Source organism: Tauraco erythrolophus, chromosome 16, assembly GCF_009769465.1.
Source record: "Tauraco erythrolophus isolate bTauEry1 chromosome 16, bTauEry1.pri, whole genome shotgun sequence".
NCBI classification, from domain to species: Eukaryota; Metazoa; Chordata; class Aves; order Musophagiformes; family Musophagidae; genus Tauraco; species Tauraco erythrolophus.
In genome coordinates, this window is record NC_141480.1 from 1,736,940 (window position 1) to 1,793,093 (window position 56,154).

A 56,154-nucleotide genomic window follows, 5' to 3' on the forward strand; every position below is an offset into this window, starting at 1 on the left:
ATTATTTGAAATGAAAAGACACAAAGCGTAACTGTCAAACTCGGTGACTTGCTGCGGGAACAGCTTGCTCGGCTCTCACTGCGCTGCCGTGGTGGGAACTGGTGTTTTGAGCTCTGCAAGGTGGTGGCACAGGAGGAGAGAAGTGGGGCTGAGAGCCCAAGGAAGCCCCCCGAGCTCTGCTGATGCAGTGGCTTCATGTCACCCTTTCAGTGTCCTCCTTAAGAGGGAAAAACCTAAACACCTCGGAGCGCTTTCCCAGCACGTATGCATCCAAGTTTCCCTTCCCAGGGCTGTGCCGGATCCGTGGTTCAGCGCTGGGCTGCAACTGGACCAGCACAGGCTCGATTCTCTCCCTGTGTGCTGGGGAATCGTCCTGCAGTTGGGGTCTGACCCTGCAGAGGTGTCAGTCTGAGCTTTAGCATCTTCCTGTGGTGACAGATGGATGGCAGAAAGTTTAACTTGGAGGTTTCTGTGTCTTAGGGGCCCTTTTTAATTCACCTAAACTCTTGGCCACCTTAAAACCTTAATTGATGCCGTCGTTCCCACGGGGAAAACTTTAAAAGATTGCTGTTTCCGCTTAGTTAATGAGCGTGATCAATCCTGGTGGGATGAAATGGAATTGATCACAGGAGCCCAGCTGCAATTCGGTTGGGTTTCTTTCTGGGTTGTCCCTTGGGAGAGCACTGGGCTAAAATCATCTGAAGGTTGGTAACGAACGCCAGCCAGGCCAGCCAGAAGGTTTGTGCTTGAGGCATAGGAGCTGCTTCAGCTGCTCACAGGTTGTTCTTGTGATTTAAACGGTTTGTTTTACAAAGCTGAGAATATTTGTTCTACCAAAGGGAGCTTTGAGTGGCGACGTGTTGCACAAAGGTTGGTGTTTTGTTTCGCAGTCTCGCTGCGGGCAGGGAGCGATACGCAGGGCTTATCGCGTCGTTTCTTTTGTTTTCCTGGCGAGTTAATTGAAAGTTTGACAGCCAGCTAAGGCTCTTCTCCGTGCACGCTATTGTCTCGCAGTCTCAGTGCTGGGATGTTAAGTACAAATTGTCAGGGACAGACAGAAGGACCAGGCAAAGGGTAGGCACTTTTCCTATCCCTGCCTTCCACTGTGTGCTGGCGATTAAGAAAAATGCTCATTTACCAAAGAAACTGTGAGGGTGAGTGAGTCATGGTCTGAAATAACATATGTTTTGCTTCTCCATGGAAGGATAAGAGTGCTTGAGAGGACGTGGGGGCAGTGGTCTGGTCCCTGGGCCCAGGCAGCGTTGCTGAGTTGTGTAGGGAGGTGGCAACATCTGTTGAAATATTCGTGCAATTCCAAACTCTTCTCTTCTTAACCACTAGAAACAGAAATGAACCATCAGCCGAATCCTCTCTGCTGGAATTACAGCTGATCTGGGCTGCCTTTCTGTATAACACCGAGCATAGACCTGTTGTCTTCTCGAATGTTCGTTGTCTTAGTTTCTAAGCAAAGCTGCCTACAGGTGATCGGCTTCACCTTCCTCGGCGGGAGCGAGGGAGGAGACAGAAGGAAGAACAAAGTGCATATGGGGGAGGCAGGAACAGGAACAGCAGAGAAACGGTGGAAAACTGTGTGGTCACAGATGGTAAAGCAAGAGGGTTCCTCGCCCTGCCGGTGCGACCAGCACCCCTGGACCTATAAGCAAACAAAACCACGCTGCTTATGGCAAGAGCAAAAGGGAAAAATCAAGTACTCAGGGAGGAAGACGCGGAGTCTGTCTGGCTGAAATCAGTGCTGGAGGGTTTAAGAAAATAAAATTTAAAAAGGATGAGGAGAAATGAGGACTAAAACACACAGTGGTGGCTTTTAATTTGCTAATCTGTCCCAGCTGCACATAGTTGGAGCTCATGCTAGTGTTTTCTTTTCTTTGTAGCCTGGTAGCTTAGTTCTCCCAGTTCCCCATTAAGATCAGTATTTTTCCCTCTCTTCTCTGTTTTTGGTGGCTGTCGGAAGGTTTGAGCTGTGGTGTGTCAAAACACAAGCTCTTGTGAGCAGCATTAGGGTTTGTGGCAGTGGCTCTGCTGTGCTGGGAGGGTGGTTCTTTCCTGGGTTTGGTGGTTCCTCTCGTGTCTCTGACTTGCTGTCTCAGTGCAGTTCTGCTAATCCAATTTTTTTTTTTTTTTTTTTCCTTTCTCCCTGCTAGAATGAAGAGAAGAGGAACCTTTCCCTGGGGGGCCATGTGGGCTTTGACAGTCTCCCCGATCAGCTGGTCAGCAAGTCTGTCACACAAGGCTTCAGCTTCAACATCCTCTGCGTGGGTGAGCACAGTCCTCTGCAGGCAGACGTGGGCTGAGCTGGTGGCGCCAGGAGGTTGGGACCAGGATTTCTCCTGTGTCCCGCGGCACCACGAGCCTCGGCAGTGACTTTAAGGAAGTCAGAAATGCCTCACTCTTTTAAAAAAAAAAAAGTTTTCATTTCAGTGAACTTGAACTCTGGAGCTTGATGCTTCTGAGTTGTCACTTTCACAAGCGCCTGTTGGAGACTCATTGCCCAGAATTAGAGATGGTTTTTGGAAAAGCTTTATTATATCAACTTTCTGCCTTTGGTGAGCAGTGAGGGGGGAGGAAGCAGCTGTGGGACTGTCCAGCTTTGCACCGAGCTGAGCTACCAGTGCAGGTGCAGAAGCCGCAGAGAGCAGCAGGAGGTCTGAGTGTCTCAAGTCTGTGAGTCAAACCAGAAGAATTTCCATCATCAGTGAGGTGTTGCTCATCTCCTCTGCTGCAATAACTTTGCAATAGGAAGGATTAAGGGAAGGCTGTATGGAGCAAGTTAAATATTTCCATTTGCAATCTGAGGTGGCTGGCATGAGCAGCTTCTCCATGGATACGGCGTCCGAGGAGATGCTGTCAGATGCACCATGTGTTAGCCGAGAGCTGCTGGTGATAGCTCGGTCATTTCTGAGTCTAAGCCTGCACCCCAAAGCCAGTCCCTTAGGGATAATGGATTTGTATCTGAGCTGTGCCTGCTTCATGCTTTCCCAGGGTGAGGTCAAAGGGCCTGATGCATGACCAGCTCTGTGCTTGGGAAGGGAACGTTCCTGGTTTTATTGATTGTAAAGTGTTTATATTGAAGATTGTGAGCAGGTGCGAGAGGCTAACTTTAATATGACTTCATTATATTCTTGGTTCTTAATTTTGGTATTGACATGATCTAGCAGGCAATGCTGGCTAGAGTACTAGAAACCAATTCCTTCCAGTGATGAGGTGAGCATATTTTTACTTTGGCTGGTTCTGGTATTGTGTGCGAGGTCTGAAGTATTGTAACCTGCTAGACCAGCAGAAATACATGCAGAGACAGCAGCTCCCAGCCTGGCCCTCAGCCTGCCAGAAGAGACTATGGCTTTGTATAGACTGTGCTCTGAAACCCTGACAGCTTTCACAAGGTGCTTGTGCCATAGCTCAGCCACTTCTGCACATCCAAACCACAACTAAAAAGCATGGCTGAAATCACAGTTGAACTTCGTAGACTTCTTCCTTAGCAGAAGGGTAATTGCAGCAGAGGGCAATATGTTTTTAATTAATGTTGTTCCTGGGGACGCCAGAATGAATACCTCCTGCATTCTCATCTGGCCGTACCGTTTGTGACATAGTGGAAAAAATTACTGGTTTTCTTTTTTTTTTTTTTTTTGACAAGGTGAAAAAAAACAGCCAGTGCCCCTGTGCCCAAACTGCACAGGGGCATGGCTTGCACCAGTAGTGCGTTCTCCATATGACTTTCCTCTCAGACTAATCTAGGCTGGTTTTATTTCCTTGCACAACCCCTAACGCCAGCTGGTAGGAAGTGTTATGTGCTTCTGCCTTATTCTGAGCACCGTGAGGTATTTATTCTCCAACAAAGAGCAGAACCTGTGGTACTCGAAGGAGGAAAAAGCCCCAAACCCGTGGCAGCAGGCATGGCATCTCTCTCGAACAGAAACTTGCTCACCCTCCTGCCCTCCCATCGGCCCGTCCGCCGTAGGGCTGGAGACGAGCAGGGAGTAGAAGGCTGTTTCCTTGGATGTGGCCTCTCCTCTCTTCTCCCCCTCCATGAGTAGGGCTGTGTGTAGTTAATGAGGAGTTCAAACAGAGCCCCTTCTAGGCCAATCTGGAAAATATCAGAGTCGTTTAGTTACCAGAAACAGCAGTTGAAAGGCTCACAGACAGCCTGTGAGCCAAATATTCTGGGGTGGAGCTTGTTTTGTGATGCATCCCAGGTGTCCTTCAATGGCTATTGGAACAGGAGGGCTACAAATGGGAAACTTCTCCTAATCTTGCCCTTCTGGTTCTCCTAGAACTGTTCTCTCCCTGTTGAGTTTCTCTGCCATCCCCTCTTGACTCCATGTTCTCTCCCTATCTCAGACATTCAAGTTGGCAGGTTTTTTTTTTCTACTGCTGGAAGGATAAAGATGCCTTGGAAAGGCCTGGCTTCAGTGCTTCAGCACAGGGCTCTGCTGAGGTCTACAGTAAAAATGCACAGTGGAACATGGCCTCTGAAAACGTTGCTTTGGGCTCTGTGTCACATGTGCTATATGGCATTTTTGGTAGTGGTTTCACTTTGGTTTCCTCGAAACACCGTTTTGTCTCCCCTTGGCTGATCTGGCATGACGAATCATGGGGCAACAGGGCAGCCTGGAAAGAAGCAGAATTACTGAAGGGAAACTCCAGAAATGAGGAGCAATGAGAGGAGAAACCAGCTGGGCTGCAAGATCTCCCTGTGCAGGTTTTGCTCTTCAGAGCAGAGCAGCACCTCTTGGTCTCTGTCAGACAGCTGCTGTCTTGCAGAGGTTATCTGGATGCCTGTGGAAGCTCATGCTTGATGTGACAGAAGAGTTTATTGCTTGTTTCCTCCAGTTTGGCCAATTCTGTTTGCTGCACAAGTGGCCCTATCATCTCAAAGCGTAGACATGCTGTCTGTGATGTGTCTGTGCAGAACGGGACCGTCTTGGACAGTCTGCACGTACCGAGCCAAATCTCAGCAGCTCATGGAGTGCCCGTGTGGAGCTCGCTGTGCTTTTCAAAACGGAGAGCAAACGAGCCGCAGAGCCGACTCTGCTGTAGCTGCTGCGTGGATGGAGCGGGAAAGGGTTCCAGCAGAACGAGCTGTGGTCCTTTGGCAGTTATTGATGGGACGTGTGGGACTACAGGGTTGAGGCTGTGCAAGAGGCACAAGCTGCTTTAAGGCTTCCAGGCAGACCAAAGTTCAGCTGCACACTGAAACTACAAAACCTTCATCCAGCGTCTTTTCTGCTGTGAAAAGAGATTTTTTTTTTTTTAAGTCTGGTGACAAGTTGTCCCAGCAGGTCCAGAGCTGTCTGCCTGCTTCTCTGCACTGGAACAGGCACCCACGTTCCCTCCGCACAGGGGGCTCCACTCTCAAAAAACACGGGTCCCCAGAGACTTTAATGGCAAGATGAACTCAAGAAAGTGAGTGGTAGAGAAGCCTGTTAAAGTCAGGAACCTCCCAGAAAGGAGCTAGAGGAAACCTCACAGTCAGACTTGCCTGTCCCCTCCATGGCACACCAAACACCCGTCGCCTCGTGCTGGTCTGCAGGGTTACCTGGAGCTGTCGCTGTGTTTGGGGATAGTCCTTGCCAGAAGGAGCAGCTGAGTTTTACTCCTTCTCCTCTGAAGGCTCAAAAGACTCTGCTAGAATTGTTCTCTCCCCAGCTGCTCTGGGAGAGGATCCCAAGCAAAGTCAGGGTCCATGGAAAGGGGAACAGTGTGCTTTGCTGTGCTGTGTGACCCTCCCTGGGGAGATGAGACCGAAGTGTGCCCTGTTGGCTTTGCACTAAGCATGGGAGGCCTTCAAGAACGCAGTTACCTTTGTGACAATTAAATATCTGTCCACAAGCAATTTGTATTGTACCTTTCACAGTACAATTTGGTTCTGCTCTGTAATTAATGTCCTTTGAAGTACCTGTGACAAATTCGTGCTGCAGTGGGCTGATGATTTCTCCCTCCTAGGTGAGACTGGCATTGGGAAATCCACGCTAATGAACACCCTCTTCATAGATTCATAGATTTCTAGGTTGGAAAAGACCTTAGAGATCATCGAGTCCAACCGTCCCTATTCCCCATTAAACCATATCCCCAAGTAGATCATCCACCCTATTCTTAAACACATCCAGGGATGGGGACTCAACCACCTCCCTGGGCAGCCTATTCCCGTGGCTGACAACCCTTTCAGAGAAGAAATACTTCCTAACATCCAACCTGAATCTCCCCTGACTAAGCTTATACCCATTTCCTCTTGGGAAATTCATGACAAATTCATGCTGCAGTGGGCTGATGATTTCTCCCTCCTAGGTGAGACCGGCATTGGGAAATCCACGCTGATGAACACCCTCTTCAATACCACGTTTGAGACGGAGGAAGCCAGTCACTACGAGAGCGCAGTTCGCTTGCGGCCACGGACCTACGATCTGCAGGAGAGCAACGTCCACCTAAAGCTAACGATCGTGGACGCGGTTGGATTTGGGGACCAGATAAATAAAGACGAAAGGCAGGTCTCGTGCCAGCTGCTTGGCGTTTCTGGGCTTGTGAACTGCCTGCAGCCCTGCTTGCGGGGTGGCAGAGGAGTCGTCCGTGTTTCTGTTAATGGAGTAGCTCCCTGCAGTGACTCAGGTTCTGGGGACTAAGTGTGGAGGGGGTTGGGTGAAGAGCCAAAAGGAGAGGTCACAGGAGGTCTTTCCAGCAGACCATGGTGTCCTCCAGGAGCGTGAGCAGTTAACAAGCTGTCCTTAGTGCAGGGTTGGGAATTACGTGTTCTGGCAGTGATCGGTGTCTCTGGACCCGTCTCATTTAATTACACAGACATCTTGCTCAAGCCCCAGGTAAAGGCTTTCTGGGACTCCAAGGTCTCTCCTTGGTCATGTTGCATTGCTACAGCCAGATGGCTCAGCCCTGAGATCTGGGCAAAGTTTGATTTGTGGAAGGAGTCATCTTGCCATGCTTCGGTGTCCTTAGGCTTTGCAGCGCAGCCTCGGGAGACTCCAACAACCTTTGGATTACAAGGTCTGCGTGTAAATGCCATGCTTTTCCTGTTGTAAGGCTAAATTGTTTGAGTCTTAATAACTACTTTTGAAATGACACCATGGTATGTGTAGGAGAACTCCTTAAGCCTTCAAACGGTTTAATTTTGAGCTCCAGTATCTGGGTTGCTAATGGTATGGTTTTAGTTACAGGCCGATAGTTGAGTACATTGATACGCAGTTTGAAAACTATTTGCAAGAAGAGCTGAAAATCCGCCGATCTCTCTTCAACTATCATGACACGAGGATCCACGTCTGCCTGTACTTCATCACCCCAACCGGACACTCGCTCAAGTCCTTGGACCTGGTGACAATGAAGAAGTTGGATAGCAAGGTAAGGGATTGGAGACAATCTTTCTGGAAGTGATGATGCTTCTGTTAATATTGATGGTCATGGGGAAGGTTTTGTTCCTTCTGTGTAAGTGTTGGAGTCCTTCCTGCATTTTAGCTGAGCCGTTTTTAGGACTCTGGTAAAACTTTGTCTGCCCTGATGGGTTGCTGAGGTTTTTCTCACTGGCTTTCCTGAAAAGAGTGAAAAACCTGTTTTCAAGCTAGCTGTGTAAAGTCTAGAGCATCCATCACTATAAGAATTTTACCCAGACTAATTTATATTTATCAAAGTCATCAACTGCATCTTTATTAGCTCTTCTTTACAGGCATGCAGGTGAGGATGTGTTCTGGCTCCTGCAGTTGAGCTGTGGAAACTGTGGACCCACCTCTGCTGTCCTGACCTGTCAGCAGGGACAGAGGGGCTGAGAGCAACCACAGCTGTAGACATTCTAAAGTGTGGTCAGCAGCGAGGAGACAAGGGCTGAAGAGAAGCGTTGGCTGTGCATGCTGGCACGCGGGGAGTACGTGAGCTGTCAGTGCTGGTGGTGCCAGATGGTCTGGACAGGAAATCACAATATCTTCTGAAAATGTAAATATGATGAGATACTCTCAAAGTCATGGGAATCCTAAAAGTGGGTCGTGAAAGGGTCTAGCTGAGGGTTGCTTCTTTGTGCCTAAGCTGTCCTGCCTTGGGAGGCAGTGGGTTACTTAACTGGCTGCTGCTGCTATTCCTGCAGCTCGGAGGAGATTTCTGACACACTTTTGGTTGTTCCAGCTGGCTTCCAGGGAGCTGCAGAAGGCTTCAAAGGTCACTAGTGACTGCAGCATCTCTTCTTTTCTTTGCAAGAATTTCCTACCTTTCAGAGCAGTGTGATTCCTTTCAGATGGCAGCTGCTGGTCACTCTGCAGAGGGGGAAGGCAAGGCAGCCGGGACCCTGCAGTAACTGAGGATCCCCTGGACTACATTTAGGGAACGCTCTCTCCTCTGGCTGTTGTCCATGGGCAGCTCTATGGGACTTTCCTGGAGGGTGGAGTTCCCCCTCACCGAGTCCCTGCAGTTGGCCCTTGCCACCTGGGGCTGTTGGCCAGCTTTTCCTTGGCCCCGCTCCAGAGCAGGCACTGGCTTCCCATTGCAGTGGGCTGTTTGTAACCGTGGTGGCTCTTACACTGACTTCATCAGGATTCCAAAAACTTTCCCTTAATAAACTCTTGTCTCTTGGTACGGTGCCAGCATTACGTGTTCCCAGAAATATGTTTGGAGGAAAGCTTTTGCATGATTCCCCTTGGTGCTGGTGGTCCCACAAAGCTTTCCTCTTCCTTTCCTTCTGCGTTCCTTACTTTTCACATCTCCCCATGGCTGCCTTTAATGTGGTCTTTGGGTAGTACCAAAATAAATCCTTTGTACTTGTGCAGAGATGAGAACTTTGTGTGCACGCAAGCTTTTCATATTTCTAAACTTCCACTTCAATAGTCCTTTCTGAAGTCCTTTTATCCCTTTGCTCTCATCTCCCTTCTTACCATGGTGTGAGAACATCCTGGATTTCATGGTGTGGTGGCCTCGTGCAAGCAGGCACATGGAAATGAATAAGCACGTAGAGACCATTGATATTTTCTAGGTGTCGGAGGTTTATGTTGCATCTCTGCATTGGTGTCATCCCAGGACACCAAGGTGCTTTCCAGGCACTTAAGGATTGTACATGGTGGCACTGTGCCCCTTTCCCAGTACACATGAACCATTCGTGCACGGGGACCAGTGTGTGGGCAGAGTGAAGTGGGTGTCAGCAAACCCCAGGCAGCTTTCTGTCTGCTCCAGACTGGTAACAGCGAGTGCTTACCGTGGCCGAGCAGAGAGGTGATGTGCCCTGACTCACATCTGCAGCGTGTGAGCACACCTGACCCTGGCCCTCCTCTTGGGAATCATGGAATGGTTTGGGTTGGAAGGGACCTTAAAGATGGTCTAGTTCCAGCCCCCATGCCATGGGACACCTTTCACTGCACCAGATTGCTCAAAGCCTCATCCAGCCTGGCCTTGAACACTTCCAGGGATGGGGCAGCCACAGCTTCTCTGGGCAACCTGGTCCAGTGCCTCACCACCCAAATTGTAAAAAATTTCTTTCTTAGATCTAATGGAAATCTGCCCTCTTTCAGTTTAAAGCCATTGCCACATGTCCTGTCACTACACGCCCTTGTCCAAAGCCCCTCTCCAGCTTTCCTGTAGCCCTTTAGGCACTGGAAAGCTGCAGTAAGATCACCCCGGAACCTTCTCTTCTCCAGGCTGAACAGCCCCAACTCTCCCAGCCTGTCTCCATAGCAGAGGTGCTCCAGCCCTCGGATCATCTCCGTGGCCTCCTCTGGCCCCGCTCCAACAGCTCCATGTCCTTCTGCTGTTGAGGACCCCAGGAAGCTTTACGTGGGTGGTGGCCCCTGTTTTGCAGTTGAAGATGGAGCTTGTGGAGACGAAAGGTGTATCAGGGGCGATGCTTTGCTGCGTGCTCTGCTGGCTCAGCCTCTGAGGCTGTTTTAACACGGGTTTTGTGGGAACCTGGCTCAGTGACACCTTCACTTTAGCACACCAGTGGTGTGGTGTCGGATGTTGGGCAGGCTTTTCAATCTGTGTGACGGTTTCGATAACTAATCTTGCTTTTAGTGTAAACTTTACAAAATCCCTCTGGGTAAAGCTGGTAAACAAAATCTTCCATTGTACTGTAATACAATATTTGTTTGGCTGAGCTCATGGCCAGCTGTTGCCTGGGTGTTTAATTGCAGCCAGAGAGACAGAAGCGTGTTCAGGAGCAGGTGAAATGTGGCTGGCTGGTAGGTGGGAACCACATCTGACCTGGCAGGGTTGGCTTCCAGTGGGTTTAACCTGGGAAAAAGAGGAGATAAATCAAATTGCATCTGGATGAGCTGAGCTGAGAAGGTGATCTATTGACTTAAAATGCAGCCGTGCCCTGGAAAGTGACGGCACAGCTGTGTGCTGCCGTGGGCATCACGGGGCTCCCTGGTTGTTGTCCCTGGATGGTTTCCAGCAGCGTGTGCTGTTTACGAGCTGTGGCTAATTGCTTGCCCTTCGTGAGCTGACACCTCCTAGGCGGGTCACTGGCCAGTGGGGACACTTCAGGCTGATTTGTGCCTCCACTGCCTGGTTTCCCAGGCAGGATTTGCCTGTTGGCTTCACTGAGACTGGCATTCAGGAGCACTTTGGACATCGGGAAAAATCCAGCTGTATTTCACAGGGTGAATATACATGTAGCATATTTTATTTTCTACCAACCGACTTATTTCAGCACATTCTTGTTAAGTTTTATTTTTGGAGATGAGCAATAACTCTGTGGTCAGGATGACTTGAGAAGGAGGTGCATTTTATGGGCGTGCATGCGAGTTCATTGTCTTGTCTGAAGCACAGAATTCCTCTGGCTGTAATTCCAGCTCCAGCAAAGACTCCAGCATGTGGACTGGTGGTCAAGGGGACACGTACTCCTGTCGCATTCAGTGGGATGACACTCTAGTAGTTAACTCGTTTAAATAGAGAATAATGCTCTTCCACCATGAGATACAAGAATGTTGATCTGGGATTTTGCCTGCAACCCAACATAAACATTATTTGTGTAAAAGTAAGAGTGGAGAGAGAAGCCTCACATGATTCTGATGTAGTTGAAGAGGTCCCTGCTCTTTGCAGAGGGTTTGGTCCCTTCCAACCCAAACTATTCTATGACTACTTCCTTTTACTAGGTGAGTAAAGGAAAGGAGAGGTAACTTATTCTCTAGCTAGCTGTATATCACTTTATTTGGCACTAATGTGGTGTGCCACAGCATAGAAGTGGATGTGTGGAAGGTGCTGTAGGAGGGCAGGATTAGACACACCGTTCAGTTCAGTAGCGTTTCATATGTCATTTGTTCTTGTTTCCAAACTTTTCTGTCCTTTCTCCTCGTTATAAAGGGATGAGCTCATTGTAGACTTAGGCGGCTTTTGGGTGCCAGTGCTCAAAATCGGAGAAAGGAAAACAGGAAGATAATTGTATGGTGCCCTGGGTATCACTTGTTAACCATGGGATTCCAGCTTATGGGTTTCCAAGGCATGCATGAAATCAAAATAAAACCAGAAATAATTAAAAAAATCAAGGAACTCACAAAGGAAGAAGAGAGAAGGAGGGAGATACACTCGAATACCGTTTCCAGGACTCCATGGTATGGTTGTTGGCTGTTGATTACAGGAAATACAAGAACTTGTAAAATCGTTTTGGTTTGTGAACTCTGTGAGTTGCCTTTCCAAAGCATGAGGAGTCTGGTTGGAGGGGATTGGAACTGCCTTTGGTTTGCACCTTCTTTGGGCGCCGCTGGGGCAGCAGCCGTGAGCGCGGAGCCTGCCTTCCCCTGCCGCTGGGACAGCCCTGGGACAAGCCTCGCTGTGAGCGGGGCTGAGCTGGAATCCCTTAGGCCAACTGCAAATGGACTAAAATCACCTCTAGTGCTGGTTTGTAGTGTGCATGGCTGGATGGAGAGCACAAAGCCCCTGCACAGGGGGCAGAGCCTTTCCCTTGGAGACGCTGCTCCTGGGCGGGTGGTACAAGAGCCCTGAGCTGACCCTTTGTGCGAGATGGTGGGTCCAAACCTCAGCTCTGAGCAGGTCAGCGAGGCACCCAGCTGTGGTCATGGCCCTTTTTACCTTTGTAATGAGGACATCAGTCTGCTGAAGAGTGGAGCGAGACCAGCAGACCTTGTTCTGTGTGGTAAAAGGCCGGATCAGTGGCTGAGAAAAATAAGGAATTTATTCTCTCAGGTAAATTTGCAATGAGGCAAATTAAGACAATTTTCTTTTGGAGCCAGTAAATGGCGTTGTGTTTAGTGAGTACTAAACCAGAGGGAGGAGAAAAAACAAGAAGTTTGGAAAAAACACTGAGCTACAAAGAGAACTGGAGCTGGGAAAGCAAGGTCGTTTATTTTAATGGGCACCCATTGGAGACCAAATGGCTGCTATGAGTTTCTGCTCTGCAGGACAAAAAGCGTTGGCTGTTGGGAAATGTCAGGTGGGAAAAATCAGACTTTCCTCTCCTTTGTCTGAATTTTTGTGTTTTACTGCTATGATTTGGCTGCTGTCCAGGCAGAGGAGTTTTGTTGTTGTTTGTTTAAGCAGCGGTTTGCAGTGTTGCACTTGGCTTTTCTGGGCACAGCAGCGTTATCTGATGGAGGTTCCTCTGACAGATCTTGCTCTGCTGGAGCTCTCCAAGCACGAGGCTGTGGATGCGAAACCAAAGCTGGGCAACAACACCATGAAAACACATCTCCTGGCTGCTGTGTGGCACCCTGCACCTTTCCCAGGTGGTCCCTGCACGCCTGAGTCGTGATCCCCACGGAGGGGCTCAGGGAGTCCACGGAAAGGTCTGCAGCCGCGGCAAAAGCACCTGAGGAGTCCCTGCTCCTTCTGCTTAAGCGTGGGAAGGCTTCACGTCAGCTGGCTGCAGCGTTTTCATCCTTGTGCTTGTTTTCTGAAACAGCTCGTCAGCACAGCCAGCACTGGGATAACTGGGGATAACTCGGGATGCGACGGTCCCGCTGTCTCCGCCTCCCTCGAAGCGTGTAACAAACACACGGACCAGAGCAGAGGCTTTGATCTGCTCGTTGTGTGTTCATTGCAGGGTGTTTGTCTTCCTTTTATCGGGAAGTCTCGTAGCCAGAGTAATCCTGGAAAACTCTTCCCTCTAGTGTTCAGCTGGGCTTGTGCTGCAGCTCGCGTGCAAAACGTAGCAGCTTTGTGGTTTTATGAAATGTAAAGCATTTTATGAAATGTAAAACTGGGGTAGGACCCGAGTCACCCCGCGGGCACCCACGCTCCTGGCACAGCTGCTCGCCCCACTGCTGCTCACCTCCTTGTTTTTCCTTCCTTCCTTCCTTCTGCTGCAGGTGAACATCATCCCGATTATTGCCAAAGCAGACACCATCTCCAAGAGCGAGTTGCACAAGTTCAAGATCAAGATCATGAGCGAGCTGGTCAGCAACGGTGTGCAGATCTATCAGTTCCCCACGGACGACGAAGCAGTCGCCGAGATCAACTCTGTGATGAATGTGAGTCGTTGCCTCCCGAAGTTGTGACAAGTTAAATTGCTGCACAAAAATGCGTTTAAAGGGCAAGTTTCACTGGACTGGCCAGACACTAAATCTCTTTGAAAGTTGAGTTGTGGATCTGACGGATGCCTGAGGCTGTTGCATACAGAATTAATTAAAACAAGGCTCTTATTTAATCTGTGGGCTCTCTGGGGAAACTCAGCTCGGCTCTAAAGTTTGGTTTTATTGAGTTTTTGAAAAATACTTACTTCAGAATTCATTCTGTCTGCTTTTAGGCTACTTTTCGTTTGAATAAAAATATTACAGTTAAGATCACATTAGCCTTCTGACTTACAGAGGCTAAGCAGAGAAAACCAATTGAAAATAAGGAAGAAAAACTGTTAAACTCTATTCAGAGCTCAAATGCAGACCTAACTAAAGCATGTGCAAAACACTTTCAAGTTTCCTGTCTCCTGTGTCAGAGTGTAGCTATTGCAGTAGAAACAGCTGAAATGTGTCCATGTTATTTTTTTTAAAATAAAAGTAGCTTTTTTTAATCAATTTCATCAAAAAGAACATCTTCCGCATAGCTATTTCTGATTACATGCTTTGTCTGGCCTTTCACCACCATCTCCCTTTTTTTTTAAAAAAACCCACGTTTAATGGCCAATTGATTTCTGGGTCAACTAGATATGTGTTTTCACTATAATAGTGCTTCTTTGCTGAATTCCTGAAAAATTTGGAGGGTGCACTCTTTTAAAATGATTGCAAGCTGTGTGCATTGGGGAGGAAAACGGGAGCCACCCTTTGCTTGCTTTTTCTTTTCCTTCCCTCGCCCTGCAAGGAAAACATTGTTGGCTGCTTCTCTACCAATTTCCACGCTTCTGGATCCATTTCTCCTAAACATGAGGGATTTTGTCCACCTTGTCCTACCAAAGCATTTGCTCTGTGGCTCCTCTCCTGCGGTGCCTGAGCACGGTGCCCTGCTTCCTCGCTGCGCTCGATGCTTTGCAGGCTTGGAGAGCAACGAGCACATGCTGTATCCTGCAGATGTCCCCTCCAGTGCCCACACACTCGCCGCTGTGCCAAGCCCTGCTCACGGATGTCTTTTGCTTGTGCTCTCTGCAAGGCAGGGATTGCCTCGCTCTTGGCGTGCGGGGAGGCTGCAGCTGCCAGAACAACCTGACAAATGGGTAGAGGGACATCAGCAACGATCATGGTGTTCCTACAATATTTTCCATCGAGTTCAGTCCAGCCAGCGTTGCCAGTAAGCTGTGACATGGCCCTACGCTGCTCTATCGTAACATCCCAGTTCACAGTAGAGACTGCTCGGAGTTTTGGAGACTGTTCGCTTCAGGGGAGAGGATTTTTTGAAGTAGATCCTGTGCCTGGGCGAGGGCACCTGATGGTCAGGCTGATCTCTGAGGGGTTAGTCCATGCATTGAGTCCCTGGTCCTGGCTCTGTTTCAGGCTCATCTGCCCTTCGCTGTGGTTGGCAGCACGGAGGAGGTGAAGGTTGGGAACAAGCTGGTGAGAGCTCGGCAGTACCCGTGGGGAGTGGTGCAAGGTACGGTGCCACGAGCCGGGCGCCCTCTGCAAACCTCCCTTATGCGTGCACGTGCCCACGCTGGCACCCCCTCCCAGCTCTGCCCTCCCACCAGTGTTTGGGCATGAAGGTGCCCTGCGCTGAACCGGGCAGAGATGTGCTGTGCAGCTTTCTGTGGGTTGGCCAGTCTTCCCCTTGTATTCCCATCCTTACTGGCAGGTAGCAACGGGAAATCCCTGCATCCAGGGGCTGCCTTGTGCCGTGTGTGCGCAGGTCGAGGTCCTTGGTGGGGGGAGGCTCTGGAGTCGATCTGTTTGTGGATTTGTGCCTCCCCCCGCCGTGGGTGCGGTTTGCTGACTTTGTCCCTTTGCCATCAGTTGAGAATGGAAAGTCACTGCGACTTTGTGAAACTGCGGGAGATGCTGATTCGAGTCAACATGGAGGATCTTCGGGAGGCAGACTCACACTCGCCACTATGAGCTGTACAGGAGGTGGCAAACTGAAGAGATGGGCTTCAAGGACACGGATCCAGACAGCCAGCCCTTCAGGTGAGCAGCCTTCATGTCTAGCATCAATTTGGAGCAATAGATTGGTACCGACACCCCCCAAAAAACTGAGAGGTTTGTAGGTGCTATCTGGAATGTTGGGCTGGAAAATACTAGTGCTGGGTTTGAACTTTGCAGCTGATGTTGATGGCGTTCCCTTTCCTGCCTGTTTGTCTTTAAGCAATGCAGACAGGCCTGCATTTCCCCATCCCTAACTCATTGGTGTCCAAAGAGTCTGGATTTTGTTTGCTTTCTTCCCCAGCCTCCAAGAAACGTACGAGACCAAAAGGAAAGAGTTCTTGGGCGAGCTCCAGAAGAAAGAGAAGAAATGAGACAAATGTTTGTTAACAAAGTCAGGAGACGGAGGCAGAGCTGAAGGAGAAGGAGAGAGAGGTGGGTGGTGCCAAAAACCTGTGAAGGAGCCCAAAATACAGCCAGCATGGATCTGGGTCTGGGCAACGTATGAATCCTGGAAAACACACGCAGCTCTTGCAGAGACCTCACCAGCCAAAGCACAGACACGCACACACCTTCCCTCATGCAGAGGAGGGGACATGGGGGGATGTTTTCAAACAGCATCACTGATTTAAGTGCCTCAGAAACAAGGGTCCTCCTCGCCTGAGCAGTGTGGTAGGAGACTCAACTGCATGCTTGGCGAGTGAAGGGCAATGCAGGGACGTTTTGATGAGCATCCATGTGAGTAGGGCTTCACTCCTGGAGGCTCACAGGACAGCAGAGTAAAGGGGGCAGCTGGGCTGGAGTCTCCTGGGTCAGTGGTGTGAGGCCATGGGCAGCTGCTGTGGCTGGGGAGGAAAGAAATGGACCATCTTCGAAACTAGTGAGGAGCGAGAGGGTCCACCATGTCCCCAGCCCCTTGCAGGGCTGCAGACCAAGCCGAGATCCTCGGTGCACTTACCAGGGCTCACGTTTTCTCCTGGTTTGATATGCCTTGTCAGGCAGAACTGAATTTATTGTGTCTTCACTGCTTTTGGTGGAGAGGCTGTGATTGCCCAGAGGTCAGCTCTGTCCGCGGGCGTGCGTTGTGCGGGGACACTGGTGCTGTACCCCTCACTGGTCGGTGGCCTGGGGGGCGGTGGGGATTCGTGCAGGAGGGGAGTGCAGCCGGACGGTCGTGCTGGATGCCATGCTCAGAGGGTCTGTCTCCTACCAGCTGCATGAGAAATTGAGCACTTAAAAAGGATACACCAGGAAGAGAAAAGGAAGGTGGAAGAGAAGAGGAGGGAGCTGGAGGAAGAGATGAACGCCTTCAACAGGCGGAAAGTAGCAGTGGAAACCTTGCAGTCCCAATCCTTGCAGGCTACCTCACAGCAGCCACTGAAGAAGGACAAAGACAAGAAAAAGTAAGTGACTGAACTCGAGTCTTCTCCTCTGCCGCTGGGACGCTGGGTGTCCGCTCAGGACGCTTTAATGTTTGTCCAGTTGCTTAGGCAGCAAATGGAAAAGGGGATTTTGAAATCGTAATTCCTACCGTTCTGACAAGAGGAGAGACAGGTCCATCTGTGCCCAGGCAAGCCCTGACGGCTGCAGGTGGGAGAAATCCACAATTTGGGGCCGTTCTCTAAAGGCTGAGAGTCCCCACGGGTTTGCCTTTGCCTCTTTGCCAGCTCAGTGACCCTGTGAGCCGGCTGCTCCTGGAGACGGATGGGAAGGAGGCTGGAAAGAAGCTGCATCTTCTCCCCAGCGGGGATGAGCGGGGACAATCTTGACAAAGTTGCAGTGTCCCAGATGAGGTCCCCCATCACGCACTACCTCGCTGTGATCCGTAGGCTTGGGGCTCTTTGGAGAGCACGCTTAATTTGTTTTTAGAGGCAGCTGTAAAGAAGGAATCAGCAGCTTAGAGTGAAGATGCGGTTGGAAATTCATTAGGGCTCCGTGTGAGATAGGGCTTCAGACACAGTTCTTCCTTACAAGAAGCTCTTCTCCCTGAAGGCAGAAGTCTTATCTTATCTCACTTGCTGCAAGGTTACTTGCCATTGCAGAAGTCAGCAAGAGTGTGGAGCGAGGGCATGTAAATAATGCTCTTCAGCTGCCTGGTTGTGTAATGATAGAGCAGGAATGGGGCTAACAGGTTCAAGAAGAAAAGGTAGGAGGGGAATGATCCTGCTTTCATTCAAGCCAGTCTTCAAGGAACACTGGCTAGGGAGCAAAAAGAGAAGCGTGCCATCATGCAAGCTGGTAATTCTGTTATTCCACCGTTTTTTGTTACTTCCTCTTGCGTGAAGGAGCTCAAGCATCAGAACTGTGATCTGTCAGATCCAGCGCGGGCTGGTGGCAACGCTTTCTGAGCCTTTTAGTGATGGAAGGAAAAAAAAAAACAAAAACATCGAGAGTAGTGACACCCGAGTTTGCTCTTGACAGCACAACGTTCGGCTTCATGTTGCTGGTGAGATCTTGTGCTCTGTCATTCCTCTGCTGCGAGCTGCAGCACTAGAGGAGCTCATTCTGCGTGCCGACATGCTGGTAATTTGGTTTCTTCCTGTGAAAGGTAGCAGTGCGTATTATTTAACGTTTTTCCTTGGAGTGTAGACGTGCTGGTGTTGAAACAAAACCAAAGCACTCTGTTCTGCAGCCCTCTCAGCATGCTTTGGGCACATCTCCCCTCACACACGGAGTCCACAACGGTTTGTAAAATATTCTGCTGAAAGTGGGGTTTAATTCAGCTACACCAGTTGGGGGCTGAATACTGGGGCAGCCTGGGGCCCAGGCCTGCCTTGAAGACAGTGAGCACCGCCGAGCCACACGCTGTGAACTGGTGTGAGCGATGCCGGTCGCTGGGATGCTCTGGCGGTGATGCGCTGTGCGCAGCTGGGCGGGCGGGGAACGCTGCAGCTTCCCCTCCGCTCCGTCTGTGTCTGCGATAGAAATGGGTTTCCCGTGCTTTGCTGGTTTTAGCCCACCTGCAGATGTGAGTCTGGACACCTTTCCTCTTCTGGGTGGTGATTAAAACCAGCCTGCAGTCGGAAGTGGGGGCCGGGAGAAGGCAGCTCGGTCGGCGTACGAAGGACCGAGGGGCACCCGCTGTGTGCGCTGGGGACCCCTGTGCCATGCTGGGGCTCGGGGGCTCTCCAGCTCCGGAGCATTGGCTAGAGAAGATGCCCCATCACCAGGAGTAAAATGCATAAATCAGGGAGAGGAAAGTGGTTTTAGATTGGGGTTTGGGATTGGTTTGGGTTTTTTGCGTTTGGTTTGGGTTTTTTGCAAACCTGTGAGCTAGTTCAAAGTTTGGCATTTCATAGAATCATAGAATCATAGAATGGTTGGGTTGGAAGGGACCTCAAAGACCATCTAGTTCCAATCCCCTGCCATGGGCAGGGAAACCCTCCACTACACCAGGTTGCCCAAAGCCTCATCCAACCTGGCCTTGAACACCTCCAGGGATGGGGCAGCCACAACTTCTCTGGGAAACCTGTTCCAGTACCTCACCACCCTCAATGTAAAGAATTCTTTCTTATATCTATATCTTATGTGGGGGTTTCTGCTCGAGCAGGAGAATGACATTTGTAATAAAAAATTCAAAGGAAGGTGCCTCTCCTTGACCCATCCCACTGCTGCATCCCAGGCGGTCGGTTGGATGTTGACCCACAGACCTCACTGGAATTGAGAGGATCCATGTATTCCCTGGCAAGCAGCAGGAATGTCTTTGCCAGCTTTCATACCAAGATCTTTCAACCAAACTGGGCTGGAAGGCAGCTGGGTTTTGGAGACCCGGTGGCAGGCGGCGTCCTCCGCTGGGACCGACGGCAAAGCTTCCCCTGGTGGAGCGTGGGGTTCAGGCTGTGCCCCGAGCTGAGCTGGTGCTTGTGGAGAGCTGAGTGTGACAATAGCTGGGGGTCTGTACCCTGCTTGCACGGGGGCAGGCACCCGCCCGGGGGTGGCGAGAAGGAAACGGGACCCACAGGTGCCAGGGGAGCATCGGTGCTGGGACGGTCCTCGCAGCTCCCCAGAGGATGGGGATGGCGAGTGGAGGCATGTCCTGGCTTTATGGGCAAGATGTTGGGACCTTGCAGGAACTGGGAACATACCGTGAGCTTGGGGAGGGCATGTTTTTTTCTCGTTTCCATTTCTAGCAGAGCTAAAACCTTTTATCGTCTCCTGTTTCAACACAGTGTTTTTTTGTAGCTTCTTTAAGTAAAAAAGGGAGATGGAAGAATTGCAAATGTTGAGGGGGGAGAAGTGTTTGTGCTGAGGGTCCCTTTGTGCCTGCAGCTCGCCGAGCAGGTCGTGCTCCGTGGCGCGGTGCTCAGCGCGCCGGGCTGCTCTCGTCTGCGACTCTCCAGATCCCGAGCAGTGTTTGCCCTTCTCTTCCTTTTTTTTTTTTCTGGTGTTTTTAACATATTTCACTACATTTTTTGCTTTTGTTTAATTTTCACAACTTTAATTCATGCTTTTTTTTATGTTTTGTTTCTTTCAGTTAATCACACACAGACTTTCAGGCAAGAGTGGACTTGGTGCTTTCATGTGGTTAAGTTGCTTGAGTTTTCCCCGTGACCCTTCTCATAACATTGTGTGAGTGACCAAAGTGAAAGAGAAAATGAGCATCTTCGGTGGTTGCCGTGTAACGACCTCGCTGTTGTCTGTACAAAATTTATCAGGAGGTTTTAAGGAAATAACCTTACCATGTCTGTTTTGTTAAACAAAGTCAACTAATCCTAAAGTAAGATGTTTTGTTCTAAACCCAGTGATTGAGCAGCTGTGCATAAAGTGGCCGTAACTCTTTGTCTGAACTCATCTTACCCACCAGCTAAATACTTGCTTTCTAGGTTTAATATTTTTTTTAATTGGCTGAGGTGACTGCTTGAGGCTCGTCTACCTTCCCCTGTACTTGCACAAATGTGAGGAGTGCGATGAAGAATGCTGAAATGTTTATTTTTCTAACAAAAGTCTCGATTTGAATCCGGTTTTAGAATGGGTAGAAAAACTTTCTGCCCTGGGAATCTTAGTCTGAATAACCCTCATTCCAGTAATTATGTATTTTAATCCTGAATTACTCTAAGCGCTTTCTACATCATTATAATATATATATATAAAGAGAAAGAGAGTGGTTAATAAACTTCATAGGACAATGTTTTGAATTTTCTTTACTGCTAAAGTAGAACATTTATATAGAAAGATTTTCATAAGAGTTTGTTGTATAAGATGGAACTACAGGATCTGTGTACTTTTCACTTGTCACTTACCATGTATTTACTGTTGTGGAAAAAACTATTAAGTGGTCATCTTACTTTCCACTCTTTAACCTTAAACTTAATATGTGCCTAATAAGGAGAACCCCCTGACTTGGAGCTGTGCACCATATTTATGCCAATAGGCTCTGTTTTCTTCTTAGAAGGTGCTTCCTTTGATGCTCCTCGTGCCTAGAAGTCACAGCCGTGTTTTCCTGGGCAAACTGAGCTTAGAGGAATAATTAGGATCAATATTATTTTTTTCCACTCAAACCGTTTTGTGCTAAGGCAGGACGATAACTGAATAGGGACTTACTAGCCATGTTGTCATGGAAAAATAGTTGGACCCACTTCCATCCATCAGACAACAGACTAAAAGAAAGCAAAATATTTTCTGTTACCCTCACATAGTGTCTTTAGAGTCTGTAAAACACTGACTGGCTTAGTGTAAGTTGTGAGTGTGTGCATTTTATTTAGTTATTAATGTTACCGGATTTGTGATTTATTTTTTTTTTCCTTAAAGACTTGTCTTTAAGTTAAGATGTCAGCAAATTCCTTATTTGACTCGCAGATGGTGCAGGGCCCTGGGTCTTGAGCCGTTACGGGTCTGGTCCTGAGGGGAGCACTTTGCTGGGTTGTAGAATGAGGTTCTTCAACGTGCATATCCCATCAAAGCAGCTTTTTTTTTTTTTATATATAATATAATACATGCTCAGGTGTTAAACTGTTTTCATACGGACATTGGCCTTTTATGTGGCTGCTATGGAAAATCATGTCAGTGCTACTTGATGCGTGTATGAAAGAACCTCATGAAGATCTCCCGGTACCTTTCGAACAGGGCCATTTTTCAAAGAGTAGAAGTTATGTGCACTTGTTAGGAGTCTGCTGAAAGCTGAACATTTAATTTTTAAGGCTGTGCCTCCAGGTTAGATGTATTTGAAGAGTAACTGTCAGCGTTGGTGGGTTAATGTGTTTTTATCTCAGAGGAAACACGCAAGGAACCCAACTTGTGGTTACATGCAAGAAGACAATTCCAGCTCACCACTGACTACAGTCCAGTCATGGAGCGAATTCGGGCAGGATTTTGATTTTTTCCTAATCAGAGAAACTTGGTGCACTATTGCATGGGTAAGCAGTGCTATTGGTTCATTGTTTTGCATTGAAGACCAGTGCACAAAGGCTGGGCTAAAACAGTGACCCGTGATACTGGGTGTGCAACTGGTGCCTCGCCATCACGTTTCCAGTCGATAGTTTTCTCCCGATCTCATGCTGCAGCCAGCAAGATCTATGCAAATGATTTCTATCTGGCCTGGCTCATCAGAGATCAATTCTTTTTTCCTAGAATAACAGATAGTTAAGGATAATGACGATGATAATGAAAGAGTAAAAACCTTCAAATCCATGGGCATTGTGGAGAAATTCCCAGCTTTTTCTGGTGAAGACATTCAGAATGTATGTAACAACATTTTAATGATGATGATTATATATACATTGAGTTTATGTTGTGACAGACATACCTTTTCCTCGTCATTACTTGTTCTTTAGAACCTCATCATAACCTCCCAATGGCACTCAGTAATTTTTTTTTTTCTCTAGTACTTGATTTTTCCTTTTGGCTGAGACAAGGTTTAAGTATGTGGTATATAGGGCAGTTCTGTATCTTATTTTTATTTAACAAGATACAAAGGTGTGCTGACACTAATCTCACTCCAGTCCGAAAATTTACATCTTGTAATCTAGAAGTGGAAGAAAAACCCTTCAGAAATGACTGACGCTCTTCAGTTACACATCTTTCAGCTGTTTTGTACATTTATCTGTAAAAGGTTGGTATTGATAGGAAAAACTATCCGGTTTTTTATCATTTAAACATTTACCATCATGTATGTTGGCTGCTTTCTGATTTAATATCTGCTTTGTGGGGGCTCTGAGCTCTGTAGGCTTCACGTCTGGCTGCGGTGGGTGCCCTGGGATGGAGATGGGGTGGTTGGCTCCCAGCACGTGGAGGTGCCTGGGGGACCTGCCCCGGGTGGGGGGGTAGGAGCCCCTCGGACATGCCGCATCCGTTCGCTTTGTCATTCCGAATGTGTCGGGGTGTTCTTTGTTCGTTTGGTTTTCTTTTTTTTTTTTTTTTTTTGGTTGACTTTCAGTTCTTTCCACTCACTTTGTACTCTTTTTTCTTTTATTAAATCTCACATGTATTTTGAGTTTTTGTGGTGTCGTTTATTTAGCAGTGGCTTTCCTGTGTTATCTAGCGGATCGCTGTTGAAGTAATGACGTGTAATGACTGAAAGCTTACCGGTCGCAGGATGTCTCACGACTACTGAGAACATTAAAAAAAATAAAATTAGCTAATTAATTGACAATCAGCTAATCATACAGTATGCAGAAAAGCACCTCATCTGTAATCTGGGGAGAAATTCTAAGGTATTATTTCAAATACCATCCCTGTTTGGGCAAAAATAGCCTTCAGGCTTGTTTGTACTTCTCCGTTGTGGGATCTGGTGACCGAGCGGGTCGATTTTTCCAGCAGTTTCACTGATGTACTGACGCCCAAAGAGGTGAGTTAAGGGTAGGATGAAAAGGGATGGTAGTTTCCTGATGGTACTTCCACAGCTGTGTGCCTTTTCTGGAGAAGGACATCATACACTTAGGTGAAGGCCAAGAGAAGAGCCCAGCTTTAGTTTGGGGTTCTTTTTCTGGAGAGAGCCGCTGCTGGAGCTCTACCTGAAGGGCAGTTCTTGGTGCGTGCTCTGTGGGGCAGTTCTGGTCATCTCGTGTGCTGCCTGTTGGCATCCCACCAGGGTGGCTGCCCCCGCCGCAGTACCTGCTGTGTGGCCACTGGATGTCCACCAGCAGCGGTGGTTGGAGCTGGTGTGGTGTTCGCTGCAGCCATCGCCGACAAAGCGCAGGTGAACGTCTGAGCTTGTGCTGCTGGGTTAAAGTTGTTGCTTGAGCCTCTTAAATTTTTCAAGGGTAAGCCTTATTGAGGACTTAGAAGTTGATACCAAGTGGTTTGTATGAAATGTTTTGCAACCTTTTCCATCTCAATACTTCTTAAAGCCACGTTTTCTAGGAGACCACAGAAGAGAAAGTGCATTCAGGTACCTAAGAATTAATTGGGAAATAAGGTGGCAGAGTAGCTGATCGTTTTAAAGATGGGTGACCTGGTGATTCCAGATGACAGACACTGGCAAGTTATTTTTCCACAGGAGTGCTGTTAAAATCATTTATTGATATTTGCAAAGCTCCTGGAGATGCTTGAGAAATGCAAAGTGGTGTCATAACAGCAGCTCAGCAGTGAGGTAGATCCTGTCCTGCAGTTCCAGAGCTGAAACCTGGTGACCAAGGCCCTGGGACATGGTGATGCTTTCCAACCCAAACCCAACCTCGGCCCTGGGACATGGTGATGCTTTCCAACCCAAACCCAACCTCGGCTCCGTGTCCGAGGCTGCTCGATGGGGAGAATGGTGTGGCTGTGAGGCCAGGACAGGGCAAAGCTGCCAGCTCGGGCTGCCTGCACTGGTCGGCAGTGCCTGCGGTCCTGGCCACACTGGAGATGGCTCTGCACCTCTCTCCATCCCATGTCTTGCACCTCTCCCCATCCCGCGTCTCCATAGCACGTGGCTGCTCAGATGTTCCCTGTCAGCAGTCTTTCCTCGTTAAAATTTTAAATCGATCCTCTCATTACCTGCTCCAAACAAGATCTTGGCAGCTGTAAGAGCTTCTCCAAGTTGTGGTGGTTCAAATCCAAATGGCTGTACCCAGCCCCGCACGCTGTCGAGCGGCGTACGTCACAGTTGTGTTTAGACCTTTCATGCTGTCTTTAATTAATGTAAATAACTGAAACTTAAATGCTGATTCTCTTTTGTTCTTTCTGTAGCTTTTTTAGTCTTCCCAGTGCGTGCTCCATAACATCAGGAAGATATGTTAATTAGAAGATTTATTAAGGCCAAAACATCTCATGCAGAAGAAATTAATTGGTGCTTTCACCTTTGAGCTTGCCATATATTGCACAGAAGAGATTATCTAGCAAGGACTAAGATGCACTGTATCTTCTGAGTGGGAGAAGCTTGCTTGATCAGGTTTCTTGATAAAGGTTGAAATCTAAGCTACTTGCCAAACGATAAATTGCTAATTAAGGCTTGCACTAAAACCCAAACACTAAACTGGGCGAGAGCCCGTACGAAGCCGTTAACACTGACCCAGAGGGACGCGGGACGCAGCTGGGCCAGTGCCCGCGCTGAGCTGGGCTGTCCCTGTGCCCTCTGCTCGGTCTGCTTTTGGGGTGCCACCAGAGAACCTCCTAACGTCCCTAACCTCCCAGCTGCCTTCTCACGGTTCTTAGCAATAACTCTTCCGTGTAGCTTTTTTACTTACGGGTTTGATAACCAAAATCCCTCAACCTTCATTTGTTCAGTTTTCCAGGGGCCGCACACGCGTGCCGCAGCGTGACCCCTTCCCCAGGGCTCCCTGCCCACCTCCCCGCTCGCTGCTTTGGGGCTGGGTAACCCTGCCTGGCCAGTCCTGACACCGGCACTTCTTACTGGGATGTGGTGGGTGAGAATGGAACCATTCTAAAGGACAACTAAATGTTATATGTTAATAGATGGGAAACGGTTTAAAGCTGGAGACGCGACGTTCCTGGCTGTGAGTTCTGTGTTTGTAGCAGACTGATTTCCCCTTACACAAATACTTGTTTTAAAAAAAAAAAAAAAAGTGATGTCTGTGCCCCAGTCTAACTTCACACAGGAACAGGGAGAGGTCCCAGTTTATCTTTGTTTTAAACAACCTTGTAAAGAATCTCAGGAATGACCTGCTTGTACCAAAGCTGGGTTTAATAAAAACAAAACTGACTTGTTTAACAAACATCTGTTAAAACCACCTTTTGTACGCTGGTTATGTTCACTGGAACAACACAGTGCTGTGTCCACATTCACAACCCTCACTTATTATTCCAGTTTTCCCTGTTAACCCAGTTACTCTGTATATCTGTGTTTAAAATGTGATGTCCCCTGCGTGTCCCCATACGTCTGGGGGGCTGCTGCCAGCAGACTCCCTTCCCCTGCTCCAAGCTGCTGTTTGCCCCATGGTGTCCTGCCACGGGGCTGGGGGTGCAAACCAGTCCTTGGTAGGAGGTTTGGAGGAACCTTGCACCCCGTACCCCTGCCTTGTGCTGGGTGGTGTGACCGGAGAGGGACAAGATGTGGCTGTGAACAGGGGGTGTGTGATGGAGCCCAGCGAGGGTCCCACTGGGCAGGCCGGGTCTCCAGCACCACCCAAGAGTTTGTTGAGATGAGGGAGGATGGTGTAGAGGCACTGACTGCCATGGGCACAGAGCTCCTGTCCTTGGGCTGTGTTGTATGTGACGGTCACTGAAACCTCTGGATGCCCTTGGCATGAATTACAACTTGGAAATAAATCTCAACAAGTAACAGATATGTGGCCTGAAAATGACTAAACTGGGCACATGGGGAAGTTCTGGAGGCTCCTGCCACTTGCAGGTAGTAGGCACCAAACCCCATGACCAGCGTGTTCATCCCCCACTGCTCATCCCTGCCTGTCCCTGCAGCGGGCAGGGTGAGGCACCGTGGGCATCAGTGGAAGTGGGACCAGGTGGGAAGCAGCAGGGTCTGAGCAGGCTGTCTCCTGCTGGGCTGGGCGTTCAGAGCTGGAAGTCCACATAGGTGGCTGTGTCTGTCTTCGTGTCTGTTGTGTTCTGCACCAAACAGGAGGAAGGCTGAAGCGGTGGTGAGCATCGGGCTGAGCTGAGCAATGAAACACCCTTTGCTGCTTCTTGATGACTGTTTTAAACTCACCTGTGTTCTCTTTTGAGACAAACCAGTCTATTTCCTTTGGCAAAACTTTAATCTGGTTTGGGGCTATTATCGAGTTAAGATTCCCATCTGCATAGGTGAATTGGGAATAAAAGCATTTTTATTCTTTTTCCAAATTGCTCAGAAGATTTGATTAAGTTCCATTTGCTATGACCATAGTTTGGTCACCAGTGGGATTCCAGTTGCATGCCTTCTGAGGAAGAATGAGGGGAGCTGCTGAGACCTGCCAGGAGTTAATGCATCACTTGATCCGAATGTACTTTCCTGCATTCTTAAAGAATCGAACTGTAAGTACTGTTCAAATTGAATTTAAAACACTAAAGCCAATTAGGAAAAAAAAAAAAAACAACCCATAGAGGCAACCCCAGATGAGCTCTAAAGGCTTTGTACATGTCTGGAGGCACTTGGGATGGGTGACCCTCGAGGTACGCTGCTGGGTGCTCTGAAAGATCATTCCGATCCTGGTGCTGGTTCCTGTGAGTTGCTGCTGTGTGTTTTGGTGATGTACCAGCAAATTTTGTCAGAAACCTGTGATAAGGTAAAACAACTACTGTCTTACTCTTCCCCCTGCTGTTTTCTTGCATCTCGATCAATTCTCTGACCACAGAAGTCTCTTTATTTGTGCAACCATGAACTCTTCTTCTCGGTCATCCCACGCCCACCGTAAGTAGCGACACCGAGTCAGGTTTGTTATCTGAAACTGGTGAATGCTGGTCCGCAGTGCGGCAGCTTCATCCTGACACGGAACGGTTCCTGGGTGACTTCCTTTAGCTGTGACACGTTTCGTTTTTGTGGTGGTTTGAGTGGGAGATGTGGTGGTGGCCGGGGGTCACTCTGAATTTCTTCACTGTTTCTGTAGGTGACGTAACGTTTGGTTTATGTTTCGGTTCTGATTTGGATCTGAGCATCCGTGTGTCTGCCAGGAAACCTCTTGAAGGACAAAATTCTGTGGATGCTTAACCAACCATAGGGGATTTCAGATGTACTTGCAGCTTTGTTTACAGGCTGGTGTTATCTTCAGGCATCTGGAAATCTGGCCTGAAGTGAGGCAACAGCAACGGAGCTGGGTTTGAGAGGGGGGGCTCGCTGGGGCCAAGACCTCTGCAGGGGGAGGGATCTGGCTGCTGCCAACACAATCCTGCCCTCGCTGCTCTGCCGACGGCTGGAGCGCGGGACGGGGAGCCTAGGGGGGAAGCAGCCTGCCTTACCCAGTCCCCGTGGGGCACCTTGAGAGCTCTTTGAAAACACTCTGCAAATGTTCTCTGGAGTTCTGCTGGGACTGAATGTTCCCCAAAACCACCATCCTCACAAAACCAGCCCTAAGCACGGCCGCTCTGTGCCAGCACTCACCGTACTGGCTGAACCCGGCACGTTCTCGCCAGTAACGCGTGTAGCAGAAGTTCTGGGACCCGCAGCGGTGAGTTGAGCTGCAGGTGGAATAAACTTGTGTCTGCAGCGTGCAGGCTACGCAGGGTCCCAACAGGCGGGCACAGAAATGAGAGTCATCACCTTGGAAACTCAGCTGAGCAAAACGGTTGCTCCCGTTACTGCTGTCACCTGGATGCACGGTGTGCCAGTCTCCTTACTGGGGACTTGTCCAGGCAGGGAAGGGTAACAACAGCCTCAGACTCCGTTCTGCCAGTAAGGAGGGGATCTGTGCAGCTCTGGCTATCAAAAATGCTCTTTCCGTAACAAGAACGATCCCGTTGCAACGGCAGCTTCTTGCTGAAGTTTGCGCTTGTTCGTTAGGGCAGGAAGCTCCACTTTTAACGACGGGAACGCAGAGGTAAGCGACACCTTGGACCTGCTGAGGCCGAGCCACCAGTGTTGGTTCCTTTATCGCAGCTCCGGCACTGGGAGCGTGTGCTCTCAGCAGCAGCGCGTCCTGGGAGATGTTCCCATCCCAGTATGGCATCTCGCACCCTGATTGGGAGCACAGGATCCCGATGGCCTTTCAGCACTGACATCACCTTGTAGAATTAACCCCTTGTTGATGAATACTTTTGAATGTTGATCATACACATGTGGAGAGGTTTTGAAAAGCAGGTTCGTTCATGGTTTTTAATGTGTCATCCAGCTTACGGGCAAGAAACTATGTACCTAGGCTCGAAGCTGGGGGAAAAAACAGGAGGGGTATGGTTGTCGTGGTGTAAAGTTACAGCGTGTTAATTACTGCATGTAGCATTTTTCTGCTCGCATGTCCAGTGGTCAGCGGAGCTGGTGAAGATGCTTGAGATAGGGCAAAGGGATGGGAGGAAAAGCAGAACCAGAGGTGCACCCCAGGTTCCTGCAGGGACCTGTGTGGGTGTTTGGCTGGACTCTTCAAGGAGCACCCGGAGAACATGCAGACCACACTTGTATTTTATTTGAAAACTACAAAAGACAACCTGCCTCCTTCAAAAAGGCAGGCAGTCAAGTCGCAGCTTGTGATGGAAGAGGAAGGTGCTGTGCTGGGGGAAGGGAAGAGCCCTAGCACAAAATTAGAATCTTCCCTGTGGTACGTAGGCAGCATGAAGAACCAACATCTCCCCAGCGTGCTGCTGCCTGGCCCTTGCTGCGTGGGGACCTGGTAGCCTTGTCCCTCTGAAACCCTTTCCTGTTGTGTGACAGGACGTGCGGGTGTGCTGGTGTTACTCATCCAGTATTGTCTGGATTACACCTTCACCCTAGGATAGAAATCACCCGGAAATGCTAGCCCTGTTGTTTAAAACAAGAATGGAAACAAAGAAAAAAACCCAAAGAAAACACTTACTTTAAAAGAATGGGTAAGGCTGGTTTTAAAAAGTGCACTGGAGGTTTAAACTGACCTTTGTAGTTTGTAAAACAGCTTTGCTATGGAGGTTAGCAGTTAATAAAAACTAACGTGGTGGGGAATTAATTAAAGGCATTTTGTATTGTCCAGTCTGGTAAGACAGAATAAATTAAAAAATCTTGAACAGCACACGCTGGTTGGTGAGGGCCCAAGGCAAGACACGATTTCCCGCAGCTCGGAGGAACTGGGATTGGGTCTTTAGTGGCTTAACCAGGAAGGAGCACAGACCTCAGCCCCCTGGATTCCTTGTGAAAAACTGGAGGGTTTAGTTCTCAGTCTTCTCACTACTACATCAAACCCTTGGTTCCACCTGAGGACTACTTGTAGAGAGCCAGCAGTGGGAGCTCCCCCTTCCTTGGAAGCAGCTCCTGCTCCCTCCCCCATGGGGCAAGTCAGATTAGCTCTAATGAGAGAACAATGGAGCGAGCTGGATGAAAGGCTCCATCTGTCACACTTCATCACAGCTATTTTAAACATAAACTCTGGGATGCTTGGTTCTCTCTGGTGCAGTTTGTAGCCTTCTGCCAAGGCTGATCCCGTCTTGATCCCTGAGTTGTAGGATTGTGACCAAGTCCTTCCTCTCCCCAGCTTTCTCTCTTTACGTGATGTTAAAAACTGAGGGGTAGCACACACTGCTTGGGAAGGACATAAAAAATAGAAAGATAATACTAAATGTCGTTGTCCTCTAAAAAACACAGCAGCACCTCTGCTCCGTTGTGCCGGCCGCTGTTGTTGCTGCTTCCAACGCAGTAATTATTAATTAGTAATTAATTCTCCACTAGTCCCTTTCAGCTGGCTGTAAGGGAGGACATGGGGAGCTGCTTTCTCCAGGCCTCAGCTGAGCCACCCACGTTCACCCTCCCACCACTCGCTCCCCCATCCTCACTGTACAGGTGCCCGAATCCATCGTAGTATTCATCTGTCTCCATGGTGTCATCAGGAATTTGGGCTGTAGTAGGTGTGAAGGGTGCTGAAACTGGCCAGCTTACAGCCACCCTCAGCCTCACTCGATGGGAATTCTTCAATCCAGAAGGGTCGTGGTAGGGTGGCCTTGCCTTGGGATGGCCCTGGATGGCTTGACTGATGGGATAAAAAATATAAACAGCATTGGATGGCTGCAGGTGCATTAGTTCTTGATCCACAAGCTCTTTGCAGCGGATGAATTCAATGCTGTTAACCTGTAAGGAAAGATGCAGATGTTTTCTAAGTTCATGATGAATTTCTCTCTTCTGGCCGCTCCTGTAACTCTGGGATTAGGGGGAGGGCAGGGACAGGGACAGGCTGTACTGGATGCCTCAATCGATGCATATCAGCAATATGCATGTTGGCCCTGATGCAAAACGCTTAACCAGGAGCTCCTGGACTACTGCACAGAAGGTGGGCAAGCGCTCCCCTTCGGAGGTGGCTGGCAGGAGGCTGGGCTAGTGTGGTCAAATTCAAGACCACAGAATGGATCGACTGTAAGCTGACAGCCTGGGTCTTCAGCCTTCTAAGTGTGCTCTCTTAAAAGGTATGTGTTTTATGGACAAAAGCTTTAAGAAAAAAAAACAAACAAAATAAAACAGAGCTTGCCTTTAATGTGTGTCATTAGAAGCCAAATTGATTGTATTTTAGAAGCATATAATGCTTCTTATTATATATAATATAACATAACTTAGTTAGAAGCTCTGGCAGTCTTCAGAGGGAGGCTGGAGACACAGTGGGCACGTTTTTAGGTGCTTCTAGACACTCCTGTCGTAGGAGAATGTCTTCTTGCTCAGCAGGCAGGAGCTATCTGTGGCCAAGCAATTGGAAACCCCGTGCCCCTGCCAGAGGGAAGGCACCGTCCTCAGTCCCAGCCTTAACTGCAGTTTTATTCCCTCTCGTTAGCCCTAGCAAGGTCTGCAGCAAAGGCAGGACATGGACACGTGCTTCTCAGAAGGCTGCTGAAGTGCAATGTTGGTTGTAAATACACGTGCTGTATTGATTTCTCGGTGTCCTGCCCTCAAATTTTGTGACCAAAGGCCATTTTGCTTCCTACTTGTGCTTTTTTTTAGCAGATCAGTAATAACAGGAAACCAATCAGGAGTCAGCCTCTCCAGCTCTAAGGTGATGATCACCAAAGCCAATGTGGAGCCCTTAAGCTGCACTAGTTGGTGGCACGCCATACAGTGCTGTAGCTGTTTGGTCAAGAGCGCAACGTGGCGGGAAGGATTCATCTGAGGCAGCCCAGGTAGTAGATGGGGCCAGTTGGACATCACCATGGTATGGAACTGGAGAGAACAGTATATATATATATATAAAAAAAAAAAAGAGCAGAGGTCAGTGAACTTTGTATGTTTTCATATGTTATCAACCAGAAGTACAGACTAATTCATCTCATATCAGGAAACCTCCCCCTTTTGTTTTGTGTTTGTACTTGCCAACCGTTGGACTGGGTTTTTTTTGAGCTTATTGAATGTAAAAGGTCTGTGTTTCCTAACAATTTCTGAAGTTTCTATAATATCCAGATTGCGATCCAGGAGATTCAATTCAGGCCAGCAGATAGGAATAATAAAAAAGGTGCAGTAAAACCAATAATGCTGACTGCACTCTGGATTTGCTGAGGAAACAGGCACCTAAGAAAGGCAGTTTTCACAATCAGCAGCCTAAGATGGCTTAATATTTGCACATAACCTTAAAAAAGGGATTCAGGATGTGTTCGTATCACATGATTTTTGCCTTACTAGCACATGATCGTTTCTTCAAGATAAAGTTTAATTGTTTCTATCAAATGTTTAGTAACTGCAATGTGAACTAAGTGCCAGATTGGGGTAGTCTCATTGCCTAAAACGAGGGCAAATAATTAGTGGGAAGAAAAGGAAAATGGTTTAAGAAAAAAACCTGTGTGTGAAATGTAGCAAAACTCTGACAGCTTTCTATGTACAGTATTAATAGAATGGAAATAGTTAGAAATATTTTTGCAGTGTGTATTTAAACAAATTAAAATGGTGTATAGTTGTGCATTATGAGAATCTTTTTAACGTCCGTTTTAGTTGTCCTTTAAAGATGGAAGTAAATTTTTTGAGCAAAACAAAAGGTTTTAAATAGTAGAAAAATAAATTAAATAAAAATAATTCTAAAAAAATCACTGTAACATTCTTCAAAAGACTTGCAGATAGCTAAGAACAGGTAGTTTGCAAGCATTTGGGGAAGGATGTGTGGGTGTGTGTATGTGTGCGCATCAGTGTTTTCTAGACTTATTTGATAAGGAGCTGTTTCTTTAAAGAAAACAAATTTGCCAAACTTAGTGCTTACCATGTTTAAGAAATCCATTGGTGTTGCTGTGTAAAGATCCCAGTGAAGCTTATCTAGTATAATTCTTTTCCATTCTCAGATCTCAGCCGGAGAGCGTTTACAACCACTCTGCACTGCGAGCATCTTCACCGATGGTATTACCTGTAAAAGAAAAAAAATAAATAATGAAAAAAAATAATAAAGAAGCCAACATCCTACACAGTGCCTGTGTGTGTTTCTCTGTATTGCGAAGGGATGTGACAAGTTTATACACATCCCAAAGTGCTGAGCAGAACCCTCGCTCCGGAGACCACTGTTCTGGATAACTCCCATCCTAAAAGAGACTGACCCGGGCTTGTCCCTACGAGCCCAGCACGCTCCCTGCTACCAGGCTCCTTAGTTTTGCTCCTCCAACAAGGAGGAGGGTTCCTACGGGGCCTTCTGTGGTTGTCTTGTTTCCTGTGGTTGTTGACCTCAGCTTCTCCCTTTTAGCTGAGGGGAAAAGAAGAATAACCTCAGCGTGACACATCCTAAGGAAGATGAAGAGCGTTTCCCTACAGCAGAAGTTGTTTGGAGACGTGCATGTCTGCCTCCAACTCCTGGGTTTCCTGTTCTTTTCAAAACAGAATGAAGGAAAGAGGAGAATGCAATCTGAAACACTTTTGGCTCGTGTTTGTTTGGCACTGGAGTCATCTATCAGTGCACTTCTGCCACGAGAGATTATCCTGAGTAATCCCCACTTACATGGGTAGTGCTGATTTTACATTCTCACCTTGAGGTGCACACCTGAGTCATTTCCTCACCCAGTTCAGAAACCAGTTTTGACTCCTGCAAGCTCATTTATTTTAAGCTTCCTCTGAAGAACCTCTGCTCTGTCTCGCCCACCTCACCCTCCCAGGACCTCTAACAACAGAATTACAGCACTCTGATGTTGTGCATGTGCATCTTGACTGTCCCCCCAGGCTCAGCTTTATTGCCAGCTGTGGATTCTTGAAGAGAGGGGAGAGGTTTAAGGGAAGGAGGAGGGAAGTGCATCCATATACATAGCAAACACAAGTCCTTCATCCATAAAGGTCACAATTCTTCCAAGCAGTGATGAAACAGGACTGCAAATGTTACTGTCACCCCTGAAGGACTATTTAGGGTAAGCAAGTTAACACTTTCATTATACCAAGTTGTTGAAAGACCTGGAAAGACGAAGGACTTGAACACAAGAGATGAGCTTAGTGTGTTTAAAATTAAACATACAGACCTCATCTTCTTCATTGGATTTTGCTGCAAGGACAAGGCAGGAAGTTGCTGTGCACTGAAGATATTTAATTGGGCCTGAAGGGAGAACAAGACAAAAACACTGAGTAAAGATGGTAACAGTTGTGGGGGAAATGATTGTTCTATGACAGATGCACAAGTTTCAAACTTAAATGAAAGTCAAGACTTGCTTCTCAATTAGTTTAGCTGCAGAAAAGATTCTTCTGAAGCTGGAAACAGCAAGGAAAGTCCCAAGTGAAACAAAATAAATCCTCCTCAGTGCAATTTTTATTCACGTATCCCACAATTTTTAGACTATGCAATGCCACAGTATTTAAAACGCGATGTATTCCTCTTCTCAGCTGAGATACTGATTAACATGCGTTTGCCAAACGCCAGTATCAACCTAAATAGAACTGAGAGCTGCAAGGCTCCGTTCAACTCATAACTTTGCTGTTGCTTCCATAGCAGGAAAAGTTGGCCCCACGATTGGTTAAAAATAGCGGTTTCAAAACTGAAACATGGAAAGTGATAACGCAAATGTTTCTGTTTAGCAGAGGCAGCCAGATGATAACGAGCTCATTGTACTTATCACAGCATTTGAACTACAATTCACACTTCTACCGAGGACTTTAAATCATGGAACCTCATCAACACCCAGCAAAGACCCTGGCTGCTCCCTAAATCTGCTGCCAAACATAGCACCTGCTTTGTGTTAACTGATTACTTACTCCTTACATCCCCAATCAGTAATCTAGCCAGGAGGAAGCTGGCAGAGATTCTCTACCTTTACTGATGCCAGCAACCCATTAAGGATGCTGGTAGCTAAGGCAAATGTTTCAGGGTAAAACTGGAACTGAGAGCTTATTTCTGCAATCCAGAAAACTGCTTTCCTGTAACACGACAGAGAGGTATCTGTGCCCTGAGGGGAAGAAAAAACTGGGAGAAAAATACAGTTAGTGCTTTGATGATTTTGTTAACATATCTCCAAAGAAAGACTCGAATCATTCTAAGTGCTCTAATTAACATTTCAGATGTCTGGAGGCTTGAAAGGAAGAAAGTTGTCGGCTGGGTCTACAGAGTGAGGGCAAGGGCAAATTTCGGAGCAGTTTAAAGCACTTCTCCTTGTCCCCACACCCAGTCAGGTGCTAAACTGTGCTTACAAGGGCCTGGTACTGGAGTTTACTGGGGGCACCCAGCCCTCCCCTTGCACAGCTGAACCACTGAAGCCAGCTCTTACAAACAAGGTGCTGAGTGTGCTCATTATTTCCCACTCCAGTTCAATTCAGCCTTGACAGGGAGAAAGAAACTGGAGTCAGGAGCAGGTTTTGATTTACTCTGCAAGGTATTTTTTGTTTTAATAGCTCTTGAATTTGCTTAGTGTTGGGACCACAGAGGCCAGGTTATGACTCCCCCAAGGCACAAGGCAAAACATACTCAGTTTTGTCTTTCGTGTCTTATTTGAAGATGTATTCAGGTGAGAGGAAGGACTTTACTCTGGCTGCCAGTACAATGCCATGCATGACCCATGGCACGTATTTGAACATTTATTGTAGGAGAACTGAAGGGGCCGAGCAGCTACACAGGACAGACAACGTTTACCACCAGTTAGTTTAATGTTACTCATCACATTGTCCGTTTCACTGTTTTGCTTTATTTGGTAGTAAAAATACTTGGTAAAAATAGCATTTCTACACTATTGCAAAAAGAGATGAGGCTGGCAGGGCCCTTTTGTGCATCCTTCCATGGATCTGATGCCCAGAAGCAGCCAAGCATAACTGTTGCCATTGTACACAGAGGACCATCAAGTGTTGGAGCTTCCTAAGGTGGCAGACATGGCTGGATCCAGCAGTGGGGAATGGGGCTGGGTCTCTGCCAGGCCTCAGTGAATTCCTTCTTCTCCCATCTGAATAGATGGACTCAAAGATGGCGTCAAGCACAGTTAACTCTAACATGACATATTATGGCTTTACCATTGATTGTCTGCTCTTACCTGCTCCACCAGATTCCCAAAACTACCTGAGTCAAAACCAAATGCAAAGCACCTGGTTTACATGGAGTGTTAGTGAGATGTCAGGTGGGACAATACAGACCCTCCTCCCCCACCATTCCCTAAGCTTAGTCCATTCAGGATGACTTTTGCATTCAGGTGTATCCGATGGCAGGAGCAGCACTGCATCTCTGCAGCATCCCTTAGGCACTTCCAAAGAGGACAAGTTAAAATGTTCAGGGTGAGATTCTGGAAAACTGGCACTTTCCAAATCCTAGCCTCTCTGGCTAAGGCGTTTTCCAGGAAGAAGGCAAGTCTCAAGCTCTCTGGAGGTTCAGGGCATTTCATGGCACGTCTTTCAGACAGTTCCCCAGATGGGAGCCGCTGTCAAAAACCGAGAAAAGAATTATTAAGCAACATCCCAGCTCCCTGTAGGAAGGCATGATGAAGGAAAACACGTCAGATAGCTGAATAGAGTGCAGTTGAGCTTTTTTCCTCCTGGGCTGTGTAAAAGCTCACTTGAGTAACCTTGGGTTGAGCAGTATGTATTGCTCTGTTTACCCTGTTTCACGCCGTTTAGCTCCAAGGTGACTGTTCTTAGGAGGTTTAGTAATTCCCACTTAACAGTTTTCCTCAAAGCAGTTTAATCTTTCTCTGTTGCCGTTGAAGATCAACGCTTTGGAAATTCCACTCTCCAGATTAAGCATGTATTTACGTGAAATAAACGTCTCTGAATAATATCTCATAAGAACCAAGCGGTGAGAACATCTCAGCCTGAAACTGAAATGCTTACGTTTTGGTGTCTCTTTAACAGCAGAAAAAAAAAAAAAAAGATATTACTAGATGTAAATTTTTGGCTTTTCTTTGTAAAGAGTGGTGGACGTGGGCTTCCTCATCAGTGTTTTCTGGGAAGTTCACACCATTATCTCTACAGCTCCATTAAAAACCCCAAAGTGGCAAGAATCATCTGGAAGCTGTTCTGCATTGCTTGGAACTCTGTGGGGTTTGTGTTTCACGGAAAAGCAGGAACCGCACATGACTTCGGCTTTCGCTGCCGCGGATGTCAGCGCATCCAAACGGACTGGCCCGGACCCTTTCCCCAGGGAGAGAGCTGGAAAAGGTTATCTGTCCAGATTGATGCACAGAAAAGTTTCTCTTTCTGTAGCTAAAGGCGGGGGGGGGGGGGGGGGAAGACTTAATTAAAAGCTCACCCTCCTAATTTGAACACGACCGTCCCTGGGAACGACACCGAGCAGTGCCCACACCCGGCCTGCCCCTCCAACCAGGGGACTCCCCTCTCTCACCACCGCTCTCCTGCAGCTTTCCCTCGGCTCCCAGTTCCTTGTGGTTCCTCACCCAGCACTTGCTGTGGGGAGCTGGTTAATTTTATGTTAAACCTTTTCTTGTTCCTCAGCTTTGCCCTGCCCACACACAACTCCCTGCTCTCTCACCGGCCCTTCGGGTTATACATTTTTGGTGCTAAATTACCCCATTAGCCTACAAATCTTTGCATACGGTGCAGCTCTGAGTAACACCGCGGCGATGCACAAGGAACACGGCGACTGCGTTTTCCCAGCTCCTTGTCCTCCAGCTTCCCGACTCATCCCGTGATGATCAGCTGAGGATGAGGGAATGGCTCTGTCCTGTCATTACCGGCGTGTTCCCGACCCGTGATACAGCCGTGCGTTTGCTGGGTGACATCAGAAAACCTTCTGGAAGCTCCAGATCGATCCTGTGCACATTCCTGCTCCCACTTACAGCCTCTGGCAAAAACACAGGGCAACTGCTGCAGCCTCCGGCTCGCTGCAGGTTATTCCCAGCCTTGCTCTGGCATCCTCGGCCTCAGGCACCGCAGCGAGGGCAGCGCGGGGAGGAGCAGGGCTGGAACAACACCCTGCGATTTGCAGGAAGGTGCAGGAATACCCGGGATAAATACCCGGGCAGAAATACCCCCGGATCAGGGACTGGGAAAAGGTCTGTCTGGAGAACGGTCTGCAGCCCGGTCAGCTCTGCAGCCCTGCCAAAGCCCCGGAGCCCTGGTCAGGATACCCAGAGCCTCATCAGCCCCACGGTGGCTGTCGGTACCGGAGCCCCTCGGGAGCTCTGTCCGCACCGAGGTCCCGGGCAGAGCCGCCCGCCGCCATCGCGGCGGACCGGCCCCACCCGCGCGCCCCACCGTTCCCATGGCGACGCGACGCCCCGCCCGCCCCTAACGCTCCGCCCCCATGATTGGCTGAGGCCCGGCCAGCCCCTCGCGGCCGCCAGGCCCCTCCTTCCCCACTCCAGTGATTGGCTGCGCGGCCTCCGCAGCGCGCGGGGATTGGCTGCGAGCCGGGGCGGCTCGGGGCGGGCGCAGGCGCGGTGCTGTCATTGTTCCGCTGTGCCGCCCGGCGGCCGCTCCGCGTCCGGCGCCGCTCCCTGCCCGCGCGCCGCCGCCATGCCGGTGAGCCCCGCCGCGCCGGGTCCGCAGCTGCCGCGGGGCTCGGGGGCGCGGCGCGGCCGGCCCCGGTGCTGCCCGGCTCCTGCGCTCCTCGGCCCGCCGCTGACAGGAGCCGCGGCGCCCGTCGCGGGGGGTTCGCAGGCCCCGCGGCCTCCGCTCCCGTCTCGGCGCGGGAGCCGCCTGCGCCCCGGAGGGGCAATCGCGGCGGCGTGTGCCGCCCTGTCAGGCGGAGCGGGGCCGGGGCTGCGGGTGAGGCGAGGGGAGGGCGGGCCGCGCCTCACGGGAGGGCATCGCGCTGCTCCCCAGCCGCCGGTGGTGCGGCCGCGGGGCCCCGGGTGCGGGCCGCGGGAGGGCTCGGGGTGTCCGCTCAGCGCGGGGCTCCGGCGGGGGCCGCGTCCAGCCGTGCGTGCCAGTGCCGCGGGGTGCGGCTCAGCGCGCCTCCCGCGTTCTGCAGCCCGTCTGAGAACCGGCTCCGGCGGGGAACGGCAGTGCGGGATCCCTCCGCCACCGGGGGGGCAGGCTGACCCGCTCGCTGCTTCCCCCGGAGCAGCAGGAGCTGCTTCTGCTGAGGCCCGAGAGGAATCCAGGCAGCTGGGGAAGAGGCTCTTGGAAACGGGATTCGTTCTTGTTGACATCCGAGATAGCTGCAGCACCCAGCATCAAGGGCGGTGTCTTGGGCTTTACTGGATCAAATGGGGTTTAGATTTGCTTAATTAGGAGAAGCGTGTGACATCGAGTTAATCAGCGGTGCTTCAAAATTTGTATTTGTAACTACTCGGTGAAACAAAAGGTTTGCAAAGTTTTACAATCCAGCGTTTGGGTTTTCTAAATGGTTAAAAATTCAGCAAGTACGCTGAAGCTTGTGGCTTTAGTTTCCTTCAGCTGGTGCTTGCTGGTGTCAGCTTATGTCACCTGTAAGGTTTGAGACTGGTGTGCCCCAGTGAGAGGGCAGGGTCAGTGTTGGTGTAAATAACAGCATAACTGCACCTGCTTCCAGCAAACTGCTGGCAGGTTGTTTGCAAGTGTGAAACTGGTTCTTCAAGGAATCCAGAGGTGATGTTGAATATGAGGCTTTGGGCAGCCTGGTGTAGTGGAGGATTTCCCTGCCCATGGCAGGGGGGTTGGAACTAGATGGTCTTTGAGGTCCCTTCCACCCAAAGCATTTTATGAAATTTTCAAGTTTTACTCAATTGGTTTCCATCTTGGCAAACAGAAGATGATTGCATTGACTAATAAGTGTACGTTATTCTCTCACTTTAACTATAAACCAATTCTGGTTTTAAATCCCAAGTTCACCATCCTGTGGGGATATATCCATCTCCTTGAGTCGATTCAACAGCGTTTGTGTTTAAACGCACAGGTGTGTTAACAGTAGTGCTACAGCCTGTGTAACTCTCTTGCTTTTTTAATAATTATAGATCAACAAGCCCGAGAAGCTGGACAAACCAGAGAGCTGCGACAATGTCAAGGTGGTTGTTCGATGCAGGCCTCTTAATGAGCGAGAGAAAGCTACGGGCTACAAAATGGCAGTCAACGTAGATGAAATGAGAGGAACTATAACTGTTCATAAAACAGACTCATCCACGAGCCTCCCAAGACATTCACATTTGACACCGTGTTTGGGCCAGAGAGTAAACAGCTGGATGTCTATAACTTAACTGCAAGACCTATTATTGACTCTGTCCTAGAAGGATACAATGGTAAGTCCTTGTTTTAAGTCAAGGATCCCCCCTCTCGTGTTCTTGGTGTTATTAGAGCTTCACCTGATCTTATTTAAGGGAGTTTCATCTTACCAGGGGTATAGGCCCTGTATTTGACTTAAAATAGCCTGAAGGTACTTGCTGTTCTGAGTACCACTGGTTCTACCTACTGTGATCATTAACAGTGGGAGATGGGCGATGAACAAGGCTCAGCTGAGGTCAGTTAGCTGTATTTTTTTTATTTTGCATCTTCTGTTTGCAAAAGCTATGCACTTTATCTCATTATCAGAATTCTCGGCGGCCCGTCGCTGTACAATTTCAGTAACCAGGCAGCTGCCATGGTCCTGCAGTAACTAGGTATGCATACCAGGCTTGTGCCTATAACTGCTGCATTTTCTCCTCTGAGCTTTGCTATTTTGAACTAAGATGACTAGTGAAACACACCTGCCCTGCCCCACAGGTGACCTTCTGCTTCCTAGAGCTGGGAAGAGTATGACCATGATTTGTGTGTGTGTCTGTCATGCATGTAAATGTGTTATGTAAAGGAAAGCAGATGCTAGTAAGGGAGCAAATCACTGCTTTCCATAACAATGTGCTGTAAACAACAACTGATTACAAAGTTTTTTAAAGGTTTGTAAAATGCCTAATAAGCTCCTGGGCTAACACACCCATGTTTCAGCTGATGAAAAATTCAGCTTTTCCAAACTGTAGTGTCAGTGTCTTGACACTTGAAACTTGATTTTTCAGCAGCTGGGCTAAACCTAAGAACCAGTATATTTCTGGAGTACTAGAGTCTGGGATCTCAGTAGTTTTTCTGGACGTCTTCCTGTGCAGGCTGATTATCCAGTCCGAATTGTAGCTGCATCTGCAGGCTCAGAACGGGGCATGTGCTGTGGCCTGTGTTGTAGAAGCCTCACACTGTTTCTGCTGTGGTGTAGCGTGCTAGCAGTAGCTGCTTTTGCAGCTGGTGTGTATAATGATCTTCCTCTAATTGACCATATTATTAATTGGGCTTGCCTTAATTATTTGTGTGAGACGTAAGCGTGCTGGCACGCCGTACTTTAATCACTCTGCACAGTTAAAACAAGCTGACTTTTCTTAGATATCTTGCAGGCTGGATAAAAACCAGTGTCTCAGCCCTGCTCGCTGTGGTTTTTCAGCCTTTCTGTGCTCCTGGCTTTGTACAGTATCTACTGGAGTGGGTGGAAAATTTCAACTCCATAAAAATAGAAGTGTTTAGTGCTATCAGGCTAAGAGGAGATGAAGTAAAACCACAGTTGGCAACTTCCTGGAGTTTGTTCATGTATCTTCTTATCCTTCAGGTACTATTTTGCATATGGGCAGACTGGAACAGGCAAAACTTTCACCATGGAAGGGGTCCGGGCAGTTCCTGAGCTTAGAGGCATCATTCCCAACTCCTTTGCCCATATATTTGGTCACATTGCCAAGGCAGAGGGGGATACAAGGTAAAAAGCTTTTCTTCACTGCTGCTGTCTTTTGCGTGTCTGTCTGTAGTAGGAGCCTGACCTTGACAATGGCAACTGAAACTACCTCTGCCCCTAGCTGAAAGGCTTCTGCTTAGGCAGTTCTCGATGGGGTGGCAGGATTGTGTTGGTGCATCACTGCCTTCTCTTTGCGCTCTGTGATTGTGTGTGTTGGACTGCAGCAAATGTCTTGCTAAGACAGCTCCCCACCTGCTTGTCTTCAGGTTTTTGGTTCGTGTGTCTTACCTGGAAATTTACAATGAAGAAGTGCGGGACCTGCTAGGAAAAGACCAGACACAGAGATTAGAGGTGAGCTTGCTGTTCTGAATGTGGTGTTTGTTTTGAATTGGTGAGCAATACTATATTTAAAGACCAAGAAGCACTTGAAGAGAAGTGGGATGTTGGGCTATTTTCTTTAAGATAGGATAGCTGGATATTCCTTCTGACTTCTCTGAATCTTTTCCACTTGGTCAGTTGTGTAGTGAGAACTGGCTGTTCTGAGTTGGTTTTGTGCCCACAGTTCTACCCCAAAGGCCCCTCAGCAGTCTTTCTAGGAATTGGAGACTGAGACTTGAAGTCACCATTTGCCACTGGGGAAACTGGTGGAATATTGTTCTGCATGAATATTTATTCCTTAGCTGCTTCGATTCTGAGTGTTGGAGTGTTTTATGTGCAAACCAAACCTGGAGGAGTAAATCACTGTACTGTTACAGTACCACTGACATTTGCTGTCGGGGATCTCCTGAGGATGCTCAGCCTAAACTGTTTCTCTCTTAGGTTAAAGAGAGACCTGATGTGGGAGTTTATATCAAAGACCTTTCAGCTTATGTCGTAAACAATGCAGATGATATGGACAGAATCATGACTCTGGGCCACAAGAACCGTACGTAGCCTTGCTGTGGGCAGGTTTATAGCTCAGATCAGAAGTCTGGTTATGAGACCACAGTGAGAGATCCTGGTCCTAATGCTGGAAAGATTGTTCAGCTGAGCAGAACAAAAAAGTTAGTGCCTCCCGAACCTCTTTCATGCAGGGGCCGATAAAGAAGTCTGTGCCTCCCACATCAGCCAGTGCCAGGGGGGGAAAGAGCGAAGGGGAGGATGCAATGAGGGCAGTCAGCGTTGTCAGAACCTCTGGTGTGTGTCTTGGTCCTTTTCCTTCTTCAGTTCTGATCAGGATGAACAACTAGCCCTGCGCTGTGGGTGGGAGGATTTTCTGGAAGACGTCTTAGTTAAGCTTGGATCCTTTTATGACCTAAAGCTCTGACTACTGTTGCTCTTGGCATGGATTGCTGTGTTCTTATTTCTCAAAAGACAGCTGTTTTCAGGGATCAGCTGTGAATGCCTTAGGCTACTGATTTTTTGTAGCCTTAAATAATAGATGAGAACTACTGCTGCTCTTGGGATGGGAGTCTGTGGTTGGCTTAGAGCTACAGCAGGCTGTAACACTTCTGCTAGTCCAGACTGGAGATGTGCTGCAGCTTCACTGCCCAAGAGTACAGGTGCTGCTGGGTCTGAGCATCCCTCTTCCATCTTCTGGAAAACAGGGTTGGCTAAAGAGGTGGGATAAGGCTTCTTTGAGAGTAGGAAGAGCATTACAGGAGCATGTGATTCTTTCTGAAGACGACGTTGTTTTTCTCTCTGTTAAAAGGTTCTGTTGGTGCCACCAACATGAACGAGCACAGCTCTCGTTCGCATGCCATCTTCACCATCACTATTGAGTGCAGTGAGAAGGGGGTTGATGGAAACATGCACGTGCGCATGGGCAAACTGCATCTCGTCGATCTCGCTGTAAGTAGGACCTGCTGGGTCTGCCCCAGCATGTGGTGGGCATTACTGCTCATGTGTGCACTGCTGAGGGCACAGTAAAGGGCACATTCCCTGCTTTCACAGCTAGAGCCCAGGCTTCTGTCTGACACTTGACTTTTGCGAAGGAAGTATTCACTTGGGACCCTAAATCAGAGGCGTACTGGGAAGAGCCTTTAGTGTAGCTAAAGCCAGTAGAAGAGCTCTCTTGCTTCCATAAATTAATCATTAAATGGATAAATTACACTGGAAAGAGCTCTCTGGACAGCAGAACTGAGTCTTTGCAAGAGGTTGGGTTTTGCTGTTTTGTTTTTTTTAAGGGTGTGACTATGCACTTCATGACTTGCGGGTTCCCTCTGTCACTCGCTTTGAACCAATGCAATTGTGCTGGTGAAAATGTCTTTAGCCCAAACTTTACACTGGAGCATCTTTCCTTGGAGAAGATGCAGGAAAGGGGAGACTAAAAGTACTCAGTGTCTGCATGTTAACTTTATTTACACGATGTATGTTCAGGTTGCTCTATGAAACCTTAAAACAATTTCAGTGTTGCCTTTCTCCCTTGATCCTGATTGGAAAGGCTGGAGATGGTGCTTAGCAGCTCCAGCTGAGGTGCCTTGTAACTCCTGACTTTCCTCTCAGGAAATTTTTGTGCATGGAGACAAAAATCTCTATTTTCCCAGCTATATTACTTTGAGCAGTCCAGTATTTGCTGACATTGAAAGCTTCAGTTAAGACCTGTTTGACTTGTCTCTAACAATGTCTGAGGTACTTAGCCAGATTCTCTAATAACAGATGAGGTGGTTAGTGACATGGCTGCTAGCAAGACTCCAGGTGTAGTTGATCCTTTTAGGAGGAAGGAGGTGTATTAGAGCATCTGTTGTAACTCCTGCTTCCCTTTCCAGGGTTCTGAAAGACAGGCGAAAACTGGAGCCACGGGGCAGCGACTGAAGGAAGCTACGAAGATCAACCTCTCTCTTTCCACACTGGGGAACGTTATCTCTGCACTGGTGGATGGCAAGAGCACCCACGTGCCCTACCGTAACTCCAAACTTACACGGCTCCTTCAGGATTCTCTGGGGGGCAACTCCAAAACCATGATGGTAAGCTGAGAGATGCCCTTTCCAGTGCCAGCGATCGAGCTGCGTTTTACAGGGATAGCATAGTGACTTTGCCATGAGAACAACCTGGCACTTCTTTATTTCAGAGCTGTTTGCAGCTTAGAGAACCTTTTATGTGCATCTTTTCCCATCTTTTCTCTTTGCTTCCGTACGGGTGAGGTTCTGAGCACAGTGCCAACGTACACATGTGCATAAGATCAAGTGGAAGCTGTGCTTGGGTAACCAAAAGCAGCTTTGGTGTAGAAGCAGCAGGGAATCTTGGGAAAGAGTAGCACTGTGAGATTGGCAGAGGTGGGGATGGGTTGCTGTGAAATTATTTGTTCTGGGCTCTGACACTGTCCTCTGGTAACTGGGTCTTCGTGTGTCCCAGTGTGCAAACATCGGACCTGCAGACTACAACTACGATGAGACGATCAGCACTCTCAGGTATGCCAACCGAGCCAAGAACATAAAGAACAAGGCCAGGATTAACGAAGATCCCAAGGACGCTTTGCTCCGCCAGTTTCAAAAAGAAATTGAAGAGCTTAAGAAAAACTGGAAGAAGGTGAGATTCTCCTTCCTCCTGGTGCTTCTCTCCGTACTAATGTTTGTTCTGTTTGAGGGTGAACGTTCTTTGCTGTTTGAAGATGTCACACGAGTTTGGGAGCTGGTACAGGCCAGCGTCCTGGTTCTGTTTGACCCATTTGATTCCAGAGGGTGTCGGGTGGGCTGGGGGGCAGCCCGGCTTTGCCCACTAGGTGGCACTTGGCACCAGGGTAAGTGGTGGCGTCTGGGCTGAGCTGAGCGTGCCCGGGCTGAGCTGGTGGGCTCTGGGCATGGTGTGGGGAATTAAAAGGCACTGTAACAAAAGATCAGATGTGCTCACTGTTTGAGGAGGAGGAATGCATTTTTCTGGAGAAAACCAAACCAAGTTTGTGGAGCTGGAACTGGGGCTGCTTTTCAAACAGTGTGTAGAGAAACATGAAGCTCCTTTAAGCCCTGTAACTTCATGGCCTTGTGACACTATTAGTCCATCAACACGGAAGGACTCTGCCAGAGGGATGCTTACTAAACAGTGACCTTGGCACATCATCTCTCTCTAGAGAGATGCTCACAGCACAGAACAGCTGGAGCAGTAACTCCAGCGTGGCTTGCTGTTTGGAGTCTGCCTGTTCAGGAGAAGCAGGGAATGTTCAGTAACTCCTTCTTCAAGGGTTGGGAGCTGGCTGTAGCTGTTTCATCCCTGGTGGGCTGAGGGTGGCTTCTTAGATGCTATGCTACAGAACAGCCTTATGTTTGCTAATATTACTGGGGGACCAGGATGTTAAATGTTGGATTCTATCCAGTTTGATTTCCAAACTCAGCCTGAAATATCTGAGCATCATGTCTGCAGTGGCAGCAATGGTAAACATTTGTGAAACTGGACATTTTTCTCACTTAGCTTCAGCTATACAGGTGTCTGATTAAGTAGCAAATCTGTATGAACTTTGTTCATCTGACCATTTTCTACTCCATCTGAGATGGAAGAGAAGGTATGGGGAGATCCTGCAAGGAAAACTTTCTAGCTTAATGCTTCAGCAGTGCAAGGATGCTTTATTTCCCATGAGAAGCACCCACTTGAGCTTCAACATATACACACTGACTTCACAGCATTAAATTGCTTATGTTGATTTTTCTTAATTTCCTGAGCCATGGCAAGCTGTCTGTCTGCTCAGCAGTGAATGACTTGTGCAGGTGCTCATAAGCTGATGTGGGACACTGCTGGGCTTGGACAAATACTGCTGTCACAGTAGCGAGCTGGTAAGAGGTGAAGGAAAGCACATCAAAAAGCACACTCTTCTCTTCTAGGGGAAGAGATATCTGGTTCCGAGACCAGTGATTCTGAAGAGGAGGATGAAGATGACGATGGAGAGGTTGGAGAGGATGGGGAGAAGCGGAAGAAACGGCGGGGTAAGGCAGTAGAGATTCCTGTCAGTGCCACCAACCTCCTCTTATCCAGGAACTGGTGTCAGAAACTGTAGCCAGAGCCAGGTGGGGAAAAGTGGAGTTGTAGAGCTGCCCTACTGCCGCTGCAATTATCATGCCTCTCCTAGAAATGAAGCTATTTGATGCGGTCTCCCTAGATGGACAGCTCTGAACCTGTGTAGTATCTGCTTCCACTTGGGTAGTTGTGCTTGTGGTAACACCCTCTTTTGTGGTGGCGCTCTGGTTGCCGTGAGGTGGCTGTGTATGGCTTGTGACTGGTGGTGTGGAACTTCCCCTGCTCACAGAGGTGGGAGGAAGAAGGCACCAAAGATCAATAGTAGGCAGATGTGGTTTTTATAACCATGGGAATGGTTGGAGGGGAATTTCGGCTGTGGTTCAGGCAAAGGATTCCTCCGTCTTATGGATGTTCAGTAACTGACTCTTCTGGTGTCCTATTTTACATTGACAGAGGAAAAACTTGACCTTTAGGTGTCTTTGTGCGAGCTGAAAAGCTGAATGGGAGCTGCACACCCCTTGTTCAGGAGCACTCTGGAAGTCCTGTGGTGAAGTTTGCTTTGTCCTACATCAGTGTTAAACTACTGTTTAACATCTAAATCCCAAGAGATGTTGCTGAACCTAGAACTGCAGGTGACTGTGTACCATGGGATGCTGTGGCTTCCTGGGAGCTTGCTGTGCCCCTAGAACTTCTCTGATGTTTCTTCATGGGGAGTAGAGAAGTCAAGCACAGCGCTACACCTCAACTTCCAGTTTGTGTAGTAAACTAATTTTGACGTTCAAACTCCCCTCCTGTCCTGAAGCAACCGCATCTGTTAAAAAAAATTCCTGTTAAAGCATTCCTGCTTTACATGCACACTCTCTATTTTGGTATCTATCCAAGTAGAGTCGTAAATTACCTTTGTCATTACCTTTGTCATACCTGGTGATAGCTGTAACAACTTTTACTTTGTTTTTCACCTTCTAGTAATTTCTAGAAGCAGATTGATTGACCACTGTCTCCATCAAGAACCAAGTCATGCTCAAATCTCCTCCCAAGAGGAGACCACCTTCAAAATCCTGTTTGAAAGGAGTAGAGGGCAAATAACTGACTTACTCAACTGCCAAACAAGCTACTCTAAGTTCCTTAAGTCAGGGTGCTGATCAGCAGGAGTACACACAGTAACTGTCTCTGTGTAAGCTGAGTCTGGCTTCTAGAGGGAAAAGAGCACGTTGCCATGTACGTAAGACTGGAAAGGACTCCTGGTCACTGAATCCTCTGCTACTGCAGATATCCACAGCCTTCTCCACTGTGATTTGGTTTTCTGTGCCGTTGTTGCTTGAAACAGAAGCTGCCTTGGCATGTTGTTTTAAGCTGTAGGCTGGTGAAGATGGGTTTTAACTGGAGTGTCTTTCTGAGCATGCTATTTTGTGCTGGGGATCGGTGGCTTTGTGAGCTGAGTCTGGGAGGGATCCTAGCAAATGCTTCCTGATGGGAACTTGTGCCTTTTTGAACTAGGTTGCTGACCCTTCTGGGTTTCTTTCCTTTAGAACTAACTTCCCATCTGCATGTTTCTTCCTCTCTGGGTTTTTCTGTGGGACGCATTTCTGTTTTCCAGGCAGTAGCAGCAGCAGTAGTTCAGACTCCACATGCTCTGTCATAGAGAAACCTCTGGATAAGTCCTTCACTAGTGAGTGGGAGCTCTTAAGTCCTTTAAGCTTTGGCCTTTCCATAATCTGTGCACCCCATTTTGCAACGCTGCACTCTTCCCTGCTATGCCTCTTGGAAAGATAAACCTGAACTTTTAACTCTGCTAAAGCATGCCTTTCCTTTGCTGCTTCCATGCTTGAAACAGTTGTTCAGTGTCCACTTTGTTAGCCAGCTGTGTGAGAACAGGAAGCAATTTAGGGTGCTGCTTGAACAAGGCTGAAAGACAACTGAGAAATAATAGGTTAAAAAAAACCAGTTTGCAACTTCTGTGTTACACACGCCCTCTAAAATAGCAGGAAAAAGTCTGAGCTAACTTTTTTGATGAGAATTGTTACAGTATGAGTTCATAAAAAGCTAGACAGGTGAAATGGGTTGCGCTGTGTTATACCGGACTCTGCCTTCACAAAAATAGTTTTGGAGAATGAATGGAGCGGTCAACAATCAAGCAACACGAGCTTATGCTTGCAAAGAAAACCTGGTAATGCTTGGTTGATTTGCTTTATTTTGGCAGATAAATTTAAAAAAATGCTTGGTGATGGTTGGGGTTTGACTACCCCATGACACTAAGTTCTTGATCACTGTGGGACTTAGTTCAGGGGAACAAGTGGTCTAGATTTTGGTCTAGCAGTGAGGAAAGTCTGGTCTGCTCCTGGTCAGAGAAAGGGCTATGTACCTTGAAAAACCCTACAGTCAGTTGGTAATGACTGAAGAAATAAATCACATTCTCAGAACTTGGCTTGTAGGACTTCACCCACTGTTGTGATTATCCTGCATAGACCCAGTTTACTCTCCTCTCTGGGAGGTATTGCTATATAGTTACACTTCAATCAAATTTATACCAGTTAGTGGAAAGCATCAGCTCAGAGAAAGCATGGTAGCAGGTTAAGAAGGGTCACAAGCCAAGAGAGACCTTTGGTGGGTCATACGATGGTAGGCTTGGAACCTGCTTGCTTCAAACTTGCTCTCAAAGCTTGCTTGAAACCTGAATGTTTTATTTGGAGGAGGACAGTTAATAGCAAACTGCTGATACGGCAGGGGGTGTCCATCTCCTGCAAGTCTGGAGACAGCTCTGTTGTGGAAGTTGCACTGGGCTTTTGGTGATTAGGATAAGTGTGGCTCTGCGGTTTGGGATATTAACTGTCCTCAAGCGTGGCCCTTCTGCATGTGATGTCTTTCATCGTCCCTTTCCTGTCCTGCCTTTTCTGCTGCTCTTGCTTGAATAACCAAAACTGGCTCTATACCTCTATGGAAGCATCAGTTACTGCAAATTAACCTACTAATACCCTGTGTAATTAAATGGAGAAATACTGTGCTGAGACTCCCTATGTGCAACTGTCATGTATCTTGCAAAGAATTGGCTCGGAAACCTGGCTAAAACTTAGGAGGAGTCTTCTGTATGCCAATGTTTTACAGGTAACAACAGAATTGGCTGTCTGGAGCGGGGCTGGGGAGGCACTGAGTCTCTTGCTGAAGAAGAAATCCACCCTCTTGAGTTGTTTCTTAGGGCATGATCTTTGCGGCAGGCTCATAACGTTACGTTCAGATTCTGCATTGCGTTGAACGGGCAGAAGAATGCAAGAGTGAGCTGAAAATTATCCTGGATATGCAAAGCACTCAAATACAGACACTTTATCTGCTTTAGCATAACATTATGATGCATTAATGTGTGCTCTGATGGAGTTTTTTAGTGATGTTTATCCTGTGTTTTCTACTCTAGCAACGTGCATATGAAAGTTAATGCTTCTTCTGATGCTGATGGTCTTTGTCCAAAATGATCAAAGCAGTAATATATTTTCTTTTCTCCTCTTTTTGTGCATATGCTGCCCCTCTGATTTGCTTTCTACTTCCTCTTACTGCAAGACCAAGCAGGTTGGTGTAATTTATTTCTGCCTCCTTATAATACAATTGCAGAGCTTGTGAAAGCACCTTACAAGTTGGTTTAGTTCACCTTTTTGTCCTAAACTGAGAATACATGAGGCTGTGTACTAACAGTAAGAAGCCTTTATCTGGCTTATCTCTCTGTATAGCACTTTCAGAAGGCTTCTTACTCAGACTAATCAGAGATATTTTTCACCACAGGTCCAGAAATAAGTGCTTATTATCTGATTCTGAAGTTTAGCAGATGGAAATCAAGACACTGTTTGCTGTAGTGCTGAAATCCTTACCTTGGCACAAACCTAATTATGTTCTCTTGTGTGCATGAACACACATGCATACAGATATGTTCATGTGTGCATGCATGTTTACAAATACAGTGCATTTTGTCTGTCTGCTGGAGGTGGTATATGTATATAAATAAAGCTGAATGCTGTGAAGACTGGAGGGAAGGGAAGGCTTTTATTGAACAACAACTTTCTTGAGCATGTTCTGACCATATGCATTATGTCACTATGAAAACAGTCGATGACTTCTGTTAGTTTCTACAGGTTTGTTTTTTTCTTTTCATGTCTAGAGAAGCGCAAAACAAAAAAATGAAGGATTCTCTTGTAGCGAATAAAGGGAGATTTAGGACTTGTGAGAGACCTGTGGATTTGAGGAGATGCACGTAGGTTGGGCTCTCTTGCTCCAAATAACCCCCAAGGATATCTCGGATCTGCATTAGGCACTCGTGGTATTGCAGTGCAAGTTGACTCAGGACTGGAAGAGTGAATTCCAAGAGCAGCAGCCTCACGCTTTGGTTCAAAATCACAGGTGCCTGGGACCAGCCCTTCAGGCCAATAGGTTCCATGTGTTGCTCTGGCCACCTCCTCTGTAACCCTTTATGAAATGCACCTGGTTTGTTGTAGTAGTAGTTATGCTGTAAAGACACAATTTGATAAGATAAGTCACTGCAAACCTCAGTACTTTCAAATCTGTGAGTAGTCACTGTTACATAGGTTGAATCCCATCAAAAGTTTCTTCAATTGCCTGTTTTTTGGTAGGGCTGTGCTGAGTTTCCCTAGTCTCTGCATTTTTACAGTAGTGTGTTCTTAAAATATCTGTGTGCTGACTTTGCAGTTGCCCATAAGGAGGACAATGAACATGGGGTGTGGTGGGGATGCTAATCTGAAATTTGAGTATGTAACTCCTGGTAGTCTAGCTCTTGTAGCTGTAGGTCAAGGCAGCCAAATGAAGGAAAACAGGAGACTAATCTACAGAGTTAGAACATCTGAGTTTGCAGCTCAGACTTCTCTTTAGTGTTCCTTCTCCAGGTGTTCTTTGTGTATTTTTTCTGTTTTGGGAGCATTATGTTATAGTGTTAGTTATATAGTGTTCTTTCTCTGTAGGAACTGGTGACAGCTGGTCAATGTTAACATGGGATTTGAAAGACTCAGTTGTGCCCAGCTCGGAGCTGACATCTAATTAGATTAATTTTTGTTAAATGCAAGTATTGAACCTGGAAAAACTGCTGTGATACAGAGGCTGTCTTGTTTTTCTGTAAACTAATTTGTTTTCCCTATCTCTTCCGAAGGCAAGAAGAAAGTTTCCCCTGATAAGATGGTAGAGATGCAAGCCAAGATTGAAGAGGAGAGAAAAGCTCTTGAAACGAAACTTGATATGGAAGAAGAAGAAAGAAATAAAGCCAGAGCTGAACTGGAGAAGAGAGAAAAAGACTTGCTTAAAGCTCAGTGAGTACCCTGCTGTGATCAGTTTGTGTGGTCGCGTGGGTTTTTTCTTCCTTAATCTACAACTCAGTTATGGATATCTGAAGATGCATGGCAACGTGCCTGTCAAACTTTGTGTAAACTAAACATCAGCTCTTGCTATTAAAGTGGAAGAGGAGCTTACTCTGCTTTCAAAGTTTAAAGCAGATGGAAAAGACAAATTTTATCCTTTTGCCACTTCTTTCTTCTCTTATCTAGTTGGGCAAGGTAGCCTAGAAACATAAATGAATCCTCCAAACCCTGGATATATGTGAAGAGCAGCAGTAGTCCTGCTCTGCTTGGTGGACGGGCAGTAGCTGTGTAGCAAGCCAGGTTCCTGCAGCACGCTGTCACGCGCGTGTCACTTTGGGTGTAGGGCTTCTCCACTCTGGAGCTGAAAAGCTGCTGAGGTCGCACTGGCCCATGCAGATAGGACAGTCCTGCTGTCAGAGGCTGCCCCAACACCAGCCAGCATTCTGGGTTTGCGTCTCAGCTGCCCTGATCTCTGTTCATTCGCTTCCCTTTCTGCCTCTGGGCATCGCTGTGCTGGCAGGGCCTTTGTGGGGGAGTGCCTTGGGTAGCCTGGCAATATTTCTGGTGTCTTGCAGCCCCTCGCAGAGGGGACTTGCAGGAGGAGAGAGTTCTCTGCTGACCTGGTTTTGTTTGTGAGAAAGTGATGGGAGCTGGAGCTCAGGGAACTCCCTGCATTTGCTTGCACTGCCTCACCCCTGCTTAAACCTTTGGCAGCAAGACAAGTTTTTCCAGCCCTGTGAATGCTGTCTGGGCTGTGAAACTGAGCTGGACCTGCAGCCTTGTGAGCACTATAGGATAGAAAGTTTCTCACTTACCTGTCTCTCTAGGCAAGAGCACCAGTCCCTCTTAGAGAAACTGTCTGCATTGGAGAAGAAGGTGATTGTGGGAGGAGTGGACTTGCTGGCAAAAGCAGAGGAGCAAGAGAAGCTTCTAGAAGAATCAAATATGGAACTGGAAGAACGCAGGAAGAGAGCAGAACAGCTTCGCAAGGAGCTTGAGGAGAAGGAGGTGGGGTTATTTGCTGTAGCTGTCAGAAAACAGCCATGGCAGTACACACACTGTGTGCCTTGGCACTGCTCACGTGGGTGAAATGTGGCTCTGCTCTGAAAGCACAGCAGAAGCTAACCACTTTGGAGGCCACGTGTTGACAGTGCCAGCACTGTGGGTCTGAGCCAGCCTGGCTAAACCAGGTCTCTGTGCCCTTGGCAAGTGCTTTGTTTTGTTCCAGTGGTTTCTCCTCTTGTTCATGCTAGCGCCGACAGTTTTTTGATTATGTTAACGTGTGGATGTCTGTGCTAAATCTTGCACACAGCAAGAACGCTTGGACATCGAGGAGAAGTACACCAGCCTTCAGGAAGAAGCACAGGGGAAAACCAAAAAGCTGAAGAAAGTTTGGACCATGCTTATGGCTGCAAAATCCGAGGTTAGTATCTGAAGTCCTCAGCCTGTGAGGATGTGAGGGACTGTAGCTGGGAAGGGTAAGCCATCAGCTTTGTGGCACTGGAAAAAGTGCTGTATGTTTAGAAACATCTCTGTGCTGTGCATTTGGCTCATGTAACTCAAAAAGATCTAATTAAGTCCAGTGTCAGAGCTGCACAGGGGCATGTTGTAGAGCTTTCCCCCAAACCAGGCTGAGGGGGTGTGTGTGAGAGCCTGAGATATTCAGAACTTCAAGGAAAAACATTGGTTATTTCTGAAACAAAATAGAAGTTGTTTGCTGGCCACCCAGTCTCCTGCTTTGCAGCAGCCCAAGTGCTCCTCTGCCCTTGGCTGGCTGTCCTCTGCTTGTTGCCCTTGGTCTCTCTTCCTCAGTCACTGGATCAATGTGTCCTTTGGCTGCTAACTAGAGTTCCTCTTTCATGAAAAGTGGATTTCTTTGGGATCAGAGCTTTTCCCTGAAACCTTGCCAGGGATATAACTTGTCTGTGCGCTCCTCATCTGCTCTTAGCTGATGCAGAGCTGGGATTGGCAGGCGGCCAGTTTCGTTTTTATGAAACTGAGAACTTAATGCTCTTTTCAGCCATCTCAGAGCTGGAAGGTTTCAGAGGGTTTATTCTTCAGAGATAAACATTCTGATACTTACAACCAGAGTTTGCTTTTATTTCCCAAAAACCTCCTATAGGCAGAAGACTGTTCTCTTTTAGGCTGTTACCATGTTTTAAGCTAGCTCTGGTGCCTCTCAGATGCCTGGTTTGTTTTCAGATGGCAGATTTGCAACAAGAGCATCAGAGAGAGATTGAGGGATTACTAGAGAATATTCGACAGCTGAGCAGGGAGCTTCGTCTTCAGATGCTTATCATAGACAACTTCATTCCTCAGGACTACCAGGTAAAGACAAAGAGCCTAAGCCTGTGACCTAGGATTGTGCTATGCACACTGAGCCCTCTAGCTTTTATTCTGCCCCACAAATGGAATGAGTTGGCTTTTTTCTCTTGGTGAGGTATTCACAGTGAACTTGACTGGTGCTTGTCTGTTAAGTTGTAGCACAAATGGGTTGGTGTGTGTTACTGGGAGTCTTCGTTTGCTGTGGCTCAGCCAAGCAGGTGCAGCTTGGTTGCATTCATGTGTTTGTGCCATTATCTGGATTGTCAGAACCAGGCGATGTTAAAGTAGGAGAAGATGCTTTTGACAACCTGGTGGACTTCTGCTTGAAGTTCAACTGGAAGATGATCAGAGTTAGTGGGTGTGTTTGGCTTCAAAACCAGCACAATGATGTGAATAACGTTTGCCCGCCCTCTGGGGCTGTTCAAGCACAGTGAAGAAAAAAAAAAGAGGTTTTGAAGTTGTGCATGCTAACGTCTGATGGGAATGCAAAGAAGTAAGGGTGAACTTGGAATTCTTCCCTTCTCGTTTTCTTTGTGACCCCAATGTTCAGAGAATTCATGATGAGCTTAAATACGACGCATGCTATTTAAAAGAAAATAGAAGCTATTTCCTTTAATCTTTCACCTTTTCCATATTACAATGTGTGTTTATTGGTATCCAGATGTCAGTGGCATAATGGGAAACCCATGCTTTAGTGGGCACTCCAATGCCTGCAATTTGAAAGTGGTATTTTTCTCTTCTATAGTCTTCAGAGTGGAAGTAGAGGTTTTTGAGCCATGGTATGGCTGTCCTGATAAAAACAACTCGGAATGGTCAAGCTGTTCTTAAGCAGCTTGTCCAGGCCTTTAGGGATGTTCTGGAAGATGCATCTGGAGTGTATATTGAGCAAATCTATAACACTTGCTGTTCTAACTTCTTTCTAGGAAATGATTGAAAACTACGTTCACTGGAACGAAGACATTGGAGAATGGCAACTGGTAAGCTAGCCCACTGGCTCGGGTACAAGCCAGTGTTAGCACGAGCTGCTGAGGAGTTTAACCAAGCCCAGAAATAAAGCAGTAAAGCTGTAGTCAGTTTGATGGTGCACAGTAGACTTGACTAACAGACCTTTCTTTCTTTCTTTAAGAAATGTGTTGCATACACAGGCAACAACATGAGGAAACAGACGCCTGTCCTGGATAAAAAAGAAAAAGATGTGAGTGACTTTATAGGCGTGTATTGAACTGCATGTGTGTAGGGAAACTGTCCAATTTCAACTTTCTTTTCCTGTTGAAGAGACGAGTCTTTCTAGTGTTACAAAAGTACCGTTGATCGGTGTATAAAATGATTCTGATGGTTTGGGGGTGTGTTTGATTTTTATGGTGTGTTTTTGTTTTAGCCCTTTGAGGTGGACCTTTCCCATGTTTACCTAGCTTACACTGAAGAAAGCTTGAGGCAATCTCTGATGAAGCTGGAGAGGCCGAGGACTTCAAAAGGAAGATCCAGGCCCAAGACGGGTAGAAGGTGAAGAACTTTGGAGTATCTGTTTGTGTTGGGGGTTTTAGCCAGGGGAAGGCTCCAGTTTGTGCGTGCAAACTGGCCGCAAGTCTTCAAACATTTGCTTAATGAGAAGACAAAATGCTAAAAGTTTGCTGGAGCCAAGTGTGACAGAGCCAAGCTGAAATCTCTTTACTGTGGTAAAATCTGGTCCAGAAAGACTTGTCTGGGGATTTTTCTGCTGCCTTTTTGCTGCATTCCCTGCTTCTGGCTTTATTTTACTGTGTTCTGTGGTTTAGTTTAACTTCTGACACATTAACAGGGCGTATACTGTTTTTATGGAAAGTAGTGTTCTGTTGGGGGAGATTTCAGCATGGATTTTCTTGGTTATTTTTGGCTGGTTGGTTTTGACAAACGTTTGTGGAAAAGTGACACTGTGTAGTTTTGGCTCGAAACGTGGCTGGCCCTTGTATTTCCTAGACAGCGTAACAATGTGCGTACGGTGCTATTTTTCCCTTTCCTTTCTGCTCTCCAAACAGAAAACGTTCGGCAAAGCCAGGAGCCGTCATTGACTCTCTGCTGCAGTAGGTGTGACCTGTTCAGAATTGCTGTAAAAAATCAGCGAGTGTATAAGATTTGGCCAGAATATGGAATTCAAGAGATGGCACTGTTTGACATGGCTCTAAAAAT

The 56,154-nt window shown here is 47.7% G+C and overlaps 2 protein-coding genes across 2 annotated transcripts; both read left to right on the top strand.

The window, feature by feature from the left end:
- Positions 1–6,317: 6,317 nt before the first annotated feature.
- Positions 6,318–31,566, top strand: SEPTIN8 (septin 8). Its single transcript, XM_086621904.1, is given in 11 exon segments — positions 6,318–6,499; positions 7,176–7,362; positions 13,260–13,421; positions 14,871–14,972; positions 15,324–15,401; positions 15,403–15,494; positions 15,754–15,809; positions 15,812–15,844; positions 15,847–15,891; positions 16,672–16,852; positions 31,357–31,566. Coding segments are annotated over 11 exon segments (1,269 nt in total). The 5' UTR covers positions 6,318–6,332; the 3' UTR covers positions 31,523–31,566.
- Positions 31,567–38,250: 6,684 nt separating this feature from the next.
- KIF3A (kinesin family member 3A) lies at positions 38,251–55,495 on the top strand. The gene is made up of 18 exons (XM_086621806.1): positions 38,251–38,256; positions 39,672–39,788; positions 40,788–40,840; positions 41,276–41,419; positions 41,662–41,746; positions 42,215–42,320; positions 43,086–43,225; positions 44,143–44,340; positions 44,729–44,855; positions 46,186–46,287; positions 47,916–47,987; positions 51,459–51,568; positions 52,378–52,671; positions 52,976–53,086; positions 53,866–53,991; positions 54,912–54,965; positions 55,115–55,183; positions 55,367–55,495. Exons 1-18 carry the CDS (start codon positions 38,251–38,253, stop codon positions 55,493–55,495), a joined length of 2,043 nt encoding a protein of 680 aa, XP_086477932.1.
- Positions 55,496–56,154: the final 659 nt, after the last annotated feature.

Bases quoted from the DNA above. Each gene is read 5' to 3' on its own strand.
- KIF3A (XM_086621806.1), top strand. The intron at 53,992-54,911 runs GTAAAGACAAAG...ACTTCTTTCTAG, and splicing joins TCATTCCTCAGGACTACCAG to GAAATGATTGAAAACTACGT. The intron at 54,966-55,114 runs GTAAGCTAGCCC...TCTTTCTTTAAG, and splicing joins ACATTGGAGAATGGCAACTG to AAATGTGTTGCATACACAGG.